General features: G+C 32.4%; 5 protein-coding genes across 6 annotated transcripts; 1 reads left to right on the forward strand and 4 right to left on the reverse strand.

Moving 5' to 3' along the window:
• Positions 1 to 28,659: 28,659 nt before the first annotated feature.
• On the reverse strand, positions 28,660 to 39,578 carry LOC110656158 (DNA repair protein recA homolog 3, mitochondrial). Of its 2 annotated transcripts, none has more exons than XM_021812778.2 (8): positions 39,350 to 39,578; positions 39,042 to 39,099; positions 38,257 to 38,474; positions 37,722 to 37,809; positions 37,161 to 37,366; positions 36,794 to 36,940; positions 35,733 to 35,867; positions 28,660 to 29,536 (listed from the first exon to the last, which is right to left on the reverse strand). In XM_021812778.2, the coding sequence occupies exons 1-8, from the start codon at positions 39,431 to 39,433 to the stop codon at positions 29,150 to 29,152; spliced, it is 1,323 nt and encodes a 440-aa protein (XP_021668470.2). In that variant the 5' UTR covers positions 39,434 to 39,578; the 3' UTR covers positions 28,660 to 29,149. The 2 variants fall into 2 exon arrangements, with proteins under 2 accessions (XP_021668470.2, XP_021668471.2); XM_021812779.2 differs by having other exon boundaries at positions 37,194 to 37,366; positions 39,350 to 39,577.
• A 774-nt stretch (positions 39,579 to 40,352) lies between these two features.
• Positions 40,353 to 44,569, reverse strand: LOC110656159 (nucleosome assembly protein 1;2). The gene is made up of 12 exons (XM_058129730.1): positions 44,387 to 44,569; positions 44,254 to 44,297; positions 44,078 to 44,173; positions 42,659 to 42,751; positions 42,285 to 42,372; positions 42,131 to 42,192; positions 41,846 to 42,030; positions 41,547 to 41,724; positions 41,416 to 41,459; positions 41,034 to 41,220; positions 40,913 to 40,930; positions 40,353 to 40,745 (listed from the first exon to the last, which is right to left on the reverse strand). Exons 1-12 carry the CDS (start codon positions 44,430 to 44,432, stop codon positions 40,677 to 40,679), a joined length of 1,110 nt encoding a protein of 369 aa, XP_057985713.1. The 5' UTR covers positions 44,433 to 44,569; the 3' UTR covers positions 40,353 to 40,676.
• A 2,722-nt stretch (positions 44,570 to 47,291) lies between these two features.
• On the forward strand, positions 47,292 to 49,653 carry LOC110656160 (heat shock factor protein HSF30). Its single transcript, XM_058129729.1, has 3 exons — positions 47,292 to 48,084; positions 48,475 to 49,331; positions 49,424 to 49,653. The coding sequence occupies exons 1-2, from the start codon at positions 47,386 to 47,388 to the stop codon at positions 49,309 to 49,311; spliced, it is 1,536 nt and encodes a 511-aa protein (XP_057985712.1). The 5' UTR covers positions 47,292 to 47,385; the 3' UTR covers positions 49,312 to 49,331; positions 49,424 to 49,653.
• A 2,389-nt stretch (positions 49,654 to 52,042) lies between these two features.
• Positions 52,043 to 57,153, reverse strand: LOC131170535 (BTB/POZ domain and ankyrin repeat-containing protein NPR1-like). Its single transcript, XM_058129731.1, has 4 exons — positions 55,753 to 57,153; positions 54,281 to 55,028; positions 52,854 to 53,057; positions 52,043 to 52,440 (listed from the first exon to the last, which is right to left on the reverse strand). Exons 1-3 carry the CDS (start codon positions 56,278 to 56,280, stop codon positions 52,867 to 52,869), a joined length of 1,467 nt encoding a protein of 488 aa, XP_057985714.1. The 5' UTR covers positions 56,281 to 57,153; the 3' UTR covers positions 52,043 to 52,440; positions 52,854 to 52,866.
• Positions 57,154 to 57,970: 817 nt separating this feature from the next.
• LOC110656162 (uncharacterized) lies at positions 57,971 to 59,235 on the reverse strand. Its single transcript, XM_021812786.2, has 3 exons — positions 58,971 to 59,235; positions 58,621 to 58,861; positions 57,971 to 58,513 (listed from the first exon to the last, which is right to left on the reverse strand). The coding sequence occupies exons 1-3, from the start codon at positions 58,993 to 58,995 to the stop codon at positions 58,096 to 58,098; spliced, it is 684 nt and encodes a 227-aa protein (XP_021668478.2). The 5' UTR covers positions 58,996 to 59,235; the 3' UTR covers positions 57,971 to 58,095.
• Between the last annotated feature and the right edge of the window lie 2,101 nt (positions 59,236 to 61,336).

Here is a 61,336-nt window from a genome sequence, read left to right on the forward strand (position 1 = left end):
ATTTTATTATTTTAGTGTTGTTATGATTAAAACTGATTAAATTTAATTTTTAATTATTTTTTAATACTCTCTAATTAGTATATTTAAAAAAGTAATTTTCTCAATAGCAGTTTCAATAATAATGTCAAACAGGCCCTAAAAACTAGGGCTATACATGGGTCTTGGGAAAACCGAACCGAACCGAAGAATCATACCGAACCAACAGGAACCATATTGAACCGAATTTATTTTGATACTTTAATTTGATTCTCGTTTTTCACTAAGAACCAAACCAAAATCGAATTGGAACCGTACCGAACCGGTATCGAATCAAGAAATGAATTTATATATATACTTTTTTATATTTTTTTTAGATGTATTATATGCTTTCAATATAATTATGTATACTTATGTATATATATATAATTATGAACTAAATATAACTTAATATTACATTTTATTTTTTCTATATTTTCTTAATAATTTTAGTTATAAATACATTAAATTACCTTATCATTCTTAATTATGAATATACTATTATCTTATATTAATATATATATATATATATATATATATATATATATATATATATATATATATTAATTCTTAATTATATTTACATCTTATAGTTAAATATTATATGATTAATAAATAGTTAAAATGTATATTATATGATATGCTATTATATTATATAATATATTTAATCATAAGTCATATAAGCACCTTATAATTAAATATTATATAATTTAGTTATAGTTAAAAGATATATTATATGATATATTATATATTAATAGCTCAATTCAAAACTTAAATGCTAATTCAAGTATGATTTTTTAAAGAAATAATTATATAAAATTATTTTAAGAACCAAGAACTGAACTGGAATCGTACCGAATCAAATCGAAACCGAAGAATCGAGAACTGTACCGAACTGAAACCGAAATAATGAATAACCAAACTGGAACTGTATTGAAATTTTAAAATTCTGATTCGGTTCTGATTCTGATTCCTAGGTAAATTCTGAATTGAACTGGAACCGAACACTCCTACTAAGAACATAAAGCCATTTATGAGCCCTTTGTTTCCACAATTTTTTAGGAGGCCATTCATGCAAAACATGAGCAATTTTGAGAACAATATCTTTGCATGCATGAGAAATAATAATAATAATAATAATAATAATAATAATAATAATAATAATCCCATATGTATGTACTAATTTAAATTTAAGGTCGAGTTTGGCGTTGCATACTGAAGAATTTTGTGCAAAAGCCTAATACCATATTGATGAATCTACTCTGAGTTTGACTTTAATAATACTTAAATTAAAATTTATATATATATAATCAATTAAGATGAATATATGATTAAAATAATAAATATACATATAGATGTGATAATGGGTCGGTTCAAAATAGAAATCAGAATGGTTTAAAATCATATTAAAATTAGTTGAATTTATATTTAATTTGAATTGTGAATGAATCAGACCAAAATCCAATTAAAACGATTTAATTTGATTTTGGGTCAAATTAAATTTTTTATTTAAAAAATATATATTTTTTTAAATTGATCAGTTAAATTTAGATTAGATAAAATTGAAACTGAAACATTGAAAAAGGTTTCGGGTCAGTTCAAGTTCACCCTCTCAGTGAATTGTGACGCGGGTCTATATATAGAACTTAATGTAAATATTTAATTTAAAAATTATTAGACTTATTTTTATACAAAATCAAATTTATAATAATCTTATTTAATAATCCAAATGTACTGATAAATTTTAATTTAATAATATTATTTTTTTTAAAATTATAAAATTAAGAGTTTAAATTTCAATAAAAATATAATTATTTAAAAAAAAAAACCCACATGATTTTTACACTTTTTAAGCTACCAAAATTAAAGTTTGTTGCCCAAATTGACTGCAATTTTTGTTTATGGCTAGAATGGTGATAAAAAGGATGTATTCAAACATGGTCTAATGTGAGGGGAACCAAAAAAAAAAGCAAAAACTCACCAACCCATAGCTTTCATGGGTTTCATTTTTTTACATTAATGGCTAGCAATCTGCAAATATGAATGGTTAGGCCCCCACAGCGATGTGGCTTCAAGAAAATATAGCCACGACATCAAGAATTGGGATTCCAAAGGTTAGTCCTTCTTTCTTTTTCTGCACACGGACACACACAAACAAAAGAAGGGGTCCTTTCAGACGGCGGTTTTGACCGGCACTCATGTGATTTGATTAGAATCTCAACTTCTTCTTCTTCGTCTTCTTCTTCCTCCCCTTCAGTCCATGGATTTCCCCTTTTAAAATTCTCTCTTTCTTACCTAATGTAAGAAAGGAAGGGCTCTTGCTCTACTCCTCTTGGTGACTCATCCAGCACTCCCATCTTCTTACTAATTTTATCTCTTATGTTATTTAAATTTATCTCAACCAATCAATAATAATTTAATTATAATCATTGTCCACATTTTAAAAATTATGGTTGTAAAAATTTTAAAATTTTTTATATTCCTTCATTTTATAAAAATAGACTTTTTTTATCTATTTTAAATTATAAACTTTTTATAATAATAATAATAATAATTTATTTATTATTTAATATGTATCGTGTACCACATAAATATATAAATTATAAAAAAATTAAACACATAAAATATAAATATTTATGTGATTGATTATTTCTATATAGAGCTACATAAATTATTAATTTTAATGAAGTAATAAAAATGAAATTCATTAGTTCTAAGAATAATTTAACAATATCAATTATTTAATTTTAATGAAGCAATGTGAGTAGATAATATATTAAGAAAAGAGTAAATGAATTTTATGTTAATTACTTTTTTTTTTTAAGAAAAATTATTATTTAGTCTTTTTATTTAGCAAAACTAATTATTTGGTTCTTTCATTTAAAAAAATACATTATTAATCATTATATTTTTTTTTGTCTATTCTTTTCAATTTAAATTAAGTTTTCTATTAGTTATTATATTTGATATAGAGAAATTATTGTTATAATAATTAAATAGTTTAATATTTAAAAAATAGAAAAACTATATAATTGTGTTTTTCAAATTATAGAAGTTGAATAAAATTTAAATTAATGTCTAAAATTACTGAAAAGATTAAAGAATATAAAAAAATACAGAAATTAACTAATATATTTAAAAAAAAAAAAAATAATTAATTAATTTCATCAAAATTAAATGACTAAATGATAATTTTTCTTTTTTTTAAACTTTATTTTCATATAAAAGTAAACATATTTTTATGGGATAAATAAATATTTATTATATTATATTTATAATGAAATTTGTTAGAAAGAGAGCTATCTCCATTACATAGCTCCTTAATTATTACTAAACTATTAAATTTCATTTAAATAGAAAAAATATGTAAATTTATCTCTAAATTAATTTATAATTTTTCTTACATCTTTATTGTTTTAATTTCGGCCTATTTATATATCTTTAACATGAACAATTTGTTTATTTCATTAATAAAAATATAATAAATCATAATTACTATAGTTATTTGCATGATCTAATAAAATAATCTATGTGACCTTTAATTAAATCACATTTCCTATGAGTGGAGGCAAGTAGGGAAGGAAACAAGTACCCATCAAAATGATATAGTAATCAATTTGTTTAAGCATATTATATATTATTCTTGTTTTGTTATTGTCCAAATTGTTCATGTTTTGAACAATGTCAAATTTGTTCAACATGATAGAGACTTGAATATAATATTTTATTTTATTTTTTTAATTTCCTTTGCTAGCTCCTAAACCTATAGATTAATTATTGATTCCTTAATTCTTATTGTTATGTGATTAAACTTGTAATTAAATAAATATTATTATGACTAGAAAACTTGTTTTACTTCAAATATTTTTCCTTATCACTGCCTTATTCTCACTCAAATGGAGCCACAAATTCTGCTCTATAATCATCTTTCTAACCCTAACTTTCACTCTATTCAATTATGAGTTCTCAAACAACATAATTTAGATTTATTCTTCTCTAAATATAAATTTTTATCCAATTAAATAAAAGAAAAAAAATGTAATTTGGTCAATTTTTTTTATTTAATTAGGGTTCAATATGATTTGTATTGATTTTTCTCTAAAAGTAAGAGTTTCGGTATTCAATTAAAAAATTCCTTTATATTAAAATTTTAGGACTTTATAATTATTTAAATTAGGGATAATAATGAGTAAAATAACTGTGAATCCAAACTGGATTAATAATTTTAATTCTTAAACTTATCATAAAATCAATTAAAATTTATCTTAAATTATTTTGCCTATCCGAACTGAGTTATTATTATTCGAATATTATCTAAATTTATTTAATTTTTATATTTAATTAATAAATTATATCAAAACATATTTTATTAATAATTTATAATTTAAAATTTTAATAACCCTCTAAAATATTTAAATTTTACTTATTTAAAATGTAATATCAAAAATTTTATAAATACTATTATAAAACATATATTTTATATAATTAATTATTTAAATAAATAAATTCAAGTAATTAAAATTTAACAAAACAACCAAATATGATTATATGTTATCCAAATCAATTATAAAAGGATCGACTCAAATTAAATAAAATAAAATATTACTCATCATCTTTTAACTTTAATATCATTAAATTAAAATTTATTAAAAATATGAATTTTAAAATGCATTTGGCCTATGTTCAACCAATCACTTGACAGCAATGCAAAATTCAATGATGATTGCTAACTATAATTATACGTATAACTATTTTTATATAAAAATTAAAAAAAAAGTCCAATAAAAAATATTTAAATTTATTCATAAAAATTTTTTATTGATAAGTATACCCAGAATACCTGAAGAATTGCAATAGCAATGAATTTTCCACAGAAGGTTACCCACCTACTCCTGCTTCCAAAAAGCAAGGGTCTCCAGGGATTGCACCCAAGAAATCTATTCAATTCCAATTAAACTTGCTGGTTTTACTTCATCATCATCTCTCAATTTTCATAACTACCTTTCCAACTTCTCATTTACTTTTGGTGGATCCCACTTCTAGAAAACCAACATTTGACTTACCAAAATCTTTTCTATATCTTTGGCTAATTTTCTTCCTCCAATCAGGCTATGGTGCCTTTTTTTTTTTCTAAGTGCTGACCATAACCCAATGCATAATGTAGACTTTAAAAAAAAAAAAAATAAAATTCAGATGCCTTCTCAAGCTAGACTTGCATGGAACTTGTAGAAACCAGACTTGAAGACAAGTGTCTGAATTCAGGAAACCAACTGTAAGAACAAGACAGTTTAAAACACATGGCTAAATATTTTGGTCAGACTTAGCATGCAACTTGCAGACCTCCAATCTTGAGAAAACTAAGTACTTGGACACATTCATTGCATTAGCATAAGCATTTTTATTATAGTCCACTAATCATGAAGATACAATTAATGTTTAGAATTACCAAAATAAATTTTTACTCTTTAGTTTTGTTTTCATCAACGATATATATACCAATATTCTTTTCTTTAAGCAAGGATTAAGGGGTGAAAACTTAAACTTGAATCTATCAGATAAGTAATACGCGTTCACTCACTGAACCAAGTCAGACTAGATACACACACATATACACACATATATATATATATATATATATATATATATATATATATATATATATATTTTAAGTAAAGAAAGGGATAGACTAGCCCAATAGGAGGAAGATGCCAATGCCATATTTTCCAACATGTAGTTTTCTATGAGACGGGGCAGTAATGGACATGAGCGAAGCTCAATTTAACATATACAGATGGAGATGGGAATGCATTGAAATAATTTTCCATGAGTGGGATATTGAAAACTATCATGTTACTTGCTTAATTGCTATTCATGACTGGGAGACAAAAGGTATGGTCCTAATTTGTGAAATTGGATCGATCCTAATCATTCAAAAAAGTCTAGTTGGGCAATGTCAATTTAGGCCGAAATATTTGAATCACTTCCTCTTCTTTTGAATCCAAAATAAAAGCTGAGTTAACTTCTATGTCTCTGAAAAATAAATTCTTAATAGATTATAACAATCATAAATATAATAATCATAAACATAATGTGAATTATAAACTTAAGGTTCAACTATCACCTTAATAATGGATCTTAAACAAATAAATTCTCACAGATCTAGAAAGCATACCTGATGCGGAATTTAACTGAGCCATGGTAATAATTGAGAGAGACCCTTTGATTTAATAAACTGATTTCTCCCTCTTGATTTTTCTTGATTCATACACAAAACTTTAGTGAAGGAAGACTTTCTTGGAATGTCTGTAATATCTCTGATTTTATGAAAGAGAATATGTCTGACCTTATAGGTAGAGAGATGACATATATATATATATATATATATATATATATATATATATATATATATATATATATATATATTCAAGACTTAATATGATATATTCATCAAGTATCCTTATACAATTAGAATTAGGATTTACTTTAATTAAAGTAATCCTTGTATAATTAGGATTTGTGTTAATTAAAATAAATATTAATTAATATAGGGTCACATTAAATGAATTAATTTTGGCTCATATGGTAATATTAATTACCAGACAAAATCTTACATTCTCCCATTTGACACAATATTTAAGTGATATAAACTTTAATAACATAAATATTATGCTCGCATGAAATAAACAAATCCTTTTTCATAACATACTTCATAATTACCTTCTTATAATAAATTACAAAGTGTAAGTTATGGCAGTTGTATATTGATCAATCACATACTTCCTTCCATATATCACAACACTAGCAACTTACTATAGTAGGTACATAATGGATATATGTATATTACATTATGGTCCACAATAATGTCTTGAAAATACTTTTTCTGTTATTATTCACTCAAAATATTATGTGTACACAATAATGAGAAACAGAAAATACTTTAATGTATATCAGAAACACATCAATGAGCTCAGAGTGTCAAAGCCAATACATTATACATTAATACAACCAAGGCCTATGGTAAGAAAATATTCTTTAAATATCTTAGGTTGTGAACCCTTAATTAACAGATATGATATCATGAGATCAATACTAATATGCTCAATAGACACTCTTCATTTCTGAACTTTCTCATTAATGACAAAATACTCTAATTTCATATGCTTGGTACCTTTGGCATATTTGTCGCTTATGGAGAAAATACTACTGTGAAATTATCATAATAAATTCTCAACGGCTTGTTAATGATGTCGACTACCCTAAGTCCTGAGATAAAGTTTCACATCCTCAATGCATGAATTGTGGCTTGAAAACATGCCATAAATTTTGCTTTCATAGTGGATGAAACAATGATAGACTATTTTTTTTTTAGCATTTTTCTATAATACTGTTCCTTTAGCTAATAGGAACAAGTAGCCAAAATAAACTTTTATTGTCAACACATCCAGCAAAATCTGAATCTGAATATCCAACAACTTCTAAATAATTAGATATCCTATAAGTGAGCATGAAATCTTTAGTTCATTACAGGTACCATAAAACTTTCTTTGCAGCTTTTTAGTGATCAATTCCAAGATAAAGAATTGTACAGGTTCAAGCATACATCAAATTGCTCACAACTGAAACATAAGGAGTTGATTCCATTTCTTTACATTCCATATGATTCCTTCGACTTTGATTGAGACTAAATTTGTTCCCTTTCTGTATGGGAACAATTCTGCTGAATATTTATGCATATTAGATCTCTCTAAAATTCTATCAATATAGACTTTCTAAGACAATCCTAACAGTTTTTATGATCTATTACGGAAAATTTCTATTTCAATTACAAAGGATGCCTCTTTCACATCTTTTATTTCAAAATTCTTTGACAGAAAATCTTTAGTATCATATAATATGCCCAAATCATTTGCAACATGCAAGATATCATCAACATATAGAATTAAGAAAATAAACAGACTCCCACTAATCTTAAGATATATACATCAATTAATAACTTTTTCCTTAAATCAAAAGACTCTATGGTATCATTGAACTTAATATACCACTGGTGGAAAGATTACTCAAGTCTGTATATTGATTTCTTAAGTTTAAACACTATATAGCCTTTTTAAACTTTTAGGTTGATCTATGTAAACTTCCTCTTTAAGTTCTATATTTAGAAAGGTTGTTTTCACATCAATTTGGTATAACTCTAAATCATAATGAGTCACCAATACCATAATAATTCTTAATGAGTCTATTCTTTAAAACTGGTGAGAAAGTCTCCTTATAATCAATACCATAAGTCTCCTTATAGTCAACACCATATTTTGAGTATAATCTTTGGTAACAAGTCTTATTTTATATCGTTCAACTTTGCCATTTGGGTCGTGCTTGGTTTTAGAGACCCATTTACACTCATTTCGTTTAAATCCTTTAGGCAATTCAATGAAATCCCATACTTTATTCTGTTCCATAGATTTTAACTCATCTTTTATAGCATCTAACCACTTATTAGACTCATTACTTTCTATAATTAAGAAAATAAATAGACTCCCACTAATCTTAAGATATATACATCAATCAATAACTTTTTCTTTAAATCAAATGACTCTATGGTATCATTGAACTTAATATACCACTGGTGGAAAGATTTCTCAAGTCTGTATATTGATTTCTTAAGTTTAAACACCATATAGCCTTTTTAAACTTTTAGGTTGATCTATGTAAACTTCCTCTTTAAGTTCTATATTTAGAAAGGTTGTTTTCACATCAATTTAGTGTAACTCTAAATCACAATGAGTCACCAATACCATAATAATTCTTAATGAGTCTATTCTTTAAAACTGGTGAGAAAGTCTTCTTATAATCAACACCATAAGTCTCCTTATAGTCAACACCATATTATGAGTATAATCTTTGGTAACAAGTCTTATTTTATATCGTTCAACTTTGCCACTTGGGTCGTGCTTGGTCTTAAAGACCCATTTACGCTCATCTCGTTTAAATCCTTTAGGCAATTCAATGAAATCCCATACTTTATTCTGTTCCATGGATTTTAACTCATCTTTTATAGCGCCTAACCACTTATTAGACTCATTACTTTCTATAGCTTGTGAAAAGGAAAATAGATCTTTATTAATTCCTATGTTAAAATATGACTCTTGCAAGTAAACCACGTAGTCATTAGCAATTGCCGATCTCTTTTCTCTTTGAGATCTTTTTAATGGCATTTCTTGTGGTTCACTTTCATTAGCTCTTTGTGGGTTAGCTTCTTCAGGATGTATTTCATCATTATGTTATGTAGCATTGTTAAGTCCTTCAACAACTGCTGGAGCAACATGTGGAGTAGGAGTGGATATTGGAACATTAATAGGCACATGAAAATCAACTTTATTTTCTTGTACAGCCACATCCTGTCTCTCAACACTCCCACTAACTTTACCATTCTCAAGGAATTTAGCATTACCAATTTTCATAATTTTCAGACTATGGTTTGGAATATAAAACCTATACCTTTTAGATTTCTCTGAATGAATAGTAAAGTATCCACTTATTATTCGAAAATCTAATATCTTTTCATGTAGATTATAAATTCTTGCTTTCACTCGACAACCCCAAATATGCAGGTGCCTTAAACTAGGTTTCTTTCCAGTCCACAATTCATAAGGAGGTTTTTAGAGTGCATTACGAGGAACCCTATTTAATAAGTATACAACGGTTTTAAGTGCATATATCCACAAAGATATAGGTAAAGAAGAGTTACTCATCAAACTCCTAACCATATCCATTAAAGTCCGCTTTCATCTTTTCGCCACCTCATTTTATTGAGGAGTACTTGGCATAGTATATTGTGCACATATGCCATAACTTTCTAAGAACTTTACAATGGACCAGGACATTGTCCCATTTCAGTGTGTTTCGCATAGTATTCACCACCTCTATCTGACCTTACTATTTTTACTTTTCTATCTAATTGTTTCTCTACCTCATTTATGTACACTTCAAGTGCATTTATTAATTGAGATTTTTCATTAAGGAAATAAATATGTTCATAATGTGAAAAATCATCAATAAAAGTAATAAAATACTTTTCTCCACCAAAAGATGGAGTATCAAAAGGCCCATATATATCAGTGTGCATAATTTCAAGAAGCTTATTGCTTCTTGTGGCTTCTTTCTTATTGTGTTTGGTTTTCTTTCTTTTAATGCAATCCACGCACATCAAGATGGAGTATCAAAAGGCCCATATATATCAGTGTGTATAATTTCAAGAAGCTTATTGCTTCTTGTGGCTTCTTTCTTATTGTGTTTGGTTTGCTTTCTCTTAATGCAATCCACACACATCAAGATCAATAATATCTAAACTCCGTAGAATTCCATTCTTTATTGATCTTTCTAATTTTTTTTTCTTTAGATATGTGACCGAAACGCTTATGCCACAAGAAAACAGAATTCTCATTCAGTCTACTATACTCAATTCCAATATTTTTATATGTGACAGCCAAGGATTCAATAAAATTATCATCAAGTTTTAGTATATATAGATCATTAGTAAGAATTCCAAAAATAATAATGGAATTATCATTATTATTAAATAAACTGAAACATCCATGCCCAAACTTAACATTGAACCCAAATTCATCAAGTTTTGAAATAAAATGTCATTCCTAAAAATTGAAAGCACATAGAAGGTTTTTAATAAGTCTAGTTGATAACCATTATCTTAGACCAAACGGTAAGTCTCTATGCCTTTAATTGGAGCCTTCATATGGTTCCCCATAAATAGGACGTCTTACTTGAGTTTTTAGTTTGGACCGTAAGGAATCTTTTCATCACATTGGAGACATAAATAGTAGCATCAAAATTAAGCCACCAAGTATTATTAGGAACTTCATATAGGTTTGATTTGAAACATACATAAGTGTAAAGATTACCTTTCTTTTCAAATCAAGCTTTATTTTTTAGGCAATGTTTTTGATAGTGTCCTACTTTTGTATAGAAGCGACACTCATCTACCATTTGTTCATTTTACTCACCTTGAGTAACATTTGAAGATCCTTTCTTTTTCTTCTTAAACTTGTAGGCTTTAATTTTGAGTCCTTTATTAGCTTATTGACCCATAATGTCGACAGAATGAGTCCCTTGATTTTTTAGTCTTATTTCCTCTTAAACTAGCTTATTGGCCAATTCATTACCATTCCACTTATCCTCAATAGTGTTATAGTTAATTTGAAATGGCCCATATTCAAGAGATAATGAGTTTATAATGAACTACACCAAGAAGGAATCATTAACTGTCATCCTTAAAGTTTCTAGTTTTACTGTAATATCACTCATTTCAATAATGTGCTCTTGCATATTCTTTGATCCATCATACTTCATAGTTGTGAGTTTTGCCTTTAGAGAACCAGTGAGTGACTTAACTTTAGAATAGAACATATCTTTTATAAGTTTAAGACATTCATTTGCATTTTTAGTTTATGGAATTGTAGTCTTAATGTTATTGGCAATAGTCATTCGGAAAAACATATGGCTCAATTTGTTTACCAATTCCTGTTGCTTATGGTATTACTTGTATCCACAATAGTAGCGAGTTAGTGTAACACCCCTATATGCATAATCCTGTGCAAATCACTGTTTCGGTGATTGGTGTCTGTCCAGACAGCTGAGATGTCTGGAACTACACTTAAATGATATTGAAAAGATATAAAATGATAAAATATAAGGTAAGAAAATACAAGAAAAATTAAGAAAAAATAAAAGAGATAAAGTGCAATTAGGTTAAACGAGACTGGAAAGTTACGGCGAGAACCGTTGACTAATCCTACACCGTGGGGAACCCTAGAAAATATTTTCGGGATATAATTAAAGGTTTATAGAGGTGTGATTGAAATTAAAAATGTTAAAGAAAAAAATTAATGAATTAATAGAAAAAAAAATTTAAAATCAAGAAACCGAAAAAAATCGGTGTTACCGAAAAATCGGGAATACAAACCGAATAGGGGCATTTTGGTCATTTGACACATAGAGTTGACTTTTGACCTCAATGTCCATTAAAAATAAGTGATATTAAACTTTGAAAATGTCATGAAAAATAAAAATGTGGTACATAATGTAAATAGTGGAAGTATGATGGCATAAATGCAAATTATGGAAATTAGGATTAATTAATTTATTAGTCTAAGTTAGTGCTCCACTAACCTCAACTTATGGGACTATAAAAGCCATTTGGGATAGAAAATGAATTCATCTTCAACCTCTCAAAATAATAGCCGAACGGAACTCCATGGAAACTCTATGGCCGAAACATGAACAACCACCATGCGCCTCCATTCAAGCCCTTATTTTACCTCAACTTCTTCATTAAAGCTTGCCTACTCAACTTGAGGAAGCTATTGGGAGCAAGAAAAGGAAAATTTGGTGAAGTTTTGGGAATGCTTTCAAGAGGTAAGTGTCTAATTTTCCTCCCTTTCTTTAGTAAACTTCATGATTAGGTTGAGGTGAGTTGATTGATAATGAAAATTGAAGGAATTGTTGAGTTATTGAATTGTACAATTTTTGACAGCCATGGGAGCTAAAATTGTTTGAGCTTTTCTTACATTTAATTGATGGGAATTAGTGTTGATTAAGTTAATTTGAAGTGTTAGCAAATTAATTCCCATGTATGTGTGATTAAGCACTTGAATTAGGGGTTTGGAAAGCATTTTTGAAAGCCTTGGCAAATGGCCAATTTTGGCAGCCTTGAAGACCATGGATTAGTGCTTGATTTCATGAATTCAATTGATGAATTGTGGTAGTGATGGTTTAATGGCAGTGTATGTGAAGTGAGAATGGAATTGTATGTAATAATTTAAGTGATTACATGTATATATATGATGTTGAATTTAACTTTGAGAATTAGGGTTGTAATATGTGTATTGAGCACTTGTAAATTCTGCCCAAATTGACATAATTGAGTTGTCATGAATGGTATAGAAGTGCCTTGAATGCAGAATTGTAGTTTTGGGAGGAGGAGAATTGCCAATTGGAAGTGCATTTTTGTGTGCAGGTTGTGTGTGTTGATGGCAGTAGCTAAATTGAGCCATAAGTGCAAAATTGTAACCCCAATTGGTATGAGGCCAATTGGAGGCAAAACTAGACATAAAATATGTCAACTTTTATGTAGAAATATTTCCAAAATTCTGTCCAGAAAATGACTAATTTAGTGACCAATTCCAGAATTGGTAATGTGCAAACCCAGAATTTGACCATATGAATAGTAACTAATCAATTGGCCATAACTCCCTATAGACAAGTCCAAATGACCTAAAATTTATATCATTGGAAAGCTTAGACATAGGGCTACAACTCTTATGAAGACACCAAAGCCTAGAAATGTCGATAACTAAGTCAATTTGCTTGCCCAATTTGGGATACCAAAACTATCCAGAACCAATGCAACCCAGACTTACCAAATAAAGGCCACTTGATCAGTTTTGGTAAAGAGACCATATCTTGGTCTATAGAACTCCAAACGACATGAAATCAGTGTCACAATTTTAATAAGATATAGACCTACAAAATTGGTAATTGGACCAAAACCCAGAAATCAAGGAAACTAGGTCAATTAATTAGGTCAAACTAGCATATCAATTCTAGAAAATGCATAAGTGACCAATGAATCCAGAATAGTCTTTTAAGCATATCTTCCACTAGAGAACTTCAATTGAAAGGTGTCATACCATTCTGGAAAGCTAAGAATCATAACTAAAACATTGCTTTAGACACTCTCCTCAAATTATGAATGCAAGAAGTCTGAATTATAGGTAAAATTTTCTAACCTAATTGAGGACCATGCCAATATAAGACCTTTGAGTCCAGCCCAATAAGTTGACCATAAGTAATTCTATAAGACTTGAAAAATTGCAACTAAAATTTCTGAGTGACCTTAAGACATAGGACAACAAATCCTATGAAGAATGCTAAGCCTAAATGTTACTACAAACTGTCTAAATAAATTGGTTAAATTCTGTACCAAAATTGCTTAGTAAGGAAACTAAAATAATGAATAAATATTAGGTTTATTAAGATACATAATTTATATGCATGCTTTTTGATATTTGTTTTAGTTAGTTAGTCACCAAAATGGCCAAACTAAAATAAAATAAAATAAATAGTTTGTTAGTCACCGAAGTGGTCAAACTATAAATGATGTTTATATGCATATAGAAATTATCAATTATCCATACTAATAGATACCTATGATAAAAAATGGATTAATTGATACTCACTAGTCATCAGAATTTAAGGATTTTATCTAAAAGTAAATCAATTATTTTATGATAGTGAGAATTATGAGAATAATAATATTTTATCAAATATATATTGGATGTCCAAATACAACATGTATATTTGATGTAAGTTAATTATTATCCAATCAAGTTTAAAGGTATTTAATTTAGGATAGTATAGTATAGTATCTACCCAAAGGAGAACTATAGTATACTCTAATTGTTAAAGTTATCTGAATCTATTTTAAGCATACAAATATAATATTGCAACTTTTTCTCTTCATTTGCAAGCTTAATCTGTTATTGTTTTAATGGGTTGAACTTCTTTGAATAGTGTGAGCAAATCAAGTTCCATTTAGGTGTCTTGGACCTTCACTTCGCATTATTGGAAGGCTAACTGTCATACCCCTACCCCTCCGTAAGGCATAACATGATCCCGTAGTACACCTAATGAATTACCGTACTTCGCCTACCGATAACTCATTAAATATACTATAAGAGATTTTAAAACAATTTTCGTTCATTTTGAAAGTGGTGGGTAAATTTTTTACAAATATTAAAAACCTTTATTTGACACTAAATCATAAATCAAATTTTTGGATATTTAAAATCTCCATAATTTTTATTAAAAATTTCGACAGAGTGCCGTTTGTATTTTGAGAAAACAGTTCTTTAAAACCTGAAAAAAAAATACTCCCAATATATTTTCTCAACCACAACTCCATTATTCAATTTCATTTTACAAATCAGCACAAGCAACCCAATACATAGTTTAAATTAAATCAAATATTGAAATATTTCATTAAGGTAACAAAATTAATATTTACATTCATGGGAGTATTAAAAATTTAGTAATACAAAACTTTATAAGTACATAAAATCTCAAGATAATATTACCATAATTTGTATTTGATTATATTCCAAAAATATATTACAAAATAGTTGATACAACTGCTTGAATGAAATTACATACATATAATTACAGAATTACATCAAAATCTAATGTACAAGGGTATACCTATGATATACCCGAAGATAGTCTCACTGTATCTTCAAGTAATCTTACTCAGCTGCTCTATATTTTCTTTCACCTGCGATAGCATATAAAGCTATCGCTAAGTGGTGAACTCAGTGGTGCACAAACTAATAATTTAAAACTTAATACAAGTTATGTTTTGACAACTCATAACAAATAAAAATTTAAAATTTCTAAATTCTTCAAAATTCATGACATTCGAAAATCAATATTTTCAATCATGCAAATTATCCATTTGAATAACATTTTGATAAAATAGTAACTATTTATCTACATTTCTTTTAAATCATGAAACAATACAATATTTTTGAATCACTGACAAATTATTTATTTCAACCATAATTTATCAAATTATGAATAATTTAAAGGGCGTTGCCAATAATTCACACGGTTGAACCCATGACACAAAATTTCATAATAGATGCCATGTTGTACACCACGACATTTCAAACTCTCCCAATAACCGAGGCTAAAAGGGACAAACAAAGACTAGCTAGTATATATGAGTGCTCATCCAAACTCTTCCCCAACTGGCAAGGCAGAGAGAAAGGAACTCACCCCATCTAGTGGAGGTGATATTTCACTAGATAAGCTAATGAGAATACAAAACATATTGCCATGTCAACTGTGGTTTCAAATCATATTCAAAACAACTTCTATTTATAAAAGTATTTACAAACCATTAACATATTTAATCATTATAAATTCATGCTCAAGGTTGGCAACACATCAAACTTAAAATTTACAATTCTAAAAACCATGCAATAAATCCTTAAATGCATAAGAAAATTTATATTTAATTTATATAATTTCATTGAAAAAGTTAAAGTTCTCAACACAACAAAATCATAAATCAGACAATAAACTTATTCAAATTAATTTGGAAGTGAAAAATAACAAAAAGAGCTAGTTGTGCACAAACCTCCTTTGTTGACTTGATTTAATCCAATTTTCTTTCTTTCTTCGAAGATCCCTTTCTAACTGAAACACATAATTTTAAAGTGTTTCAGTATCTATTCGAACCATTTCTAATAATCAATTCTAATAATTTCATTTTCGCATACTAAATTTACCTATTAAATCTTATAAGTTGAATTCTTGTATTAAGGGTTATGGAGTTACTAGTCAAACATAAATGTTGACTTTCCACACTTAGCAGATATATTAATTCTAGTTGCACTATGATCCCTCAATTTGAGTTTAACTCGTGTTGGCCTTAATTGCAAATCATATTTCAAAGCTCAGTGTATGTATTTAATTACAAATCTTAATTAGATTGGGTAAAAAACATAATTTTTTTTTCGCTTTCCTTGCTTTTGGGAGAACATGTTCCCAAAATAATTATTCTTTCCAACACGTTTTCTTTATCATAGTAAACTTTCATGGCCTAATTAAATTTGGGCCAAAACTTTAATTTAGTAATTAATTAATTAATTAATTTTAAACATCTTCCATCACAAACATGTTTTCATGTAATTTGATATTCATGGCCAAAACAATTAAGCCACTTTGATATATATATATATATATATATATATATATATATATATTTGTCTCTTTTAATTTCTTTCTTTTGAGAAAACATTATCTCAAACTTAAATCTCTTTATAACATAATTTTTTATTGTGTTAATAATCCTCGTGCCCAAAACTTAATTGGGTCAAATTTTAATAATAATATTATTATAATTATTTTAATCATTAACATTAATCTTAAAACTTTCACGATTTACACTTTAATTCTATCCATATCTAATAACAAGTAAGAACTTCAACATTATGTTTATCATCATAAGTTTAATGGAGAAATTTAATGTTCAAAACCTAGTGCTCTGATACTACATATAAAATAAATTCTTAATATATCATAACAATCATAAACATAATATGAATTATGTAACACCCCAAATTTTTAAATTTATTATTTTGTGAGTAATATTAATGTTTTAATTTTATTTAAATTTTAGGAATTATGTGAAATTTTTTGGATTTTAGTAATCGGGTTTGATTTTTCGAAAATATAAAACTTTGATGATTTTTAAAAATTAATTTAAAGACCATGTGGCAAAACTAAAAATATATTTAGATTCTATGGATTTTTTTCAGAATTTTTGGACTTCATTTTTGGTCCCAAGGCAGAGTAAAAATTCAATTTTTGGTATCCTGAATCGAACTGGCTGAATCGAACCGGCCGAATTAGGCTAGCTTCCTTTTCTTCTTCTTTTTCTTCCCGCGCGCGTTTCCTCTTCTCCTCTCTCTCCCGTTTTCTCTCTCCTGCCTCACCCCCAGGCCGCGCCGCCGCCTCCTCAGCCTTCCCACCTCACCGGCGCGCCACCCCAGTGCCTCCCCACTGCCGGCCGTCGTCCCAGGTGGCCGAAAAACCCGCGCCAACTCCTCCCCTGTGTGCGCGCGACGCTTCAGCTTCCCGGCTGAAATCTGGCCACCAATTGGGCCGGGTCTTGTTTGAAACACCATCTACACCTCAAGAGCTTTCCATAGACACCAAGAACACCAAAATCCATTGAGCGGCTTGTCCAATTTTTGTCCGAGAAGTTTTAGCCCATTTCGATTTTTGGGCTAGATTTCTCGCAAACCGTGAACCCCACGAGGAAACCGAGAGTACCAGAGCGCTCCACTCGTCGAAAGCTTCGCGACAATATAAATTTCAAAATTTTTCTACACCGTTTTTTGATGGGTTCCACGAAACTTCGCAGTGTTTTTTCGAGCATTAAATGAGCTTAGAAAATTCCGTAAAAATTTTATACTAACCCCCGTGTTGTGGGCTTTGTGTAGGTACTTTCAATTCGCGGAAATTCAACAGTTGTTCGGGTTCATGAATTTCCGGCCAGACAGACTGGCTACCAAAAAAGTCTTGGAATTGGATTGAGATTTTAGCTACCCCACCGTTGTCAGACGCCCTGAGCGCGTTCCCTAGATCGAAATTAGCATAGGTAAACCCGAACCTTGCTTTTTCGTAATTTTCTAGTACTTAAATGGGATTAAAAATCCATAAAATATTCGTGGTAGCTCAGAAAATTATGATTCTTTTTGCATTAGCCTAATAATATTGCTAAGGGTCAATTATAAGGACTAAACTGTAATTTTACATATTGTGATTGATGACTGTTTGAATGGGCCCAGGAGGGGCTGTGTGATATGATTGAGTTGTGGGTGTATGTTTGGTGGATATAGAAGTGTGTTTTAAACCCATTTGCAGGTTGGGTAGGTTCTAGGTATAGGGGAGACTCTGCCGAATTTTCGGCATGACTTAGGATGTCTTTCGTCTTTTTCTTAGTTTGTATTGAGTCAAATTTATTAAATGATTGTAATAAAACTATCAGGTGAGCCGGGATAGCCTTCTTCCTCCGCCCAATCGCCATAGTTACTGTTGTCAAGTTTGTAAGTAAAATATTAATTTTAATTGTAATTTCGATATTATTATATGTTCAAGCATGCCCATGCATCACTTATATGCATATATCTATGTAGTTAAACTCTAGGCACGTTTTATGTTGCATTCACAACTGTTAAAGTGCCATGGATGTTGTGGTAATTTGGAGCAGTGTGCATGAGTTGGCGTGCGTGTGATATGGTGTTGGCTATGGATAGGACGGGTAGACACAGCTTGAGATCTTTGTTGGAACCTGATCCTTCGAGGTAGACACGGCTTGAGTTCTTCGCTGGGACCCCGATTTGGTTTATTAAGCGAAAGTCCAGCTTGAGTTCTTCGCTGGTACAGGTTGGATTAAAGAGAGCTGTATAGGGGATCAGCTCTCATATATTTATGATTTGACATTACTGGGTGTGTGAGTGCTCGAAATTACATTTTTGCTGTTATGATGTGAAAATATTGCTGATGTTGCATTTCACTCTATAGGATGCATTAGCTTTAGATAGTTATAGAGATTATGGTTAAAATTGATATTTTACTCTCTGAGTCGAACGCCTACTCCTGTTCATTATTTTTCAGGCTACATGAGGATTTTTGTTGTGGTTAACCTGCTTTTCTCCTTCGCAGGTTGTTTATTAATGTTTGTGTAATTCTATTAACTCCTAGAATTTCCGCATGTGTTAGAAATATTTATTTGTTTTGGGGACTGTAATATAATTGTCATGTTGGGCCTGTAAACTTATTATTTTATGCATGTTTGTTGGACTGGATGAGGGAGCTGAGCTCCCATTTATTTTTTATGACATTTGAGTATGTGGAGGGTGAGCTGAGCTCCCCAATTGATTATATATTGTGTGTTACAGGTCGGGTGAATCAAAAACTCCCCATTGAAAGGTCCACTTTATGGCCGGACTCTGTCTGGTTAAATTCTTGAAATCAGGCCCAAATGGGCCTTAGAGTTGGGTTAAGGAATAGTTAGGCTTACTACGGGCCTCGGGGGCTTTAGGCTGGCGCAGGTCCTAGTGCCGGTCCGACCCATAGGTTAGGTCGTAATAAATTATAAACGTAAAATTCAACTATCACCTTAATAATATATTTTAAACAAATAAATTTTCACAGATCTAGAAAGCGTACCTAATGCAGAGTTTAATTGAGCCATGGTAATAATTGAGAGAGACCCTTTGATTCAATAAATTGATTTCTCCCTCTTGACCCTTCTTGATTCACATACAAAACTTTAGCGATAGAAGACTTTATTAAGATGACCCTAATATCTCTGACTTTATGAAAGAGAATGTATGTGACCTTATAGGTAGAGAGAGGACCAGCATATATATATATATATATATATATATATATATCCAAGATTTAATCTGATACGTCCATCAAGTATCCTTACACAATTAGAATTAAGATTTACTTTAATTAAAGTAATCTTTGTATAATTAGGATTTGTGCTAATTAAAGTAAATATCAATTAATATAGGATCATATTAAAAGAATTAATTTTGACCCAAATGGTAACATTAATTACCTGATAAAATCTTACAGTCTCTACCCAGCAAGATCAGATATTCAGAACAATTGAACAACCATCTACTAGATATCAGATGTTCATGAATTATCTACTAGGCATACATAAAGAGTATTTCTAGAAATTAATTTAAATTTGATGCTAATAATGTTGCAAGAAATAATAAAAAAAGAAAAAGTCTCGAGTTTAGAATTGAAAATTCTTGTGGTTTACTAATTGTTTTGCTTTGAATACAACTATTTTTGATATTGATGTTGCTTACATTTACGAGGATTTGTAACTATGAAAAAGACTTTTTTTTTTTAATTTTTCTTTCTCTGGTGGTGAGCTTGAGCATTCAAGGGACTCAGGATTTAGATATGCCATACAGAAAAGAGGAGAATGTCCGTAATTTATGGTAAAGTCAAGGCTATCATCGACTTTGACATCACATGATAGATTACAAAAAGCTCAAAGTCCCTGAAAAGAATACATATTGATGAATTTTCTAAAAAAAATATTCATAAATCTGACATTATATATAATCTAAAATTATAAAATAATGAATTTTTAAATTTTTACCATTTATATGTCTCTTATTTTTTTTTTTTTTTCGATATGAGAATTTTACACTTACTCGTTGATCTGATTGAAAATTAATGCAAGCTACAATGAGAATCAAAAATCAAAATTTTTTTTTTTTTTCATTTGGCTCCATTCAGTACAAAAAATAAGAGTTTTTAATCACAGGTTATCATTGTTGTTAAAATATAAAAACTTTATATCAAAGAGAATTAAATGTAAATATTCAAATTGAAAGTCATGCTAGGTGTTTTAAAGTGATTGCTGTGATCTATTTTATCTGTTGGTTGAATCTCCTACGTTTTTTTTTTACTATTCAATGGGGCAGATCAAGAGAAAGAATTATTTCTCTCCTCGCATTCTCGCCTTGCAGAGAATCGAGGTGGAGCGGAAATTTCTCCGCTTGAGGAGCATGGTAGCTTTTTATTTTTTATTATAATTTATCATTATATAATATATTATAAGTTAAAAATATAAATTTTAAATATAATCTTAATAATACATATATATTTTTTAAATTACACTATTTAATTTCTTAAATATATAAAAATAGATTAATATTTAATAAAATAATAAAAAATTATTATTATATAAATTTTGATTATTCAAGATAAAAGAGATATTCTTCTCATTTTCGCTTGCACAATATTGAAAATAAAATAAAATTGTAAAAAAATTAATTGAATACAATATATATATCTTAATGCCTCCACTAAATTTTATACAATGTCCCATTGATTTTTTTTTTTTTAATGTATATAGAATTTAATTTATGAAACTACTAAAAATTTGATTTAAAATATATCAAAAATCTTATAATTATTTATTGAAAAAATAACTTCCAAATCTTCTAATAAAATTATTACATTTAACAATGACTTAATTATAGTGTCTAAGTTAAAGTGGAGGTTGATATTTAATATGAATACATTACTTTTATATTTTAATTGATTGACTATTAATATTTGTATCTAATGCAAAATAAAAGATAATATGTAAAATAAATATTAACTATTTTTATCAATTTTAATAAGATTATAATAAATGATATAATTGAATATCGTACATTTAATTTCAAGACAAAGTTTAATAAATTAAAATATTAACATAATAATATTTTATTAAAAAATATATTTATTTATTCTTGATGAACCAATATTTTATAAATAAAAGAAAATATTTCTTAAAATATTTTATAAATATAAGGAAAAAATATTTATCTCACTGATAAAAATTCTGGCTTCACTATTATATATATAATGAATTCTTATGGTCTTACTAGATTGAAGAACTGAGCCATGAATTCTTAAGAGCTTCTCCATACTAGAGAATATATAATCCAAGTGGATGGCTTCTTTAACCTTCTTCATGGGATTTTCAAATTTTTAATATTTTTTTATATAATTGACATTTTTACAATATATGATTTAGTAGTCTACATTTTGTTATAGTGATTTAGAAACTCAATATAGATTCAATTTCTATTATAAGATTTTAATTTTATTTAATATAAAATATATATTATATTTTTTCGATTAATTTTATTATAACCTATAATCCATTGGATTTGATTTTCTTTCAACTTCAATTCAATTCTACTAATATAAATAAAGTCAATTAAAATTTTGATTAGATTAAAATTAATGCTCACTCTAATTGAAACCAAAAGGGGCTGCCATTCAGCTTTTTCGTCATCTCGGTGAATGAGGAAACTATAGGGACCATCGTTCATCTTTCTTTGGTGATTGCTCTCTCATTTCTCACTCCGTGTTAAGTCTAGTTCGGAAGAAAAGGGTTAATGGCTGGATAATGAGGAGAAGTAGCAGGCGATTGACGCTCTGGGAGTGATAGCTGGAAGCCATAGATGGCAGTAGAAAGGGAAAGAAAAATGGCGGATTGAGCTACTATTTCTGCTATTTTTTTAGGGTTTTCATCTCCCTCAAAGGTTGGCGGAAAAATAGAGATGCATTAAGGGCGTTCATATCCCATAACTAGAGTTCTGTATTTTTTTAAATACTTACATCTCAATTATTCATACGTTTATTATATATTTTTTAATTAATTATATATATAAATCTCAATATAAAAATTTAATTTAATAATTATAAAATACATTTTCATGTGAGATGCTGATACCAATAATATCTGCTAAATGACCAATTTTGTTGTAATTAGAGCCAAAAAGTCACATATAATATATCTTTGTCAACATCCTTGACATGCTTTGAGCACATAAAGGTCCATAATCAACAATTCAATATATGAACATGATTCTCCAAGTAATCCTTATCAAAAACTGGTTTGAAAGTTGAATTCAAACAATACAAGATCATAATTACTAGATTATTGACAAAAATAGAGATAGGGATTCTATCAAACTTTCTTATTAAAGGTCATGAAAGAAAGAAAATTATATGCATTCAGTCATTAAAATTTTTAGCAGTATTATCATTTGGCAGCATTCAAATGGTATTTATTAATTATATAAATTAATCATTTTAACATTAAATTTACAATAATATTAAAATTAATATTGTTATATTCAATATTTACTGCAATTGATTGGGGTTGAACTAAAATATATCTCAATCCTAGAAATGACCTTTTTTGTGTGTTTTTCATTAGGGAAATTGAAAGAGTGAAGACTTAAATCTGAGTCTATAAGGTGAGTGATATATATTCAGTCACTAAACCAAATGAGATTAGGTAATCCTAAAACTGACTCTACCTTCACTTAAAAGTCATTTATCATTATAACAAATTGTTATGGGCACAAATTCAAGATTGGGCCATAAATATAAATTCAATTAAAATGTATATATAAATAAACTAATATAAGATATTTGATCTAAGAGTTATTGGGTGATTTCCAAGTGCTTTCTTTCTCTCCAAAGAGATAAGTATGACTACTTGTAATATCTTCTACATGACCAATTTTGTTATATGTAGTTAGGGCCAGAAAGTCACATACAAATTATAACATCTTTGTCAATATCCTTGGCATGCTTTTAACACATGTACACAATCTATCAAAACGTCCATAATCAACAATTTAATATATGAACGTGATTCTCCTAATAATCCTTGTCAAAAAATGGGTTGAAAGTTGAATTCAAACGATACAAGATGTATAAACAGAGATTGATAAGATTCCCTTAAGCCAATAATCGACTAAAGGGACAAAAAAAAAATGAAATTTCAAAAATATCTCCATTCATGAAGAAAAATTATTTTCCAATAAAAATATTTAGAGAAATATGTTTCAAACAATTTTTTAATAATTTCTTTCTTAATTTATATATTTTTAAAATTAAAAAAAAAATTAAGAGAGGGAAATAGTTTTTAAAATTTTACTTACATATTTATAGACCTTTAAATATTTTTCTAACTATTAATTAATGAAGTAAATAAATCTCCACATACTGCTAACCAATATATGCCTGCCTGAGAATCTCCATTCTTGTGCAGATAAGCAGCTGAGATTGCTCTTTGCAGGAAGGGATGCAACGAACGAGCCATAAATACTGGCAGCAGTCTTTACTCCCAAAGAAACCCTATATAGCAAGCTTCTACTCAGAATTAGAGAAGATAATACTCAATACTGATCTATGTAATGAACTAAGTTGAAGAACATTAGGTCTTTGTAATCTACTTTGATGGGGATGTTAGAGTTAGGGAGAGTAGCCGTCTCACGACTTGTGGCCATGACAACGTTGCTGAAGGACTTGCAACAAAAGCTAGCGCCCTTAGGACTCCGGCAACAGTTATTACTGATGCTGATAATTCTGGATCTGGCATCCTTTTACCCTGCTGAATAGGGTAGAAGGGATAAGGGATGCCGGGATGATTATTATTTATTGTTAATATTATTGGACAATTTTTCTTTTTAATTTTTACTTTAAATGTTTAGACATATGGATTTAAGAATTTTAAATTACTATTTCATATATAATTTTAGGATAAATATTCTCAGATTCGGTGAAATTTACAACTTTTAAAATCAAGTAATTAATTTTTGACATTTTAATAAATTTATAAATTAGTTTTCGTAGTTATAATGCCAATTAAGTTATCATTAATTCTAGAAAAAAAAAAGTCATTAACTTCATTTTTAATTTAAAAATTTAGTCCCTCAAATTTTATTTTTTTAATAATTTAATTCATAAAATTTTATTTTATTAATAATTTAACATCTGTATTTTTAGAATGTGAATCCATTAAATTTAAAAAAAATTAAATTTAAATTATTAAAAATATGAATTAATTATTTTAAAGTCCTTAAGAATTTTAATTAATTATAAAATCATCCATATATTCTACTAATTGATTCTTAAATATTATAATTATTTACAAATAAAAACTTATGATTTTGTGAAATTCTATTTCATTATTATTTTTGTCACGACCCAACCTATGGGCCGGACCGGCACTAGGACCTGGGCCAGCCTAAAGCCCCCGAGGCCCGTAGTAAGCCTAACTGTTCATTTACCCAATGCTGAGGCCCATTTGGGCCCAATTTCAAGAAAACAAACGGACAGAGTCCGGCCATAAAATGGACTTACCAACGGGGAGTTTTTGACTCACCCGACCTGTAAACACAATAAACAATCCATTGGGGAGCTCAGCTCACCCTCCACATACTCATCAACATAATAATAAATGGGAGCTCAGCTCCCTCATCCAATCCATCAAAACAGACTTAAAATATTAAGTTTACAGGTCCAACATGATAATAATATTACAGACCAAATTCAAATAATTACTGCTAACACATGCGGAAATTCTAGGAGTAATTAAAATTACACAAATATTAATAAACAACCTGCGAAGTAGAAAGGCAGGTTAACTCAGAACAAAATATCCTCCTGTGGCCTGTAAAAATTTTTGAACAGGAGTGAGCGTTCGACTCAGAGAGTAAAATATCAATTTTAACCATAATCTCTATAACTATCTATAACTAATGCACCCTGTAGAGTGAAATGCAACATCAACATCATATACACATCATAGCATCAAAAGGTAATTTGGAGCACTCACACCCTGTAGCATCAATCATAATATATTAGAGCCGATCCCTATCTGACTCTCTTAAATCCAACCTGGTGCCAAAGAACTCAAGCCGGACTTTCGCAATAAACCAAATCGAGGGTCCCAGAAGAACTCAAGCCGTGACTACCCTCGAAGGAACGGGTCCCAAGAAGAACTCAAGCCGTGACTACCCCGCCCTATCCATAGTCCACACCACATCACGCCAACGCACGCACACTGCTCCAAATTACCACAACAACACTCATGGCACATTAACAGTTATGAATGCAACATAATTCGTGCCTAGAGTTTAACTACATAAATATATGCATATAAGTGATGCATGGGCATGCTTAAACATATAATAATAGTGAAATTACAATTAAAATTAATATTTTACTCACAGACTTGACGATGGTCACTGAGGCGGCTGGGCGGAGGAAGAAGGCTGTCCCGGCTCACCTGACAATTATATTACAATTATTTAATACAATCTGACTCAATACAAACAAAGAAAAAGATCAATTACGTCCTAAGTCGTGCCGAAAATCCGGCAGAGTCTCCCCTATACCTAGGACCTACCCAACCTGCAAAAGGGTTCAAAACACACTCCTATACTCACAATTCATATATCCACAGTTCAATCATATCACACAGCCCCTCCTAGGCCCATCAAATCAGTCATCCATCACAATACGCGAAATTTCAATTTAGTCCTTATTATTGATCATTTTTGCAAAAACTGCCCAAACAAGCTCTAAAAATTATAAAACTTTGCCCCGCGGTCCTTAGCAATATTACTAAGCTATTGCAAAAAGAATCGTAATTTTCTAAGCTACCACGAATATTTTATGGATTTTTAATCCTATTTAAGCACTAGAAAATTACGAAAAAAACAAGGTTCAGGTTTACCTTTGCCGATTCCGACTTCGGGAACGCGCTCGGGACGTCTGACAATGGGGGGCTAGCCAAAACCTCGGTCCAATCCGGAGACTTTTTCCCAGTGCATGCGGCGAAATTTGCGAACCGGTCAATCGCCGAATTTCCGCGAATCGAGGATACCTACACGAAGCCCATAACACGGGGGTTAGTACATAAATTTTTTAGAATTTTCTAAGCTCATTTAATGGTCGAAAATACACCGCGGTTCCGTGGGACCCAGAAAAGGTGTCGGAAAAATTTGAAATTTATGTCGTTGCGAAGCTCTCGACGAATGGAGCGTGCTGGTGGCCTCGGTTTCCTTGTGGGATTCACGGTTTTCGAGAAATCTAGCCCAAAAGTCGAAATGGGCTAAAATCTTCCCGAGCAAAAATCGGACAATCCGCTCGATGGATTTCGGCGTTCTTGGTGTCTATGGAAAGCTCTCGCCGAGTAGATGATTTTGGACACAAGACCCAGTCCAATCGGTGGCCGGATCGACCGGATTTGGTCGGGGAAGCCGAAACGCCGCGCGCGCGAGGAAGGGAGATCGCACGCGTTTTCCAGGCGTGCTACCGGGCCGATACCGGGAGGCGGCGCCGGCGAGGGGAGGACGCAGGGGAGGCGGCTGGCCGGCGGCAGGGGAGGGGAGGAGAGAGAAACGAGAGAGAGAAGAGGGGAGAGCCATCGCGCGCGGGAGAAGAAAAAGGAAGAAGGAAAAGGGCCGGTCCGATTCGACCGGTCCGATCCGGTCCGGTTCGATTCGAAATACAAAATTTTGAATTTTTTACTCTGCCTCGGGACCGAAAACGAGGTCCAAAAATTCCGAAAAAAATTCCATAAAACTCAGAAAAATACGTAGACTCCAAATATATTTTTAGTTTTACCACGTGGTTTTTAAATTAATTTTTAAAAATCATCAAAGTTTATATTTTCGGAAAATCGAACTCGATTTTTAAAATCCGAAAAATCTCAGAAAAATTCATAAAATTCAAATAAAATTAAAATACCAAAAATACTCATAAATAATAAAATTTTGGGGTGTTACAATTTTAATAATATATATATATATATATATATTCATAATATTTTCATGTATTATATTACATTGCTACTTGTACAAAAAGAAAAATAAAACAAATAAAATACGAACATGGATGCAAATTGTTAACAGAATAATGCGGTAAAGATTAAATTACTTTTGGATTGAAAATAGAGCTAAAAATATTTTATATTTTTGCTGAATTCAATGAAAATTATCAGTGATTCTAGTAGCAAGGATTAATTTAGAGATTTATTAAAATGTCAAATATTGAATTGTTTGGTCTTAAAATTATAAGTATTAAATTATAGGTTTAACCAAATCTCAAGCACTAAATTGTCAATAAAATAAAAATCTCAATGATTAAATTGTTTTCATATTAAAAATAGAGTTAAAAGTATTTGGTTATTTTTTATAAAATTAATAATAATTTAACTAAAATTCCAATGGCATGGATTAATTTATGGATTCATCAAAATATTAAGAATTAAATTATTTAGTTTTAAAATTACATAATGAAGTTATAGGTTTAACTAAATTTCAGAAATTAAGCAATAATTTATCCATAATTTTATTTTAAATGATTGCTACGCCAGTGTTAGCAATTTGCATTAGTAAGAAAATTTTTTGAGCCCAGTAATAAATAATTAGTTGTACATTAGCTACATAAGTAACATGGATAAATTGCGAATTGATGTGATTTAAAATTATAATAAAAATATATTTCTAAACTGTCAAGGCAATTACGAGAAGCTAAAAAAAGAAGGAAAAAAAAAAGAGAGAGAGAGAAAGAGACAGACACTGAGGCAATTACGAGAAGGATAAGGTGGCTTAAAGCATTTCTTTCAATACGAGTTCCATTGAGCCTGCTTTTTGTTATCGATTCAATAATCAAATAAATATTCTGGTGATATAGATGGCTTTCATGATCATAAAATGTGACTGCCTTCTGCCTAAAACATAAATACCGCTATGCCATAGTGCCCTCGATACAGAAAATAATGCAGAGGTAGCAACAAATTACATTGTGCTTAAGTTGTTCTGGTTCACATGTATAATAGAGTTGGATATCTAAAGAAATTTTGTGCCTGGCCTGCTTGGAGTTACTTCTTTTGGAAGCCACAAAAATTAACCTGCTCTGCCCGAAAATTTACACTATCAACTTAAACACATTTAACTTGCAAAGCTATCATTTGTACGCTCTAGCCCATATGAATATATAAGCAATGATAGCTTGTGATTAGAAAGCAATGGCCTTTCATATTAATAAGCAGGAAATGGGGACTGCAGGATTACAGGATCCCTTGGAAATCTGAATTGAATCTAGCAGGATAACCTCAATCTAAAATTTGATGTATTTGCAGTTTTGCACACTACGCTTCTACTGCAGTAACTGCTTCTTCATCAGTAGAGTCGGGTGATATGATTTCTTCTATAGGTTCTCCACAAGTAGCTTCTGTTCCCTCTTCCTTACTTGAGCCGAAATCAAGTAGCTCTTGCCTGAGCTTTATCACAAGTTCTTCCCGTGCAACATCATTTTCAGCCAGAAACCGTCTAAGGGCTTCCCTCCCATGGAAATTCTTACCATTATAATTGTAAAATGAACCAGCCTTGCCAAGGAATTTGTGTTTTACTCCCAAATCTATGATCTCTGATTCCCGGCATATTCCCTTTCCAAACTCAAGTTCAAATTGGAAAGTTTTAAATGGGGGAGCAAGCTTATTCTTTACAATCTTCACTTGAACTTTACTTCCTACAGTCTGCAAAACACTGAAGTATCAAACATTGAAATAAGAAAGAGAAAGCATGGCAAGATTCAGTGTAATCAAGAAATGCATACGTGTTGGTCAATTTGACCTAAAGACCTACAAGCCCACTCCACCTCAACTTTTTCGGGCATGTGGCTTATGTAGAAAACATCTAGGTCAACTAGAAAACTGGTCCCACCCTAAATACACGGTCAATATATTGGTAAATTAACAAGAGATTTTACTGGTCAACTTGACTGCAAAAAGAATTAACAGCAATTATCAGTCTTCTACATCACATTCTCTTCTTATACAGGCCAAGTATATACCAGTGAAAACACTACTATAGATGCAGCAATTTGCAATTCATAGAATTCCATTCCATTATTTGAATTACTTTAGCCCTCTTTACTTTTGCAGTCTTCATAGATCAAAGATCATATCCTCTTCAGGCAACTCCATACACCAAGATGCATCCTTGCACAAACTGTACTTTGTTGAAAACACAAAAATATGTCTGGGATCAAATGCTACATACTTTTTCTAGGCAATTCCACCACATGATATGACATTGTTTTTTTAATTTCAAATGGAAGGAAAGTAGAGGCACTTCAAAACATGTTTCAGACTCTCGCCATGGGAAGCCAATAGCTCATGCAAATTTTACAACATTCAAACAAGTATGGGGTAAAATCACAAAAAAGTTTTCTTCAATAGTGGCGCATCGACTACGTCATGATACTTCTATCTCTCTCAATCAATTTGGTTTCATGCTTGGTCGTTCAACTATGAAAGTGATCTTTCTCATTAGAAGCTTGATGGAGAAATATATAAATGTGAAGAAAGATCTACAATTCAACTCAACTCAACTAAGCCTTTATCCCAAAAATTTGGGGTCGGCTATATGGATTCACTTTTTCCACTCTGAACGATTTTGAGTTAAATCCTCAGAAATGTGTAATGCTTCTAAGTCATGTTGTACTACTCTACTCCAAGTCAATTTAGGTCTACCCCTTTTTTTCTTTCTATCCTTTAACCTAATGTGCTCTACTTGTCTAACTGGAGCCTCCGTATGTCTACGCTTCACATGACCAAACCATCTCAATCTCCCTTCTCTCAACTTATCTTCAATTGGCACCACTCCTACCTTTTCTCTAATACTTTCATTACGGACTTTATCTAGTCTAGTATGGCCACTCATCCACCTTAACATTCTCATATCTGCAACTCTTATCTTAGATGCATAGGACTCTTTCAGTGCCCAACACTCACTACCATATAACATAGCCGGTCGTATGGCTGTACGGTAAAATTTTCCTTTTAATTTATTGGGAATCTTACGATCACATAAAACTCCCGTGGCACGTCTCCACTTCAACCATCCGGCTTTAATCTTATGACTAACATCCTCCTCACATCCCCCATCTACTTGAAGGACTGAGCCTAGATATTTAAAGTGATTACTTTGGGACAGTACCACTCCATTCAAACTAACTCCTTCCCTATCACCAATTTGGCCTTCACTGAACTTGCAATGCATGTATTCTGTCTTCGTTCTACTTAACTTAAAACCCTTTGACTCTAGAGTACTTCTCCAAAGTTCTAACTTCCTATTGACTCCTTCTTGTGTCTCATCTATCAGAACAATATCATCCGCAAACATCATGCACCAAGGAATACTCTCTTGTATATGTTTCGTCAGTTCATCTAAAACTAATGTGAAAAGGTAAGAGCTTATGGCTGATCCTTGGTGTAATCCAATTGAGATCGGAAAATCTCTTATGTCCCCTCCCACTGTGCGCACAATAGTAGTTGCTCCTTGTAGAAAGAGATGATTCTCGTTGATTTCAATTAATCTGTACATGGGTATTTATATACAATTGATTCCTATAATTGTGTTATACTAATTAGGAATAAATCCTAAATAAGAAATCCTAAATAGGAATACAGAATACAGAATATACACAGAAATAATATAATGATTGACTTTCCATAACACTCCCCCTCAAGTTGGAGCATAGATGTTAATCATGCCCAACTTGTTACAAATGTAGTCAATCCTAGCTCCATTCAGAGCTTTTGTGAAAATATCTCCTAACTGCTCTCCAGTTTTGATATGTCCTGTTGAGATGATCTGTTGTTGAATCTTTTCACGAACAAAGTGACAATCAATCTCAATATGTTTGGTCTGCTCATGAAATACCGGATTAGAAGCAATATGGAGAGCAGCTTGATTATCACACCACAATTTCGCAGGCAGGGGGGTCTTAAAACCTGTCTCATATAGTAATTGAAATATTCACATTACCTCACATACTGATTGTGCCATGGCTCTGTATTCGGATTCAGCACTAGATCGAGAAACTACACTCTGCTTCTTGCTTTTCCAAGACACCAAATTTCCTTCAACAAAAACGCAATATCTAGTAGTTGACCTCCTATCAACCTTAGATCCAGCCCAGTCGGCATCTGAAAAACATTCAACATTCAAATGCCCATGATTACCATATAACAAACCTCTTCCTGGAGCTCCCTTCAGATAGCACAAGATTTGTCCCAAGGCTTCCCAATGAGCAACAGTTGGGGAAGACATAAACTGACTTACCACACTAACGGCATAAGCAATGTCAGGACGAGTGACAGTAAGGTAGTTCAATTTTCCTACCAATCTCCTGTATCTCTCTGGATCTTCAAACAACTCCTGATACCATGTAGAAAGAGATGATTCTCGTTGATTTCAATTAATCTGTACATGGGTATTTATATACAATTGATTCCTATAATTGTGTTATACTAATTAGGAAGAAATCCTAAATAAGAAATCCTAAATAGGAATACAGAATACAGAATATACACAGAAATAATATAATGATTGACTTTCCATAACACTCCATACATATCTTTCAATACTTGTATGTACCTAATAGATACCCTCTTTTGTTCTAACACATTCCATAAGACCTCTCTTGGAACATTATCATAAGCCTTCTCCAAATCAATAAAAACCATGTATAGATCTTTCTTCCCATCTCTATATTTCTCCATCAAGCTTCTAATGAGAAAGATCGCTTCCATAGTTGAACGACCGGGCATGAAACCAAATTGATTGAGAGAGATAGAAGTATCATGACGTAGTCGATGCTCCACAACTCTCTCCCACAACTTCATAGTATGGCTCATGAGTTTAATTCCCCTATAGTTTGAGCAACTCTGTATGTCTCCCTTATTTTTAAAAATTGGTACTAAAATACTCTTCCTCCATTCATCAGGCATTTTCTTTGAGTTTAGAATCTTATTAAATAATTTAGTTAACCATGCCACTCCCATATCTCCCAAATACTTCCACACTTCAATTGGTATTTCATCGGGTCCACAGGCTTTACCCACTTTCATTCTCTTAAGTGCTTCCTTTACTTCTAAAGATCTTATCCTTCTAGTATAATTTACATTCTTTTCTATTGTTCTATAATCTATATTCACGCTATTTCCATTTTGACTATTATTAAAGAGATCATTAAAATAATTTCTCCATCTTTCTTTAATGTCCTCATCTTTCACCAACACTTTTCCTTCTTTATCCTTAATGCACCTAACTTGATTGAGATCTTGACATTTTCTTTCTTTACTCCTTGCTAATCTATAAATATCTTTCTCCCCTTCTTTAGTTCCAAGTTTCTCATATAACTTTTCAAAGGCCTGTGCTCTTGCTTGACTAACTGCCTTTTTTGCCTCTTTCTTTGCTATATTGTACTGTTCATATGCCTCATTATTATCACATTTAGGTAATTTCTTATACCATTCCCTTTTTCTCTTCACTGCCTTTTGTACTTCCTCATTCCACCACCATCTCTCTTTTGAGGATGGTCCATGTCCTTTAGACTCTCCAAGTACTTTTCTAGCTACTTCTCTAATCTTTGATGCCATCTATATCCACATATCATTGGCCTCCATATCTAGCTTCCATACTTCGGACTTGAGAAGCTCATTTTTGAACTTCACTTGCTTTACTCCTTTGAACTCCCACCACTTTGTTCGAGCTACACTATTTCTTCTGACCTTACTTGAATTGTTCCTAAACTTGACATCCAAGACCACCAACCTATGTTGACTTGTTAAAGCCTCTCCTGGAATGACCTTGCAATCCTTGCATAGAGCTTTATTTGTCTTCCTGGTTAAGAGAAAGTCGATTTGGCTTCTATGTTGCCCACTTTTGAAAGTCACTAAATGTGACTCTCTTTTTATAAAGTAGGTATTTGCTAGTATTAGGTCGTATGCCATAGCAAAATCCAGGATGCTTTTTCCCTCCTCATTTCGACTGCCAAAACCAAAACCTCCATGAACATTCTCATAACCTTGCCTATCACTTCCTACATGTCCATTCAAATCTCCACCAATGAAAACATTCTCTTCATTCGGTATGCTTTGCATTAAATCATCCATATCTTCCCAAAACCTTTGTTTACTCTCACTGTCTAGTCCTATTTGTGGGGCATAAGCACTAACTATATTTATTGTTTCTCCTTCTAGTACTAGCTTTACTAGTATAATTCTATCTCCTACTCTTTTCACAGCTACTACTGCGTCTTTCAATGTTCTGTCTATGATTATAACCACTCCGTTCTTGTTTCTCTCCTTTCCGGTAAACCACAGTTTGTACCCTGAATTACCCACTTCCTTACTTTTCTCTCCTACCCATTTAGTCTCCTGAATGCAAGCAATATTCACCCTTCTCCTTTCCAAGGTATCCACAAGCTCCATTAATTTTCCTGTAAGTGATCCAACATTCCAAGTACCAACCCTGATCCTCCTCCTATCCTGCTCCTTCCTAATTGGTCTCCTTCTATGATATCTTCTATTGTTTTCTATGTCTATCTTGTGTTCTGTTCCACTATTTGTTCTACTATCTGTCCTATGGACTAACTTTTTTACCCACACCCGTCCATAATGTGGGAACCCTTGCTCACTTAACACCACACCCGGGCGTCGGCATGGCGCGTCGCTTTCGGTGAACGCCCTACACCCTTGCATATTTATCACTACACCCGGGCTCCGATGTAGCGCGTCGTTAGTGTTCTTATTGATTTGGAGAAGGCTTATGATAGTGTTCCAAGAGATGTCTTATGGAGTGTATTAAAACAAAAGAGGGTATCTATTAGGTACATACAAGTGTTGAAAAATATGTATGAATAAGTAACTACTACTGTGCACACGAGATTTTTCGATCTCAATTAGATTACACCAAGGATCAGCTATAAGCCCTTACCTTTTTATATTAGTTTTAGATGAATTGACGAAACATATACAAGAGAGTACTCATTGGTGCATGATGTTTGCGGATGATATTATTCTGATAGATGAGACGCGAGAAGGAGTCAATAGAAAGCTAGAGCTTTGGAGAAGTACTCTAGAGTCAAAGGGCTTTAAGTTAAGTAGAAGGAAGACAGAATACATGCATTGCAAGTTCAGTGAAGGCCAAACTGGTAATAGGGAAGGAGTTAGCTTGGATGGAGTGGTACTATCCCAAAGTAATCACTTTAAATATCTCGGCTTAGTTTTTCAAGTAGATGGAGGATGTGAGGAAGATGTTAGTCATAGAATTAAAGCCGAATGGTTGAAGTGGAGACGTGCCACGAGAGTTTTATATGATCGCAAGATTCCCAATAAGTTGAAAGGAAAATTTTAACGTACAGCTATGCGACCGGCTATGTTATATGGTAGTGAGTGTTGGGCACTGAAGGAGTCGTATGGGTCTAAGATAAGTGTTGCAGAGATGAGAATGTTAAGGTGGATGAGTGGTCATACTAGACTAGATAAAGTCCATAATGATAGTATTAGAGAAAAGGTAGGAGTGATGCCAATTGAAGATAAATTGAGAGAAGGGAGATTGAGGTGGTTTGGTCATGTGAAGCGTAGACATACGGAAGTTTCAGTTAGACAAGTAGAGTACATTAAGTTAGAGGATAGAAAGAAAAAAAAGAGTAGACCTAAATTGACTTGGAGGAGAGTAGTACAACATGACCTAGAAGCATTACACATTTCTGAGGATTTAACTCAAAATCATTTAGAGTGGAGAAAGTGAATCCATACAGACGACGTGAATCCATACAAACGACCCCAAATTTTTAGGATAAAGGCTTAGTTGAGTTAAGATGAGTTGAGTTGAGTTAATTACAAATTCACAAATTAACAAAAAGATAAATTGCCATACCTCTTCTCCCTTCTTTATAAGCCCCACCCTTTTTATGTTCAAACGCACAGAAGCATAGAACTTCAAAGCATTACCGCCACAAGTTACTTCAGTTGGCCCACCAAATCCTCCAAAGGTACTAAGCTTTGATCTCACCTGTCCATAGATGTAAGCAATGAGGGAGTATAATCATTAAGTACATATAAACACATCATGCAGAATTTGCAGACCAATAAAAAACACACATGAGCATGTATGTGCGCCAGTATAAAGCTATGTCAAGACACAAACAAACTTCATATTGAGAATAAGGCAATAATATCAGCAAAAAGCAACTCCCTAATTGATAGCTCACTTCATAATGCTTCTGTCAATATTGGCATTGCCACCTAGGTGACAGAAGTTAAGGTGTTAAATTACATTGAAAAGAGAACATATCAATGTTTCTTTAGAAAGAATACACAAGGAAGAACACTAACAACACATCAAATGACCAATTAAATACTAAAGAAAGGGGATAAACATGGCACACAATTACTTGGCCAAGCTGATTCCAGCCCTAATCACACCAATGCCTCTTGGGTCAAGATTAACCTAGAACCCTAATCATGATCAAGCTCGTTCGGAACAATAATTTGGGGCTTGAAGAAAGGAAAGAATATGCTGCATGCAAATTGGGGCAATCATGCTTTTTTCACAGCAGATTAGCAACCAGCCAAACCAATCACAACAACAAACTAAATTTAGTGATTTCCTGAAGTTCAGGAATGTCTAAGCCCAAAATAAAATAAGGATACCGGGAATCCCCAGTGTACAAGGCTCCCCACTTTGTAAAGTTCAGCAGAGGATCATCTACTGTATGCAGCCTTTCCCCCTGCTTTTTTGCAAGGAACCTATTTCCACAAACCCATGGTCTTTTAGTCAAAAACAACCTTACCATTGTGCCAACATTTGCACTCAGAATAATAAGTAGATAATGGCCTTATAGTTCAGCATTAACATTATGCATTTCATGAAGGAACAAGGATTCATATGCAACCAAGGCATATGAATTATACAAACCAAAACCTAAATATTCATACTTGATTTATGAAGATCAAAATCGCCTGTGACATTGATAAAGAATGGTTCAATTTGCGCAGCGCCTGGCTCATCAATCTAGCTTGCATTGCCATGTGAGCGTCGCCCATCTCACCATCAAGCTCACTTTTAGGTACAAGGGCAGCAACCTGTCAACAAATATAATAGGTTATTAACAAGTAGAGAACTTGAAATCAAAGAAGTGACTTCAATCCAATAAGCTCAAGCATTATTCAGACTCCATGGCAAAAAAACCTACCTCAGACAGAAAGGTGGCAGAAATAGGGGTGGGGAAGAAAACTGATTCCCTTATTAAACATGTATACATGAGTAGGAAAAAGATAATATAACTAAAAGAGAACACTATACCCTGCAAAAGCTCCAATAACACACTCTACTTACACTGTCAACAACCACAACATCCACAGAACCACTCCGTATAAGCGTGTCCACCAGGCTAAGAGCTTGTTCACCACAATCAGGTTGCGACAGAAGCAAGTTTTCAGTGTTTACTCCAATGGCCTGAGCCAATGAGGAATCAAGAGCATGCTCAGCATCAACAAAAACACAGTAAGCTGCAAAGAGACGGATGTATCAATATCCTGCAAGAACAGTCAAGTCTAGATATACAAAATTCTTTTTCATTTAAAATCCACTGAAGCAATTTATATTAGCAGATGCTAGAGAATGACCAAATTAATTCCTCAAAGTAGCAGAACACACAAATTAAATCATCTTGACAACAAATAATGGATAACATGAACATTTGGGTTTACTTTTCTCCCCAACCCACCACAACAACCAAATGTAATTGTCATTATCAAGATTTAAGTTCAGGACACCTATGTCTTGCTATAGGTGTCCAGCACAATCTTATGATTTTTAATACCAAAGAAGGTAAGAAATAATATAGGAGTATCATCACTTAACCTCCTTGCTTCTGCGCTTCAGCAATTACATGTAGAGCAAGAGTGGTTTTCCCAGAAGCCTCAGGACCATAAATCTCCACAACACGCCCCTGCAAAAATCCAATCCAAGGATTCCATGAGCAGCCAATACGTTACATACAATGAACTTTGGATTTTGATTCCCATTCAAATGTAAGCCACAGGCTTTGAGTTTAACAGAGCAGAGAGAAAATAAATCTTGAGTTTGTTAAAGTGGAAAGCAAACATGAATCTTTAATCCCAAAATTTTAGCTAAGGCAGGATAACTACAATTAAATTTTCCATAGCATTCATCTCCTTTAATTATTTCAAACACTAAGATACAGGAGCAACACCTAACAGTTGCAAATATAGGAGATGGGAAGTAAGTAGCATGGAACCAAAGCAGCAAGAAGTCAGAACTTTTTAGAACTAAGAACTGTTTACAGTTTTGGGCTTCCATAAGTGAGAAATTTTACAGATTTAATAGCAAAACATATTTAAGAATTCAAGGCTTTGATGAAAAATCTTCAGTGTACCTTTGGAAGCCCACCAATTCCAAGTGCTATGTCAAGCGCAAAACAACCTGTGGACACCACTGGAACATCTTTTGGAGCAATTGACCGGCCAAACCACATGATAGATCCCTTTCCATATGTGCTAGTAATCTGATCAAGGGCTTGTTGTAAAGCCACCTCTTTCTTGGACAAGTTGTCTTCAGTAGAGTCACTACCATCCAACTTGGATCTTTTCGTACCTTCAAAATATAGAAGTTGAGATTTGTTACCAAATCATAAAGATAAAAATAAATTACCATATCATTAGATCAAATCCAAAGTAAGCATATGACACGAGACAAGAACCCAATTATTCACAAGCTAAAAATTAGAGGAGTAACTAAGCAAGAAGATGCATAAAAGCTATTACTACTCAAAATGATATGAAACCAAAGAAAGATGATAACATATGCACAAGGAAGCTCACAATACCAACAAATTCATTCCCAACCAACACCATTCACAACCATATAAAACCGAGTTTCACATGATTAATACAACCTTCATTTTAGGAATTGCATTCACAAATTGAGACAAAAAAAAATTGACATTGTGAACATTTCAATCCTTGGAATGACTGTTATTGCACATGTCAACCACAGCAACAAATATCCCTGTAATGAGAATTTAACCTTCAATCTTTGTTTCAGGAAGGGTCCTTTGTATGTTATAGACAAAGGTCTAAGGTCTAAGTACCTGCTAAGTTATTTAGGTCTCTTTTTAACATGTTAACACTCAAAAAATAACATGGCATGAATTTTCAGCACCTTTAGTGGCAAAATTGCAACTCTGAGAAGAAGTCCCCAATATTCCCCTCCTTAAAACCTGAAAAAAAAAAGTTACAAAGTTAAAATTAATGATAGTCATAGGTTTGCACTGAAAAACTAAACTAAGTGAATTATCAAAGAAGTGCGAACTAAGTCAAACAGTGGAACCATGCGCATTTCCAGTTTTAAGCAATCGAACATTAAGATTCAGCATTCCTAAAACTTTCACAGTAACCAACCAGAATGCAAATGATCAGATGCCACAGCGAGTGAGAAGAACAGAGGAATGCATTAAGTGAGTAACCTACCTCGGGAGAAAGCAGAGCACGTCTCAGAGAAGAAGCGTTTCGAAGAAGGTTGGCCATGGAATGTTTGCAAAGTACTTTTGTCATGGAAACAGAGAAAAACAGTGAAGGTGAAGCAATAGAGAAATAATTTCAGAAAGAGAAGGAGAAGAGGGAGAGACCCTGCTCTGTTTTTAGGGTTTTAGCCCTGGTCCTACTTGTTTTCCTTTCCCTCCCCTTTTATCTTTTTTGAGCTCTCACACCTGTTTTAATGTTGATTAAGTGAGTTTTTGGGCTTTTTTTTTTTTTCGTTGATTTAATTTTATTTTTTGTTTAAATTATATCATTTTTTATATAATTTTAATTTAATATTATTTATTTTTATTTTTTATTTATAATTTAAATATTAAGTAGTATATTATAATTTTATTAAAATATTTATTCATTGTGAAAAATTATATTTTTTTTACTAATATTTAATATATATCAACTACACTCAATAATTAAATTAAATAGACTTCAACATTTAATATTATATCCAACTATTAAACTAAACAGAATCTAAGCATATTGAAATAAATCCTTTTGCTAATTACGTTAAACAAAATTATATTTTTATCAATGAAAATTACAAATTTAAAATTAATAAAAAACACATAATATAAAATTATACTTTTTCCTTTTCTTAATATAAATTTTCCCACCATAATGATTTTATTTTTAAATTCACCTATTATTTCATTAAAAATATCATAATTAATGATTAAGGTTTAAAATTTTCCAGGGCAATATTGTCATAAAACTATCCTCCCATCTTTCTCAAGAAATTTAAGACAAATGGAAGATTACATCTACTAAAGCACGCAGACCTTATGCTCAGATCAAATAACATGTTCGTTCATGGAGATTATAAAGTATACGCTCTTCATTGCGGTCTCACAAGCAAGATGGATGGCACACTTACGAGCACAGGCTATGAATCAAATAATAAGTAAAATCCACGAATTAAAGCAATGGGCTAAAGATAGAACAGAGAAGTGATTATGAATACAATAATAAGACAAATAGAGGTCGAATATAAAGGAGTTCATGAAACATTCACATCCACCAAAATCCCAGGTGCGGACACATGCACCAACAAAAACAAAGCGCCCCTACTAACTATTTTTTTATCACATTCTCTCCAAAACAAGAGGGTAAAGGGAAAGAAGAAAACTCCAAACCAATTGTTCATCATTACTAACAGATAATAAATTAAATAAAAAATTACACACCCCCCCAAAACTTCAAACCCCTTCCCTTTCTGCTCCCTTGCAAACATCATTGATTCAGCTACTGCAGCTATCCAAATCTATTGTTGCTTGCACTCTGGAGGCCGCTCAGCCTGCTGACCATCCCCAACTTGTGTTCTTCCACTCTTCTATGTTAAGTAACAAGAAATATAAAGACACGGTTAAATTTCATTCAACATGCAATTTGAAAAAAGGAGATTATTATTATTATTATTAAGACGAAGGGGGAGGAGAGAGAGGAATGATCATGAAGGAAAGAAAATTGAAAATTTTGAGCAATTGAATTAGAGACTACCTTGTTTCCAGCTGATGACTGCACCAAATTGGTTATAAACAATGATTAGCATCTTGTCAAATTAAAAACAGGAGGAAAAAGGTAGGAAAAACAACAAGGTAGCAATAAAATCCTGTCAGACCTTTTTGGGTTTGCTTTCATCTTCCTCATCCTCATCCTCATCCTCTTCTTCTTCATCCTCTTCATCATCATCCTCATCAATATCTTCATCCTCATCATCGTCTTCTATTCCAAGCTCATCACCCTGAATAGCCTCACCCGTAAACCACGATACAGCATGAGGGATAATCTTGTCTCGAATGGTTGAACTGAATCAAAATTTTAATAGCAAAAATAAATAAATAAAACAAGTTATTACAGAGGAAAACAATGATGAAAGGCAAAGGGAAAGCAGAGTTTGATAGAATCCCACAACATTATTATTACAGGCCAGGAGCATTACCACCAGGATTAGCACTTGTGAAATCCATCCATGACTAAATGTTATATTATAAAGAACTCACCCAATGTCATAATCTTGTTCCATTTGATTCTGAAGCTCCTCAGCCTAGTCAAGAAGATGGGAAAAAATTAATACATGAAATAAGCAATTAAGTTGTCATTTCATTTATAAAATGTAATGATGTTGCCGTACAGTATCTTCATCAATATCTTCATCATCTTCAGGGACTTGAGGCGGATTAAAGAAGTTGAAGAAACTTTCGCAATCCTCAGTTTTAGTAATTGGCTTGGCATTCTTTGATCCCTTTTTAGGCTTCTTCTTAAGAAGTTTCTGTGTTAAGCATTTTCCTGGATACCATTCAATCTCCGTCCTACAAATAACCAGTTACCAACCAGACTTCAGTTATGAAATCAACTAGAAAATGAAATGCTTTCTTGACAATCTAATTGCAAAAAATAGCTAATAAAGTTATCTACATAAACAAAAGTTACCCTATTGCTTTCTCAAGAATGGGCTCATCTTCATCAATCATGTGATATGTCTTTGTCAAAACAGTGTTCTTGAAATGAGGGTTGGGATCAAAGAAGAACTCAAGCTTGAATCCCTTGGGATTGTCTATTCTACACCATTTAATATCCCTAAGGTACTTGAGAGCTCCTTCATCACGATCAGTTATCTGATTCAAAAGATAAGAGAAAACAATTACAACCATGAATCAAAAAAAATCCAACCTCATAACAAGTAATACAGCAAAACATCGCATTTCAATAACAGACCTCCTCAGCTAACACTTCATTGTTCTTCATTGCAATAAGCCAAAAATCAGGCACACCCTTTTCTGTGTCAAACAGATTAAAATATCAGGCTACGGAAAATTGCCAATTGAATGGAAAAAGAAAAGGCCATACTTGGATAATGTTTAGAAGGTACCTTCAGCAGCTTTATCCCCCTCTTGGTCCATTGCTGCTTCGTTTGTAGCACCATCAACTTCTACAGTGCCATTCACAATCTCATATCTCTGCAAGCAATATTGCCATAGCATTGCAGGGTAAGAAAACAAAAATAAAATAACTACAAATAGCATCTATGCAAGCATAGCGGAATCATTATGCGCAGCAAAACAAGATCATGCTAAATTAAGGATGATACGATGAAAGATGCAACAAGAAGAAAAAGTCAATATTCAATGCTAATACCCTGGAAGCCTTCTCCATGCCTTACTAAATAGAGCAAAAAAGAGTGTGCAAGTCCTTGTGTCCAGCTGGGAATGCTGGCAGGTTTTCAAATGATGATCAGAATCATACCTTGGTATACAATGGTTGGTACAATTTTTGATATTTGGCTTCAAGTGCTGCTCTCTCCTCAAAGAATTTTGCCTCTAATTCATCATGTTGGCTCTGTACATCAAGAAATCTTTATATATTTGAACAAATGTTTTCTCATCAAGTGTTCATGCAGGAATGAGAGCAAATCAAGAGCAAACGGAATGGAGAAACATGCAACACCCACACAAAAAAAAAAAAAGGAATAACCATAGCCAAAATGAATTTTCCTCAACTTTGCAAACAAAATTATAATTCTAATATTTCCACAATTCTAGGATCCAATAAGCCTTTAAGCCTAATCAGCATATTTCTAAGCTCTATACTAGCTAGGGGTGGCCAACAGGGCTGAACCGGACCAAAACCAGCAGCTCCATTAGGGTCCCCCCTGTTTTGGTTCCAGTTTGATTAAATCCAACAGTTGAAATTTTTTCCAAATTTTTTTTAAAGAAAAAATCCAGTTTTGGCTAGGAACTGAACTGTTTCAATGCTGGTTTTCGTCAATGACAATCCGATTTTGACCAATTCCAGTCCGGTTCCAATTCTGAACTCACCACTGGATGGGTCTAGTAGCAGCATCGATGAAGTGCCAATTCATCTGAAACTAATAATGCAGTAAATAAAACTGGACACTTTGCCTCAATACTTAACCTTCCAAGGCTATAGCATGTTTTCCAAAAGACATGAGAAACACAAACACCAGAATAAAGGGATAAAGAGTTGCAACAAAATTGGAATGCATACATTCTGATATAGAAATTGGGTTTCAAGGCCAGTACATCATACTGTATGCATAATATAAGTAGTATACTCTAAATAAATTAAGAAGATTGAAAACCCAAGAACATTTGAGTAGGTCCTTATTTAGGGACCAATCAACATTATGTTGCAAGAGTGGATTGTTCAATTGATGCCAATGAGCTTCCTTTTTTCAGCTAGCAGAATTAAGTATTTAGGTGGTTCCATTTGTGTTCAATCCTTTTCATGCACATGTTTGATGTTGAAACTGAAACATCGGAACATATAATGTCATGTAGCCAACAATATCAAATGCACAACAAACACATATAAATCCATTTCATTGTCTTCCACAAATGGGAAACTCAGAATGTGAACTCGCTAGCATATATATATATATATATATATATATATATATATATATATATATATATATATATATATAATTCTGAAATAACTTTTACATCAAAAGAGAAAATTTTGCACAACTCAATTAATCAAGTAAACCTTATCCACCCATAATATACATATATATTGGACATAAACAATATTCAATCAATGTAACAAATCTAACAAATTAATTGAATGCAAGACCTCAAAAACAAAGTGAGTGCATAAAAATAACACCAAAGGAATAATCAGATTTTCCTAATAAAGACATGCCTGGATCTCCCTTAGGAACTCAACGCGCTTTCTCACGTTTGGAGATAGACTCTCAATCATGTCAGTGTGCTGACCAGCTAGAGTTTGTAGTTTATTCTGCTTAAACAACAGTTACCCAGTTAACCAATCTATCAGCGAATCAAATAGAAACTAAAAGAACAGAATAAGTAACTAACCTTGAGCGCGTTAACAAGGCCCGCCCGATCCTCTTCGTTAAGAACTACGAAAACAAGAGATTATAGCAATAAAAAAAATTAGAGAGAGATAAATTCAAAAAGACAGTAAGGGATTTTTAGAGAGGGATATTACCGGCACTGAGATCGGCCATGCTCAGGTTATCTTTGTCGTTGCTCATGTTTGGAGTTTATATAAAGAATTAGTGAGACAAAGGAGAGGTAAGGTAGAGCTAAAACCCTAGATTGGGTATGTAAACAGAAGGGAAGAGGCGAAAGGTGCTAAGAGAGAGCCGTCTAAAACCGAAACCCTCATTTAAATACCCACCCCCATCTCCTCCCTCTCTTTAAGAAAACAAAAGATAAAATAACTAGTGTTATAGCGAGCGGCAGTGAATATTTGTACAATTTAAAAAATAATACAATCCCTTGGAATTAATAAGCAAAAGCAAAAATAAAACAAAACTCATTATTTTCAGAAGGCTTCTCTTATTTTAATAACATTAAAAGAATTTCATTTACTTTTTTTAAAATATATAATATAACATAATATATATATATATAATAGAAGGAAAATATCACTTAATTAGTAATTAATTATTTAATATTTATAATACACGCATTAATAAGTTTGAACCCAAGACTTTTTTGTCTCTTAAAAACTTTATTTTATAAAATTAAAAATAAATATTATTTTAAATTAATAATAATGAATTGTATTATTTATTTTTATTATTTTTTTATATTAATCTTATAAAAATATTATATTTATATATTTATTTTTAATGAAGTTACTATGTACACAAATTAAAATAATTGAGATTTATTTTTTAGCTCTTGAAATATATTATTAGCTAGTGAAACACAATTATTTAAACATACAATAACATCTTCTTTTTATTTTTGCATGAAATTTCTAATAATATAAAAAAATTTTTGAAAATTGTTGTATTTATAAATATATATATATATATATATATATATATATATATTATAATATTTATAAAATTAATATGATAATTTGATTGAATCTGAAATGATAAATTAATTAATATTCACCTAAAAAAGAGAGCTATTCATAGATATGTATAATAAACCATCATAATGAGTTTCAATTCTTGCAAATAATAAATGTATTCATCTACCACATTAAATAATAAATTAGAAAAGTAATACTTCCATTGTCGTCCCTTGTTCCCGAAAGTGGATTCCTTCCCCTATTTCAGGCATGGTTGGTTTCTGTATAAATAATGATGTTGTTTTATTGCAGATCGAGCATGGAAGAGAGCTTTTAGGATTTGCATGGAAGAGTTTTATTGCAGTCTTTTTATAAGTTGATTTTACGATATCTCGTCTTATTTTTGTTATTTTGTGGGTTGTGCTTGCAAATTACAATGTGCTTTGAGGAGAAACAGTGGTGGTGAATCGCAGGGTACAGTCTGAGAGACGGACTGTACCCTGAAAGGCATGATTAGAACACTGAAAAATACCATAGTTGTATTGACATCTATACTTATCATTCTTCTACAGCCACAGCCACTGGGGTTTCTGATGTGCTTTGGCTTTGTTTGATATGTCGTGAGATCCTTAGGATGCGTCTAAAAGAAAAGGTCCTCCGAGCTTGCTCCGATGCGTTTTAAATGGTTCTCTTTTCAGTTTCTAGGGGGATCTTTGGTACTGAATCTAAGCGACTGAGTTGTTTCGAGGAAAGAACAGCATTTGGGTGATTGGGAAAATGCTAAGAATTTCTAGCTCTAGGGAATATTGAGACAGATATTCAATACACCCTTGGGCTTTTATGCACATGGGTATCTGAGTTAATCAAGCCAGTTTAGCTTAGGTTCTTATATTTTTTTTTTTTAAACTAAACATTGGTTGGATTTGCAGGCTTAGATCTTTATCTGTGATTTTGGTAGTTTTTATGTGGACTTTTCTATGTAATGGGTCTTAGGCCTTTTTAATGCAATGAATATACATAATAATTAAAAAAAAAAATTACTATTTTGATATTTTGCTAATCAATATTTTTACTTGGATGCTCAGTTGGATGTAAAAGATTGGAAAATTAAATTTGTAGCTGGCAAAACTTGTACCTTGTAAATAAATAAAGCTTAGAACCAAGATTCCCAACATAATATTCACTATTGAAATAAATAAAAGCCTTTGTTCACTTTGCTTTCTCTGGCTGTTTAAAAGTTGCAAAGAATCAAGTTAACAATGGGGTCAAGGGGATGAAGGATTAATCATAAATGTTACTTCCACAAAAGGACCCTACAGCCTTTTTTTTCCCGCTAAAATAGTCAATGCCCTGAAAGGAATAAGAAGGAAATAAGCAGAATTCAATAGTACAAATGACATAGCAACCGATCAAATGTTCTTGGTATAATTAATTGTATGAGATTCTCATACAAAATAAAGAGGGACAGAGGGATGGATCGGTAGTGATCACCGTGTGAGACTTGGAAGTCCTTGCTAAGACTGGATTACGCTGACAAAAACAAGCCTGGGACCATTTTTTTCCCATTTTTAAGCCCAACCCACCAACACTCAGAGGGCCAAATCACCACCCCCATTTTTATTTTAATTATTTGTTTTAGTTATTTCTTCAATTATGAAAAAGGAAAAATGGTACGTCCTTTATTTTTCTTGTCGTTTAATGGTTTTAATTTAGGAATGCCACTGCTGTGGCGTGGCTCCAATAGAGATAAGAAGGGTGCGGCATTGATCATGAACCGACACATCGTATACTCGGCGCTGCTTATCAATCCCACTTTCCAAGCGGTAATATCTTTGTTTTAACATATGGAAAGATTGAAACGTGGCAACCATGCAGCTAAGCGTAACACCGCCGATTGACCGCACGATTTCCCTCTTACAAGTTTCGCACGAGGATTTGATATGTACTGGAACAGAATGCGAAAACGGAGACAGAGAAAAGAGAGGGACACTTGGCAGGCTGCTACTAGTGGAAAAAGGCTTATTACAAAAGCAGAGAGACGTGGCAACTCTCCCTTCACTTCCATAAATGGACACACCCTCCCTCAATGGACACGCCCATCCCACCTATCTCTCTCTCTCTGTTCCATGTAGTACGCTTTGTAGTCGTAGATTACAATTTCTGAAGAAACAGACTAAATGGTGGCTCCGGATGTAAATTCTAGCGGTGTCGGTACTGGCGGCGATGGAGATTTTTCTCCTTCGTTTGCAACAATTTTGTTGCCAGAGTCACTTCCACAACCAGCAAAAACCATTGAATTACCTAAGGATGACAAGCCCATTGATTTAGTTACTAATGTCAAAGCGGAGGAAATGCTAGTTGTCCCCGATTCCAGACCCGTCACTTGCGCCGCTTGCGGTGAAGCCAGCTATGATGGGCCCTCTTCTACCTCCTCTTCATCCATTAAGACAACAGAAATAAAAAAGGCGGCGGCGGCGGAGGAGACTGTCAAGGTGGTGATGATCAAAGAAGAAGAGGAGGTGGAGGATACAGGGGCCATTAGCGTAGTTCACTATGGTAATTGCATCAATGTCGGTGGCGGTGACGGTGACGGCGACGGTGACGGTGGAGGTGTTAATGGCAATGGGTCGTCGTCTTCGTCTTCTTCAGTTGATTTGCCCAAACCCATGGAAGGTTTACACGAGACAGGTCCGCCGCCGTTTCTAAAGAAGACTTTTGAGATGGTGGAGGATCCGGAGACGGATTCCACAGTGTCTTGGAACAAAAATCGTGATAGTTTTATCGTCTGGGACGCTCATGAATTTTCCAAACATTTGCTTCCCAAATACTTCAAGCACTGTAATTTTTCCAGCTTCATCCGCCAGCTCAACACCTATGTGAGTCTTCCATCTTAGTTTTCTCTTGAATCTTCATTCTTTTTCTTGATTTAAGGCATATATGTATAATTCGTTTTAGAACTACTGTCTAAGAATCTAAAGAACCTTTTTTATTATTATTATTATTAGATGCTCTCTGTGTTGATATGTAGTTGTAGAACACTTCTTCTTATCCTTCTTCATAATGGGAGTATTGTTGTCAGATACATTTCCCGTACCCAAATAACTTTTCTCTAAGATTTCCTCGCTACTCACAAGTATTTCATTTTTATTAATAGCTTGCTTACCTTGATGTTCGGATTTCTTTTTATTTGATAATATTTGTCCTGTGTAGAAAATTATTGTTTTAATGTTGTGGGTTTCGTTTCTTATGGTGCAAAATGGTCTCAGGGCTTTAGAAAGGTTGATCCCGATAGATGGGAGTTTGCAAATGAATGGTTTCGGGGAGGGAAGAGGCATTTGCTCAAGAACATCAAGAGGAGGAGTAGGTACAACAAGCGGGAACAAGGAGCAGCAAACGGTGGTGATTCCGCTAAACCCGGTACGGAAGTCGAAATTGAAAATTTGAAGAATGATCGAGACTTATTGAAAGTCGAAATCCTCAAACTCAGTCAGCAACAAGAGAACTCAGAGAATCAACTCAGCATTGTTGAGCAGCGCACTCGAGTTGCTGAGTGCAAGCAATTGCAGATGTTCATTTTCCTCTCTAAAGCGGCCAAGAACCGAGGCTTTATTCAAAATCTTATCCCGAAGAGAAAGCAACAGAGAGAACTGGATGGGAGTGAACTCAAGAAAAGAAGACTGCTTCCAACCCAAGTTCCCGAAAACTTGCCTGATGCAGCGGATGCCAACCAAAGTGTCAATTGTAGATACCAAGCTCAGGAACAATTAGCCACTATGCAAACTGAACTCGCTGAGATATTAAGAGAGGATACAGAGACCAATACAATGTTAAAACTATTTGGGGCTCCCATGAGTGATGAATTTTGCAGTCCTATTCAGGACCAAAAGGCCAATTTGATATGTGGAACCAGTGACCGGGAATCTGTTCACCATCTAATGTCAGAGAAATTACTGGATGATGATTCAGTTTCTGAGAATTTAGTTGAAGAAGACGTCGAAGTGAATGACTCAAAGTTTTACCTTGAATTGGAAGATTTGATTGGAAAACCACGAACTTGGGGTGGATATGTAACCGAGATGGTAGAGCATGCGGGTTGTACCTGATCAGTACCCTGATTTCAATGGTAAAATCTCATCAGATTTTCTCTTACTTCATTTGCAATTAATTGTTAATTAGTTTGACATGTTTATGTTTAGCAAGTGTTTTACCATGCAGGCAACAGGGATGTCTCTGTACCTGACGCAGAGACAACTAGTTGTGTGAACTGGCCCTTCCAGTTGAGCTCCTAAGCCCCCAGTTGGAGATGCTAGCGTTCAACAGTGGTTATAAATGTTCATATTTTTCCTCACATCAGTAAATACCATAGTTTAGTTCTGCATCCAAGGTTTTGTCATAATATGTATAAATTATAATTATAGTAGACTTGGTGTCAAATTCATGGATCATGGTGGTGGATTTTCGATGTGTGGCGAAAATTTTCTGGGTAATGCTATTAAATGCTGCTTACGTGGCTTTTGAGAAATTATTAGGTGTAAGTCTTGGTGCATATATATTATTTTTATATATTATTTTTTATAATTAATATGAGATTCACTCTAGGAGATTTATTTTTTTATGAAAAATGAGATAAAAAATATTTTTTTATTATTTAGTTATTAAATTAATGGTATATTTATATATATATAATTATTTTTTGATAAAAAAATATTTTTTGTTGGTTTTTTTTAAATATTAAATGTTATAAAATATAAAAAAAATATTAAAAAAATATATTCTTTTTAAATAAACGGAACCAATAGCACCCTTTCTTTTTTATTGAATTACTGGTTGGTGCTTTTTTATTGAAGAAAAGAAGCATTCATTAATTAAATAAAATAGCACTCCTTTTTCATTTTTTTTTAAATAATTTTTATCTTTTTATTTAAGGAAGGAACCGAAAATTGAGAAATCTATTTTTTATATTTTTAAAAATAACGATTAAATTAGTTAAATTAAAATTTAATAAAAATATAAATTTTATTTTATATTATATTATGATGTGGAGCAGATTAGGAGAATTATTGAGTCTAAATTAATGATCTTAGAAATTTATTTTTCATTGTTATTTAGCAAAATTAACTAATATACATATGAGATGCTCGCTTATACATATTATTTAACTATTTTTATTTAAATTTAAAATTTAAATAGATAAATTATTTTAAATTATTTTTAATTGAAAATAATAAGAATATTTTAACCATTTAATATGTAATTAATAACAAAAAAATTATTTTATTAAAGAAATCAAATTTTAAAAATTAAATTATTATTAAGCATTGTCATATATTAAAATAAATGCATATTTTCTGCTACTTGAATCTGTAGAATATTAATTAATTTTTGCACAATTAACTGTCCCTTTTAAACACTACTTAATTATAGACTATTTTCATACTATTAAACCATAATTCATTGGGTTTTTTTTTTTTTTTCTCTTCAATTTAACGAATTTGTTGCCTTTACTATGTAAATTAATCAATCTTCCATTTTATTTTTCTCTATGTCTCGAATGCTAGCAGCCTGATATCGCTATAATTTTAATTATTTTTAATTATTAAACATAAAAAATATATTAAAAAATTATAATTATAATATTATGAAAATTGAGATTTTTTTTTATCAAAAAATTGTCTATAATTGTTCACTTTAACTTAATAATTCATAAAATTATAGCACTATAATTTTTACTACTATAAATGGATGCATTTTACGTGTCAAAAATAAAAATAATTAAATAATTAAAAATAAAATGTAATTGATATTATAGTATCATGTTTTTTCACTTACAAATGTATGTGATGCAATTAAATTAATAATAATATTATATTAGATATTATTTTAATCTAAAATTATTAATATTTTCATTATTACAACCATCAAAACCACATAACAGGGTGAGCACTATTTAATTTAATAATTTAAATCGAATAAATTAAATCGAACCACTTTAATTTGGTAATTCAGTTTCGTTTTTAATGTAACTTTATTCGATTTGATTCGATTTTATATTTTAAAATTTTTTATTATTTCAATTCGATTCGATTTTATGGAGAAAAAAAATCGATTAAACCAAATCAAACTGAATTTTTTCATTGATTTTTAAATTGATTTATGAATTATATGTAATTATATACATAAATTTTATTTAATTTCATTGATTAATAGTTATTAGGTTCAAACCAAAGTCAAAATCAGATCAAATAACTGAAAAATCAAGTCTAAATTAAAAAATCTATTCAAACTCAAAAATCGATCGGTTTAAACCGAATCAAAATAGAGCAATCCAATTCGATTTGATTTTTTTTTCATTTTGATTCGATTCGATTTCTAAAATATTATAATTCGACTTTGATGATTTTATTCAGTTCGATTTGATTTGAACCGAACACTCAGCTCTATCACATAATGATAGTTAAATGGTAGGGTTATGACAATATCAGTGACAACGTGGGATAATGGCAGTAACTAAATAGTTATAAGATGGTAATGGTGATTAGATAGCGATGATGATAGTGATGGTAATAGTAGCAGAGGTGACTGAATGGTGATATTGTTAATAGCATTAACAATAAATAAAAAAAAATAAAAATAAATGATCATAAAAACATCTAATTTTTATATAAAATGAGATTATATTATAAAATATAATTAAATTGTGATTTCATTACATTAATTTTTTTTGTGTTACCAAACAAAATAATCAAATATATAATATAATTACATTACACTTTTGATTTGGTATTGATTTGGTACATTACGTCGTACCAAACATGGTCTTATTCCCTTCCCTCCTTTATAGCCAACCATTTATTTATTATACAAAGCAAAAAAAATCTTAAAATATATATGTATATATATAACAAAAAAGTTGCATAAATATCATACAAAAGGAAGAAAAAATTAAGCCTTACTAGTACTACCACCCCTATCAGGAAGCTTGCCATTAGACCTCACAGTCACTACTGATTTTGACGATGCAGAAGATGATCTGGTAGACCTATCAAACTCTTGTTTATCCTCAGTAAATGCCTTAGTTAGAACTTCCTGGAGTTCCATGTATCTTCTTTTCTTTTGGAGTCGTTCCTCTGGAGTGTCATTCCCCAAATAGGCGAGCTGCGATAAGTCATCAGCATCCATGATCCTGTTTAGTACTTCTGAGCACTTAGGGAAAAACCTTTTCCCAAGTTCCACTGTTCAATGTCAAATAACATGATCAATTTCATAATTTGTCCTAATTTTCCAAACCAAAGAATTCCCTTGCATAGTTCTAGAGATTTGATATCAATACATCAATCTTAAAAGGGATGTTCCCAATCCCCTGGGATGGGACCCCAGACTTGTTAAATGGCAGTATTTCTCGCTGAAGACTGAAGATGAACTTGAAATCATGGTTTTGTGGATTTGGAATTCCCATAGAAATGTTGTTAAACATCATTTCCACTATTTTCTAACAGTTTTTACCCATATCTGAACAGTGTTTAGCCAACTAAATTTATACAGATGGGGTCCTTTTAAAGTAAATTGAAAAGAAAATTCTCAGTGTTATCATTTGCAGAAAATCTTCTCATGCAGATATATCGTCTATGTGCAGAGCATGATTTACCAGTTTTAGAGAGCTAAATCATCCTACTCAGATGCTCCTCTTGAATTCTGAAAGGTGCCTCATTCAAATCCACTGTTGTCCTCTGAGCACCAGCCAAATTCTTCACCTTGGCGCTAGTTAATGGAAATTCACTAGTGCCATCCACTTGAGCAATATCCATCGCAACTTTCGCTTCCATGGGGAATAAAAGTTTTGCCAGCCCAACTGGTGAAAAAAATATATTACAGAATGCACAGAAACTGGTTCAAACAATGTACTACATATTGACGTAATCAAGCAATGTATTTTACAAGAATCAGTTCAATTTTGATCCCTCCATAGGATACTAAACTAATATGCAAATCTAAAATAAGGAAGAACACAAACAGACAGACTTATAGTGAGAGAGAGAGAGAGAGAGAGAGACGCTCATTACTCTATTATCATGAAAGCACAAGAAAGAAAAATTTGTTTCTATACGCAGTTATCTTGCCAGTCATCCTCTCAGAAAACAAAGAAGTAACAATATGAGCCAGAGGGATCTGTCTCTAGTTAACTAATGAAAATGAAAGCAAAGGATTCTGAGTAAGGACTGGAATGCTTGTCGAAGCAATGCAACTTTGCATATTTTCAAAAGAACAAAAACCTAGGAACAAAACTAGAAAGGATACTGAACCATTAGCAAAAATCAAATTTTAAATACTCAAATGTAACTCAAATCACAAACTGATCTTGGTGATCAAATGCTCTCAGCAATCAACTATATATGATATTTTATCTAAAGATACTTAATGATAGAAGATAGTATTGTTAGAGGTGTGTGACAAGATCAATTTTACAATAATCAAATTGTAAGCACACATATGAAATGAGAGAATAAGATTCAAAATACATCTTTCAAATAGTAAGCTCCATTAATGGAGTGAGGAGCAATATTTTTCAAGCAGAACATTTAAAACTAAGAGTTCAATTGTATCACACCACCAGTTGGGGAAAAAATAAAAGAGGAAAGGGCATCCAGATCAACCAGATGGACAGACACTAGCTAGGCACACAAAAAACCAATTAGCAGAACAGAAGAGTGGGAGGAACAGAGGTTATCTTGGGTTGAAAACATCATCCTTCTTTGGAACAGCTCTGAAAGGAGCAGAATTCGACTATTCCTATGTTGAAAAAAGAAAAACTGTTCTTTGATTCAGTAATGCATATGATTGTCTGAATGCTGTGAATAGTTAATGAAAAGATGAATAGTGTTTGACTTGCAGCATAAGAAAAAATACTACTATATTTATTCAAGTATTTTTGTTTGACCTTCCCAATCATTCTCTCTTAGGGATACTCCTTTCTTTTTCAATCATGAATGGTCCATCCAAAGAAAATAATGCACATCTGAGTTTCACTATGGAATATGTATGAAAAGCAGAGAACATGAACTCGATGAAAATCACCTCTATTTTCAAGGTACAATAATTTCATTCGCAGGTCATCACCAGCCATAGCAAGAGAAAGAGAAGCCTCTCCAAGCAATGGATCTCTTCTTTCTGCTTGTTCCAATACCTCTATGCATAATCGTTCCTTGGGAGAAGCTTTTCCTTCCTCAGTATAGCTATAGTAATCTGAAGCCCTAGTAAGTCGCTTCGATATTTGAAGTGCTTTTCTACCATCCAGAGTAAGATCTGACGGACGAGCTCCCTTAGTCAAGAGAGATACAATAATCTTAGGCTCTTTACGCATTGCAGCAACATGCAGTACAGTGTAGCCCCTTAAATTTTTATGGTTTACATCAGCAATTCCAAGATCAAGAAGCTCGGTGGTAGTCTTTGCATCACAGTACGCAACAGCATAATGGAGTGCATATGCATCATCCAAATTGGTATGCGCCTCTTTTAGTAGCATTCTAACTAATTCTACATCATCTGAGTCCAAAGCCCGGTGTATTCTCTTTACATGTTTATCAGGATAACCTGTGCTTTCAGGTGTCTCCAGACCAAACTCTAAGCGAGAATCTGTTATTTGCTTTACAATGTGTTGAGGCAAGGCCTTGTCAAGAGTTACAATATCAGCATCAGATTTCATAATGATCTCGATACATCTTGCAAACAATCTCTCACAAGCTTTACCACATATATTTGCAACAGATAGAACCACCAAGATGTCATCAATTGCAACCTTGTCAAGAATGCCTAGAAGGCGCCTCTGCAATTAAATAAGAAGCCAAAAGATTTTGATGAGAAAACAACAAAATGTGAAAACTGAGTAACCAATAACCAGAAACTGGAAAGATTTACATTCTTTTCAAATCTGTGACAGAATCGATTATCATTTCTTTGTGGGGGAACATAACCATAACATGTTAATCACGTAATACATCTTCTCCGGTTAAGCTAATTGATAAGGATGTTGCCAGTGCACCTAAAACTTGAGCTACCAATTGACTGATTTCAAGGATTATGATCCATTCCACCAGTTATGGTCTTAAATCTACTTATACTAAGCAAAGAATTAGAATAGTGCTCAGCTCAATAAACGTCTAATTCCAATTCTATTAGCAAAATACTGTAAAAAGTTACTTTTGTCTCAACATAGTTCTCAACCAAAGTGGAAACTTGAACACTTCACTTTAACCCAAAGAATTTGCTTTGATACCTACTGGAAGATTACAAGATGAAAAATCAAGAGCTAAACTAACTAGACAACCGTGAGTAGGTTTCTTCAACATCAACAAAAGCAAGAAATACTGAGATGAATGTAAAAAATTATAATATCTAGCTATAAACTGGGGATGATCTCTGTGATCAATATCCAAGATCTGCTTACTCCCTTCCCACAATGCTAAAGAATTGATACTACACTACAACTCCATGAACAACAATAGATAACAGAGTTTCCAAGTAAAATTCAGAGAGTCTCTAACTCTTACCTGATAGAGAGCCACCAATTCAGGCACCTGAAACGTAAAAGATGCATATAACACCTCAACCATAAAATCTACAGCGGGCCTGCAAGCGACATGGGTGCAATCTTCATCCACACAAACACAAACGCCCTTTGGCAACGGCCTCACTTTTCCAGTATATAAATACGCCAAAACTGCCACAAGCGAATCGAACCCAACATCATAGTCCTTTGCCAACTCCTTCAATTCAAACTTCGAACCTTTCTCTTTGGCCGCAGAACCCGAAAACACCGCCTTGAAGAAAGAAAATCTCCCCGACAGAATGCACCGGTGGACTGGGACCTCCCTGTTAGTGGCCGAGATTGTGATTTTGGCGTCGGCAAAAAAGTCAAAATCTGGGGAATCGAAGATGGATTCGAGGCTTCTGGAGAGCTGTTGGAGTGCTGAGATTTCAGGGTTTGGAGGCTTGGGAGTGGATAGGGTTTCTATGCAGCACGTGCTGCTTCCATTGCTGATCTCAGTAGAATCAGAGAAACCAATCCTATTATCCATTAAAAACAGACAAGATACCAAGAAAAAGAGAAGGATTGTTGGTTTAAGAGAGGGTTTAGGGAGTGAAATTGGTGCAGAGAAGCTATTTGAGACAAAAAGAACCCAGTTTTAGACCAATATAGATCACAGAGCAACAGATACACAGATTTCCAAGAAACATAAATGCAAAGAGCAACGGCTGTTGGAGTCAATCACTAAAGAACGTTAAAGAAAAGTGTTATAGAAATATGTACAACTCCCCATGAAAGGAAATGAATTTAGAAAGGGTTTCAGCCATGGATATAAGAAGAGATGACAAAGTCAATACTGAAGAAGAAGACAGTAAGCTCAGCTAGCATCAGCTGAAAACGCGGGCGACGAAGAGTGAAAACAAAGAGGAGACCAAAGGAAGATATATAGGCAAAGGCTAGGCTTTATGGGCTTGTCCTTAATGAGTAAATGTTTCCTTATTTTGGTCCGTACATCAAGATCCCACCCATGTTCCCGTCTTTCTTTGTTCAGTTTCTCGAGTACACCAACTGTCTAAATTGATCATTTTTTGCTGGAGGATCTTCGTTGCACTTCTGATATTTGATAATAACCAGCTTTCCCTTTTTGTCTTCTCAAAGATGAGTCCTGATTGATCAAGCTTCATCCGACGGCTGGGGATTGTGCAAATCACCACATAAAGGAAACGCAACAACATGACAGTACTCTGCTCTTAATGTATTTGAATGGTTGAAATAGGAAAAAGAAATTTTTGCTCAAGCCATTTTCTGCTTTCGTCATGGCGTTTTAGGGCTTTAGGCAACTTGCTGTGTTCTCTGTTGTTTGCTTTCAATCTTTAGGTTACTCATCAGTCATCGCCCAGTGTTATGCGACTCATTGCCTATGTCTTTTTGTTCTATTTACTTCTGCCTCACCCACCATGGGATTGAGGGAAATGGGCATAAGGAAAAAAATTAATTTTTTATTTGGATATTAAATAAAAAAAATAAAAAAAAAGAGAAAATTTATTTTTAAAATTCTTTTAAATTGATCTAAAATATTCTTTTTCAAATCAAAGTGAACTAATGGAAAATACAATAAATAAAATTATTATTTACATTAAAATTACTTAATTTGATATATTATAACAGAAAAATAATAATATAATAATTATTTATCCTCTGCTTCCAATCATCCTCTAGCTAAGAAGGATAGTTGAATTTTCATCAATTTTCTGTTCTGACTTTCACAATTTCGAATAGAGCAATGGATGAACCATTTAAATACGCTAGGAGTTACTAAATTATATATTTATATATAAAAAATATATATTTTATATATAAATATTTAATTTAAAAATTATTAAATTTATGTCCATAAAATGAAATGTGTAACTTAGAATCAGAGCTATGCACTTAAATTAACTGCTTCTACTGCCCTTAAAAGATCAATTACTTGGAAATTTGTCAAGTAAAAGAAGAAAGAGATTGGTTTGCCGGCCTAATTGTTTACATTTTCTTGCAGCGGTTAGTAGAAATGGATGATGATGCATAAGCTTTATTAACCCATGATAATGCAAACAAGTAGCTATCAGATGGCCGTCAGGTGAGAAATTCAACTATTTTCCACTTAAAATATCTCAAATAAACCGTGACCAGGTATGCTATCAATTCTGCTCTTGGCTTGGCTTCATAACTGAAACAGACTTGGTCAACTGTACTACTGATCATCAACAGATAAAAGTATTTATAGACATTCTCATAACAAAATGAAGTACATCAATATTCAATAATTAATCCTGAAAAATCAAGCAAGCAAGAACAACCATTGCTGTACAAAAATTTTAATTTAATCTTTCTTACTACCCCAAGGAGAGCAAACCTTTTCAAGCCCTCTTCCAATGGATGCTCCAAATCCACCTTCCTTGTATGGTGAACATACTTTTTCAAGCCCTCTCCCGATAGAAGCTCCAAAGCCACCTTCTTCCTTCATCGGTGAAGAAACAAAATTGATGGATTCCTTCTTAGGGTGGATGGTTTCAACAAGGGCTTCGATTTCTTCCTTAGCTCGTTGGAAAATACTTGGCCCTTTGATTTCATCAATCGGAGTGGTCTCATCAATGTCATCTCCCTTTCCATGAGTTTCTTTGTGATGAATGCGAGGCGAATTCTTATGGTGGATTATTACTTCGATCTCTTCCTTGGCTCTTTCAATTAAATTTGTTGGCTTAACATCATTCTCTGACTCAAATTGCACAGACTGATCCCTGAAATTGGGAGTGACACAGTTAAGTAAGAAGAAGAATCCAACAATCCACAATCCAAAAATCCCAATTTAAAAAAAAAATAAAAATAAAAATAAAATTCACTGAACCCTTTGCTGTGATTTTCAGACTCTTTCTTGGGATGGATAGTTTGAATCAAAGCCTCGATCTCCTCCTTTGCTCGCTCAAACACATTGGGAGCTTTGACATCATCCAGTGAGGTATTTTCATCAATGTAATTACTCGTGCCATGAGTTTCCTCACGATGGCGATGCAATATGTCGCTGTGCATTACCGCCTGGATCTCCTCCTTGGCTCTTTCAAAAACATTGGGTACTTTCACATTTTCATCTGCCATTGCCAACCATAGAATCTGATCATCTTTAGGATAATCAACAAATTCTTCAATCACAATTCTACAATTTTGGACATATGATTATAGAATTAGGAAAAATCGTACCTGAGACCTGCTTCGATCCGGCCATTAAAGCTGATAACAAAGGTGTTTGATTTTTTTTTTTTTTTTCTGTGTGAGCTTTTTAATCAATTAAACCGCAACACAAAACAGACGGCGGTTCTTGTACGCAAAAAATATAGCATCCTTTTTGGGATTTTGATTCGTTGTCCGCCAGATCACTGAGGCCAGGCTAGTGCTTCGTTAGATCAACAACTGCAAACAAAAGATACAATAGAGGAAGGCCTATAGGAATTCCTCCTTCCAGGCTCAGCCTCATAGAGGTGGGCTACGGGACAGCCCACTTTATAAGGCAACAAAGCCCATGTTCACAATTAATCAGGTTGCTTCAAACTTGGCAAACTCTTATCATATTCTGGTTTGAGGGCTTATCATTTTTGGTAGAATGTCAAATTGATTGACATTTTTCAATATCTCCATCCCATCCATATTAATTTTTAGGGATAATTATTATTCAATTTTTAGAATATGTCATTATTCATTAAAATTTACATTATTTAATTTTTAAGATTTGAGTATGTGACCTTTCTTTTTTTTTTAAATTTTTTTTACTAATTAATGAATAGAGCCTTTCTTATAATGAATAGGCCCATTTGAACTTTATGAAGCATTTTGGGCCTTGAATTTGGAGACTGAAATGAGAGCAAGAAATTGAAAATTCCGATCAAGGAGAGAGACTGCGGAAGACTCAGTCAAATCATAAATGCTTAATTATTTAACAATAATAAATATTTTGGAATGTTATCCGTACGTGAAAGTAGCAGTAGCACGCGGTCGGATCTAAGCATAACATTCAAAGTTAAAATAAAGAAACAGACATGCAAATTCAAAGTTCAACGCCCACCACTCGAAGACTTAGATATGCCTCGTTGGAAATTTTGACAAGTCCTAGATTTAGACATTTCTATCGGTTTGAACTGTGTTTTTGGAAATTTTGAATCCCTAATGCTATGTTTGATAAATCATGGGAGAGGAAAGAAAATTATTTTTTATTTTTTATGTTTTCTCATGTATTTTAATAAATTAAAAAAAATATATTTATTTATTTACTTGAAAAAAAAAAAGGAGTGCAAAGAAAATAGTAATATTTTCTTCAAAATATCATTTTGTCCTAAAAATACATTCGGATCTATTGTTACAAATCTCTTTAGAGTTTGTGGTTGCGCTCCCAATAATGCATTCTCCAAGAATTGAATCTAAGTTCTTCTATTGGAAGCACAATGGACTTTATTACTATACTCAACACTTGTTAATAATCTCAAACTCTCCTTTAAATTTTCATAAAAACAACTAAATTTAAGGTTCGTTTAGTGTTCACTTGAAGAAATAGTAATAAAAATTAGGGGATAAAGGTTCTGAATAAACTGATGTTTATTGAGATATTGTTGCTGCTATAAATAGCTAATATAGGATTACAAGATAATGATGCAATACAAGCTAAGGTTGATTACAATAGATTAGAAGATATGTGTAGATGAGTTTGTTACAGATTAGGATGAGTGCTATAGACTATGATAATCACTATCTTTCCTTTACACCCCTGCAATTCGACTAGGTACAAGTTGAATTGTCAATTTTGCTCAAAGATCTGCATGTCTAGAACTTGGCAAAGGTTTAGTAAGTATGTCGGCAAGTTGGTCCCGAGAAGAGATGAATTTGACCAGTAATTGCTTCTTTGTAACTTTATCTCTGATGAAGTGATAATCCACTTCAATGTGCTTAGTTCGTGCATGGAACGCCGGGTTGGCAGTGAGATATGTTACCCCAATATTATCACACCACAATGTTGGGGTAGCGGAGGGTAGCATGCTTATGTTAGAAAGAAAAGACTATAACCAGATTAATTCGGTAGTTGCGGCACCAATTGCTCTATAATCGGCTCCTGTAGAAGATTTGACAATTATACGTTGCTTTTTGGAGTGCTAAGAGATTAAATTTGGTCAAAAGAAAAATTGCATACCCAGTTGTTGACTTATGATAATTGGTATCACTAGCCCAATTGGCGTCACTACAGGCGTTAAGTTGGTGAGAGGAAGACTTTGTCAAAGGTAGGCCATAATTATTCGTGTGTTAAAGATAACGCAATATTCTATCAACTGCAATCCAACGTTCCTCAGTGGGAGCATGCATAAATTGTGAAACTCTATTGACATAATAGGTAACATCGGGTCTTAATAAGGATAAATAATGAAGATGGCCCATAATACTTCTATAAAGAGACACATCTTGCATAAGGGGACTAGAGTTAAGTGTAAGCTTACTATTACACTGGTTGGTGTGGTTAAACATTTGCATGCATGCATTTAAGCCTTTGTGAGTAAATCCTGCACATATTTCTACTGAGTAAGCAA

The sequence above is a fragment of the Hevea brasiliensis genome, chromosome 11 (genome assembly GCF_030052815.1).
Source record: "Hevea brasiliensis isolate MT/VB/25A 57/8 chromosome 11, ASM3005281v1, whole genome shotgun sequence".
Lineage (NCBI taxonomy): Eukaryota > Viridiplantae > Streptophyta > Magnoliopsida > Malpighiales > Euphorbiaceae > Hevea > Hevea brasiliensis.

Bases quoted from the DNA above. Each gene is read 5' to 3' on its own strand.
- LOC110656158 (XM_021812778.2), bottom strand. From the start codon at position 39,433: ATGACAAAAGTACTTTGCAAACATTCCATGGCCAACCTTCTTCGAAAC. The intron at 36,941-37,160 runs GTATAGTGTTCT...ATTTGTTGACAG, and splicing joins GTTATTGGAGCTTTTGCAGG to GTTGCTGCCCTTGTACCTAA. The intron at 35,868-36,793 runs GTATGAATATTT...ATCTATGGACAG, and splicing joins TTTTGATCTTCATAAATCAA to GTGAGATCAAAGCTTAGTAC.
- LOC110656159 (XM_058129730.1), bottom strand. From the start codon at position 44,432: ATGAGCAACGACAAAGATAACCTGAGCATGGCCGATCTCAGTGCCG. The intron at 42,752-44,077 runs GCATGTCTTTAT...CTTGATGTACAG, and splicing joins AGTTCCTAAGGGAGATCCAG to AGCCAACATGATGAATTAGA. The intron at 41,460-41,546 runs GTACGGCAACAT...CTTCTTGACTAG, and splicing joins AAGATATTGATGAAGATACT to GCTGAGGAGCTTCAGAATCA.
- LOC110656160 (XM_058129729.1), top strand. From the start codon at position 47,386: ATGGTGGCTCCGGATGTAAATTCTAGCGGTGTCGGTACTGGCGGCGAT. The intron at 48,085-48,474 runs GTGAGTCTTCCA...AAATGGTCTCAG, and splicing joins TCCGCCAGCTCAACACCTAT to GGCTTTAGAAAGGTTGATCC.
- LOC131170535 (XM_058129731.1), bottom strand. From the start codon at position 56,280: ATGGATAATAGGATTGGTTTCTCTGATTCTACTGAGATCAGCAATGGA. The intron at 55,029-55,752 runs GTAAGAGTTAGA...ATTTAATTGCAG, and splicing joins AATTGGTGGCTCTCTATCAG to AGGCGCCTTCTAGGCATTCT. The intron at 53,058-54,280 runs GTGATTTTCATC...TTTTTTCACCAG, and splicing joins ATTGTACCTTGAAAATAGAG to TTGGGCTGGCAAAACTTTTA.
- LOC110656162 (XM_021812786.2), bottom strand. From the start codon at position 58,995: ATGGCCGGATCGAAGCAGGTCTCAG. The intron at 58,862-58,970 runs GTACGATTTTTC...TGGCAATGGCAG, and splicing joins CGGATCGAAGCAGGTCTCAG to ATGAAAATGTGAAAGTACCC. The intron at 58,514-58,620 runs GTTCAGTGAATT...TCCCAATTTCAG, and splicing joins TCTGAAAATCACAGCAAAGG to GGATCAGTCTGTGCAATTTG.